General features: G+C 46.7%; 1 protein-coding gene and 3 long non-coding RNA genes across 9 annotated transcripts in view; 3 read left to right on the top strand and 1 right to left on the bottom strand.

The window, feature by feature from the left end:
- Positions 1 to 213, bottom strand: part of LOC127464232 (uncharacterized) — a 17,110-nt gene extending 16,897 nt beyond the window's left edge. Inside the window, exon 1 of the mRNA XM_051774472.1 lies at positions 155 to 213. The gene's annotated coding sequence lies outside the window, so the exon portion shown is untranslated. The remainder of the gene's footprint in view (positions 1 to 154) is intronic.
- Positions 214 to 29,947: 29,734 nt separating this feature from the next.
- On the top strand, positions 29,948 to 35,800 carry LOC127464236 (uncharacterized). The gene is made up of 3 exons (XR_007901261.1): positions 29,948 to 29,990; positions 34,608 to 34,747; positions 35,769 to 35,800. It is a non-coding gene; the product is annotated as an uncharacterized LOC127464236 (long non-coding RNA).
- A 2,468-nt stretch (positions 35,801 to 38,268) lies between these two features.
- LOC127464233 (uncharacterized) lies at positions 38,269 to 63,007 on the top strand. 6 transcript variants are annotated; one of them, XR_007901256.1, is made up of 4 exons: positions 38,269 to 38,580; positions 46,484 to 46,584; positions 54,793 to 54,859; positions 62,873 to 63,007. It is a non-coding gene; the product is annotated as an uncharacterized LOC127464233 (long non-coding RNA). The 6 variants fall into 6 exon arrangements; XR_007901257.1 differs by having other exon boundaries at positions 38,269 to 38,614; positions 46,518 to 46,584; positions 54,759 to 54,859; XR_007901255.1 differs by having other exon boundaries at positions 46,518 to 46,584; positions 54,759 to 54,859; positions 62,907 to 62,961.
- A 4,752-nt stretch (positions 63,008 to 67,759) lies between these two features.
- Positions 67,760 to 68,083, top strand: part of LOC127464234 (uncharacterized) — a 6,075-nt gene continuing 5,751 nt past the window's right edge. Inside the window, exon 1 of the long non-coding RNA XR_007901259.1 lies at positions 67,760 to 68,083. This exon is cut by the window's right edge and continues 1,633 nt beyond it. This is a non-coding gene — a long non-coding RNA (uncharacterized LOC127464234).

Genomic DNA, 68,083 nt, shown 5'->3' with positions numbered 1-68,083 from the left:
GCCCAGCACAAGGCGCCCCTAAACGCCCCCGGCTGCCCCGGTGCACAAACCCAGCGGCCAAGGCGCTCTCCCCTCCGCAGCCCGGGCAGCAGCGGGGCCGCACCCTCAGCCCCCACACACAACCGCCCCCACCTGCCCCGCCGGCCCTTTATACCGCGGGCCGGCAGCGCTGCCCAATCAGCACTCGAGCGCCTCCGCCCAATCCCAGCCCGCCTGGCCCTGCGGCCCCGCCCCGCCCGCTCAGCCCGGCCCCGCCCCTCGACCCGCCCAGGCCCGCTCCCCAGCTCGCGCCGGCCCCGCCCCCCGACCCTCCCGGCCCGCCCCCAAGAAGGCCGCTGTCCCCGCAGGCCCCGCTCCCCTTGTCCCGGGAGAGCTCCCGGCCGGGCCGTGACCGCGGAGCTCCCACCCGCCCTTCCCCGGCCCCAGCAGCGCCCGCCGGGGCTGCGGCGGGAGCCGCGCGGAGGGAACGGGGGGCGGGGCCGCGCCGAGGGGCGGGGCCGGGCTGAGCGGGCGGGGCGGGGCCGCAGGGCCAGGCGGGCTGGGATTGGGCGGAGGCGCTCGAGTGCTGATTGGGCAGCGCTGCCGGCCCGCGGTATAAAGGGCCGGCGGGGCAGGTGGGGGCGGTTGTGTGTGGGGGCTGAGGGTGCGGCCCCGCTGCTGCCCGGGCTGCGGAGGGGAGAGCGCCTTGGCCGCTGGGTTTGTGCACCGGGGCAGCCGGGGGCGTTTAGGGGCGCCTTGTGCTGGGCGGCGGGGCCCGGGTAAGCCCCTTACCTGCCGGGTGCCTCCGGGGGGAGCCGTGGCATGGCTGTGGGTCCTGTGCTCTCTGGGTGTCTCAGGTTTTGTTTTGGGATCCCAAACCCTTTCCCCGTGCAGGGTTATGAGGCAAAGACTGCTTTAACTTGGTTTTTTGGTGCTGCGTTAATGCTTTTTGCTCGTTCTGTGTCCATTTGCAGCCTCGCTCGTGGTTTCCCCTGGTGCGGAGGCGAGTTGTGCTTCCTGCTGGGAGAGAGAACGGCCTTGGGAAGCTGCTCCATGAGCCACAGCTGTGCCGAGCCCGGCAGTCTGTCCAGGTAAGAGCAGGGCTTCTACTGCCCGTGAGGAGCTGGGTTTGCTGTCGGAAGATAGAATGTGCCCGTGCCTTTAAATGCAAGGACAGGCAGAAGCCGGGAGGGACCCTGAGCAGGTTTGGTGGCACGACAGCAGTTTGAAAAGACCTTGACTGTGGGGGAAGTGTCCAGGACAAATGGTTCCTTTTTTGCAGGGAGGCAGTTTGCAATGACAGGTGGGTTGCTGTGCTCTCTAGCAAAACTACTGCCCTTGGGATGTCCAGGGTGAGGAGATGTTGGCCACGTGTGGGCTGGAGCAAAGGTGTGTGGGTGCCTGTGTGTGACAGCCGTGGGTGTGCAGGAAGGGGGTTCTGGTGCCATTGGAGCTGCCGGGGAGCCAAAAGGGGCACAGTTGTCTGAAAAAGGCAAAAAGTCTCAGTCTCTGTTGATACCTGTACCAAAGGAGATGCAAATTTTCCCTTTCTCGTTGCAGACTTCGCAAAGTTCCCCAGGAAAGGAAGCTTTAGGTTTCTCCCCAGCTTTATGCTAAAGGTTTCCTTCCTCCTGTCTCAGCGCCCTTTCTGCTGCTGGGAGAGCACGAGGTGGATGGAGAGGATCCCCAGGCATCTGCATGCACAAGGGACTCATACAGCTGTGTTTTTCCTCCAGCCCTCGTGAGAGGGACTTTCAGGATACTCTTGGGAATGTACCAGCTCTCCTGCTGGAGCTTTTTTATGAAATATTTGAACACAAAGGGTAAAACTAAAGTCAGGTTTGTTCTGGAGTATGTTACACTTGTGCAAAACTTCTTCTCTCTGTATGTTTTCTGTTCTAGAAAGCACAGTCTGGGGTTCCTGGGCACTTCCTATTAAATGATTCCCTGAAAATAATTTTGTATTGAAATAGGAAAGGAGCTGTCTGTGGGAGGTCAGGTGTCCCTGATAAAAGCTTTATGCTTTTCAGTAGGAAAAACCTTAAAATATCTCACACTATGTAGGAATGCCTGGCTTCTAGAAGTCACCAGCTGAGTCTTAGAGGCTCCTTTGAAGAGCTGTTTTCAGGCAGGCAAATTGCCCCCCAGGAGGGACTCTGTGCCTGCTCTCCCGTGGCTCCAAGGGATCTCTGGCCCTTCACGCCGGCACCGAGATTTTCTCGGGAAGGGCCTCAGATCCCCGGACCAGTCTGGGACACAGGCCAGATCCCCCTGCAGTTTAGGACCAAATTAGCCCCTGGAGGGACAGTGCTGTTGGTGCCCCCCGGGTTGGGGCACCCCGAGGACTCCAGCGCGCACCGAAAGGATTATTCGGGGAGATCCTCGGGGTGCCCGGCCCTGGGGAGCTCAAAGCAAGGTCCCTGCCATGGATTCAGGCATTGCTGAGAGTATCCCAGGGGTCCCTGTCCCTGCTAGACAGGGAGCTCTCTAATGGGCTGTAATTGGGTTCGAAAAGTGGTGCTCCAAGTGCCAAACAAGTGTGGGATTGGGATTAAGAAATGAGCAGTGAGGGTGCAATTGTCTGTTTGTTCTGGAATGTGACTGTGAGAGCTGCAGGAGTGCCAGGTGTGTGTTCCAGTCCCCAGCATTTGGTTTGCACATGTCCTGCTCAGACACAGGTCCAAGTTCCTCAGTCCTTAACCCAAGAGAGGGAGAATGAAGGACTGGCAGTGTTAAGGTGATGGGTGTGACAGGGGTCAAACTGGGAAAACATTGAGTAGTCCTCAGTCTCTCTATTTGCCAAACTCACCCAAACCTGTGCTAGGAAGAGATTGAGTGGAAAAGTTGAGGCAGAAATGCAATTGAAAACTGGGTCTATTGACACTGTAATTGCTGAAACTAAATGTGTCCAAGCAGCAGCTCTTGTTGTGCAGGGAATAACTCCTGTCAGCAGCAAGGCCCTGACTGAAGTGGCAGCTGCAGTTGTTCCTGTGGTGTGGGCCAGTGGAGCTGCAGGAGAGTGGAAGAGGGCAGAACCTGTAGGTATTACCCCTGATGTGGGATCTCTCCTGGTAAGGCCAAGCCAGTATCCATTAAAATCAGAGTGCCAGACTGGATTGGTTGCAGGAACAGCTGAATTTGCTCCTCCTGGTTTGCTTGTAGGACGTGAATGCAAGAACCTGCCAAGAAAAGCAATGGCCAAGGGGATTGATTAGTGCAGGACCTGAGAGAACCCCCTGAAATGACAACCTGGAGTAGTTTGCAGCATTAGATTGCAAAGAGGACCTTTGCTGCATTTCCTTGAGCAAGGAAAGCCAAGAAAGCTTTGCTTTTGCAGGAGAAAATGGGGCAAGCAGGCAGGAAGAAGAGAAGCCCCCTGACTCCTCCCTGAGCCCCAGACAGCCCATGAACTGCCTTGCTGGGAATGGTGGGACGGGCTGGCCTCTGGATTGCTCCCTCAGGATGTGTGGTAAGACTGTTATGGCAACTTTTTGAATAGATGGTGCAAGGGCAGCCTTTAAGCAGCTGAAGCATTCCCTGAGGAGAGCTCTGGGTCTGCCAGATGTGTCAGAACTGTTGGAAGCATCTTTGGTGGGGAGGGCAAACAAAGGCCAAGGTGTGCAGTGACCCCCCTGAGAAGGGACTTTGAGTTAATGGCATCCCTGCAAGTGAACTTTGTGGGCTGTTCCCCCTGTAGGGCAGCTGATAGTCCCAGCTACAGGGATGGGAAAAATGGTTAAAAGGGAGCCCCAAAAGCTGGAAATCCTCCTGGAGGCTCCTGGCAAAGAGAGTTTGCTGAGTTCCCCCTGACAGAAGGACAGTGATAGCTTTTGAGTGCTGGTAGATCCTTTGAATAGGTAGCCTTGAGTGTGTCCTTGTTGCCCCAGTAGGCCTTGTCCACCTCCCCATCTTCCAGGAGATGTACATATTGAAGTTTCAAATGCTCTCCCTAACCCTTTGTTGGCTTGAGGCTCTCCCCTCAGGAACTGCAGGAACTCCTGGTGCCGCCTGGGCCGATGGATTGGACGCCCCAGCCCCTCCGTTCCTGCCCAGCCACTGGGGCCGTGTCCAGTGGTGGCACTGCCAGCCCTGCAGGTGAAGTGGGAAGGGCCTTTGCAGGTCTGGTGGGTCACATTTATAGCGGGTAAAGTTGCAGTAAAAGGACCTGGGGTCTGTTATTCTTGAGTTCAGAAAGCTCCTTTTGGTTGGTGAGCAGGACAAAGTGGATCCTTCAGAGTTCCCATCCGTGTTTGTGTCTCAGCCTGTGTTAGGATTCAGGGCTGTCAGTTGTTGTCCCTGAGGAGTCAAACTATGCTTTAAATAAGGAGACCCTGGCCTAATGGACAAGTGTCAAGGCAAAAGGGGGAATGCTCTCTGAGTGTTGAGATGTAACAAGGGCTAATCCTTTTTGCAGTGGGATGGAGCCTGGAAAGTGCACAGAGCTGAGCCCAGGGATGTAAAGGGACCAAGCAAGGGAGGTGAAGAAAGAAGGAAGAAGGGAAGTGAGGCAGCAGGCAAGCAGCACCAAGTTGCTGTGTAAGCAGGTGAGTTGTGTTGAGGTTCCTCAGGCAGGCACTGAGGACTTGGAGGGCTCCAGACAGAGCAGACCTGGGAAGGCCCTCGGTGAAGCCCCTTGGAAACCTTCTAAGGGTGGGTGTGTATGGTGATAAGTGTTGGGAAATGTCCTGAATGTGGAACAGGAATGCAAGGAAGGAAAATAAATCCTCTCCTAATGCTGCCATATCAGCTGCACTGGAGACACCTGTGTGTGCCCTTTGGGAGCTGATTGTCAAGGCACCCGGTGGGCTGGGATAATTCAATATCATAGAAATAAAAGATTGCCTGGCTTATAAAAGTTGTAAATTGAGTCTTAGAGGCTCCTTTGAAGAGCTGATTTCAGGCAGCAGAATTGCCCCCCAGGAGGGACTCTGTGCCTGCTCTCCCGTGGCTCCAAGGGATCTCTGGCCCTTCACGCCGGCACCGAGATTTTCTCGGGAAGGGCCTCAGATCCCCGGACCAGTCTGGGACACAGGCAAGATCCCCCTGCATTTTGGGACCAAATTGGCCCCTGGAGGGACAGTGCTGTTGGTGCCCCCCGGGTTGGGGCACCCCGAGGACTCCAGCGCGCACCGAAAGGATTATTCGGGGAGATCCTCGGGGTGCCCGGCCCTGGGGAGCTCAAAGCAAGGTCCCTGCCATGGATTCAGGCATTGCTGAGAGTATCCCAGGGGTCCCTGTCCCTGCTAGACAGGGAGCTCTCTAATGGGCTGTAATTGGGTTCTAAAAGTGGTGCTCCAAGTGCCAAAGAAGTGTGGGATTGGGATTAAGAAATGAGCAGTGAGGGTGCAATTGGCTGTTTTCTCTGGAATGTGACTGTGAGAGCTGCAGGAGTGCCAGGTGTGTGTTCCAGTCCCCAGCATTTGGTTTGCACATGTCCTGCTCAGACACAGGTCCAACTTGCTCAGTCCTTAACCCAAGAGAGGGAGAATTAAGGACTGGCAGTGTTAAGGTGATTGGTGTGACAGGGGTCAAACTGGGAAAACATTGGGGAATTCCTCAGTTTGTGTTTTTGCCAAACTCACCCAAACCTGTGCTAGGAAGAGATGGACTGGAAAAGTTGAGGCAGAAATTAAATTGAAAACTGGGTCTATTGAAACTGTAATTGCTGAAACTAAATGTGTCCAAGCAGCAGCTCTTGTTGTGCAGGGAATAACTCCTGTCAGCAGCAAGGCCCCCACTGAAGTGGCAGCTGCAGTTGTTCCTGTGGTGTGGGCCAGTGGAACTGCAGGAGAGTGGAAGAGGGCAGAACCTGTAGGTGTTACCCCTGATGTGGGATCTCTCCAGGTAAGGCCAAGCCAGTATCCTTTAAAATCAGAGTGCCAGACTGGATTGGTTGCAGGAACAGCTGAATTTGCTCCTCCTGGTTTGCTTGTAGGACGTGAATGCAAGAACCTGCCAAGAAAAGCAATGGCCAAGGACATTGATTAGTGCAGGACCTGAGAGAACCCCCTGAAATGACAACCTGGAGTAGTTTCCAGTATTGGATTGAAAAGATGGCCTTTGCTGCATCTCCTTGATCAAAGAAAGCCGAGAAACTTTTGCTTTTGCAGGAGAAAATCTGGAAATCGGTCAGGAAGAAGAGAAGCCCCCTGACTCCTCCCTGAGCCCCAGACAGCCCATGAACTGCCTTGCTGGGAATGGTGGGACGGGCTGGACTCTGCATTGCTCCCTCGGGATGTGTGGTAAGACTGTTATGGCAACTTTTTGAATAGATGGTGCAAGGGCAGCCTTTAAGCAGCTGAAGCATTCCCTGAGGAGAGCTCTGGGTCTGCCAGATGTGTCAGAACTGTTGGAAGCATCTTTGGTGGGGAGGGCAAACAAAGGCCAAGGTGTGCAGTGACCCCCTGAGAAGGGACTTTGAGTTAATGGCATCCCTGCAAGTGAACTTTGTGGGCTGTTCCCCCTGTAGGGCAGGTGATAGTCCCAGCTCCAGTTATGGGACAAATGGTTAAAAGGGAGCCCCAAAAGCTGGAAATGCTCCTGGAGGCTCTTGGCAAAGAGAGTTTGCTGAGTTCCCCCTGACAGAAGGGCAGTGATAGCTTTTGAGTGCTGGTAGATCCTTTGAATAGGTAGCCTTGAGTGTGTCCTTGTTGCCCCAGTAGGCCTTGTCCACCTCCCCGTCTTCCAGGAGATACACAAATTAAAGTTTCAAATGCTCTCCCTAACCCTTTGTTGGCTTGAGGCTCTCCCCTCAGGAACTGCAGGAACTCCTGGTGCCGCCTGGGCCGATGGATTGGACGCCCCAGCCCCTCCGTTCCTGCCCAGCCACTGGGGCCGTGTCCAGTGGTGGCACTGCCAGCCCTGCAGGTGAAGTGGGAAGGGCCTTTGCAGGTCTGGTGGGTCACATTTATAGCAGGTAAAGTTGGAGAAAAAGGACCTGGGGTCTGTTATTCTTGAGTTCAGAAAGCTCCTTTTGGTTGGTGAGCAGGACAAAGTGGATCCTTAAGAGTTCCCATCCGTGTTTGTGTCTCAGCCTGTGTTAGGATTCAGGGCTGTCAGTTGTTGTCGCTGAGGAGTCAAACTATGCTTTAAATAAGGAGACCCTGGCCTAATGGACAAGTGTCAAGGCAAAAGGGGGAATGCTCTCTGAGTGTTGAGATGTAACAAGGGCTAATCCTTTTTGCAGTGGGATGGAGCCTGGAAAGTGCACAGAGCTGAGCCCAGGGATTGAAAGGGACCAAGCAAGGGAGGTGAAGAAAGAAGGAAGAAGGGAAGTGAGGCAGCAGGCAAGCAGCACCAAGTTGCTGTGTAAGCAGGTGAGTTGTGTTGAGGTTCCTCAGGCAGGCACTGAGGACTTGGAGGGCTCCAGACAGAGCAGACCTGGGAAGGCCCTCGGTGAAGCCCCTTGGAAACCTTCTAAGGGTGGGTGTGTATGGTGATAAGTGTTGGGAAATGTCCTGAATGTGGAACAGGAATGCAAGGAAGGAAAATAAATCCTCTCCTAATGCTGCCATATCAGCTGCACTGGAGACACCTGTGTGTGCCCTTTGGGAGCTGATTGTCAAGGCACCCGGTGGGCTGGGATAATTCGATATCATAGAAATAAAAGATTGCCTGGCTTATAAAAGTTGTAAATTGAGTCTTAGAGGCTTCTTTGAAGAGCTGATTTCAGGCAGCAGAATTGCCCCCCAGGAGGGACTCTGTGCCTGCTCTCCCGTGGCTCCAAGGGATCTCTGGCCCTTCACGCCGGCACCGAGATTTTCTCGGGAAGGGCCTCAGATCCTCGGACCAGTCTGGGACACAGGCAAGATCCCCCTGCATTTTGGGACCAAATTGGCCCCTGGAGGGACAGTGCTGTTGGTGCCCCCCGGGTTGGGGCACCCCGAGGACTCCAGCGCGCACCGAAAGGATTATTCGGGGAGATCCTCGGGGTGCCCGGCCCTGGGGAGCTCAAAGCAAGGTCCCTGCCATGGATTCAGGCATTGCTGAGAGTATCCCAGGGGTCCCTGTCCCTGCTAGACAGGGAGCTCTCTAATGGGCTGTAATTGGGTTCGAAAAGTGGTGCTCCAAGTGCCAAACAAGTGTGGGATTGGGATTAAGAAATGAGCAGTGAGGGTGCAATTGGCTGTTTGCTCTGGAATGTGACTGTGAGAGCTGCAGGAGTGCCAGGTGTGTGTTCCAGTCCCCAGTATTTGGTTTGCACATGTCCTGCTCAGACACAGGTCCAACTTGCTCAGTCCTTAACCCAAGAGAGGGAGAATGAAGGACTGGCAGTGTTAAGGTGATTGGTGTGACAGGGGTTAAACTGGGAACACATGGGGTAATTCCTGAGTCTCTCTCTTTGCCAAACTCACCCAAACCTGTGTTGGGAAGAGATGGGCTGGAGTCTCTCATCCCCTGGGCAGTTGTCCTGCATGACCTGGGAGCCTCTGGGATTAGACTGGCCTGGGCAGACAGGGAGCAGTTTGTCCTGTGGAGCTGGGCTGGGTTTGTTGAGGATGCCTTGGGAGGCAGGGCTGGAGAGGCTCCTCTGTTGGCTGTAGTGGTGGAAGGTTGTAGCAGCAGGGCTGGAGCCTTCGCCCTCCCGCTCCCCCCGTGAGCCCCGCCGGGCCCGTGCCCTTGGCAATGGAGGGCCCCCCATTGCTGAGTCAGCGGTTCCGGGGGCCAGGAGGGATGGGATCAGGATGCCGAGCTCCGCCCAGGGCCAGGGCTGCCAGTGTTCAACCATGGAGGGAACTGAAAGCACAGGGAGATGGAGGCCAAGCTGCAGCACAGGGATGGGTGAGAAAAGACCCTGGTCCTCAGGTGGAGCTTTGAATTCCCTGGAAAAATGGATCCTGTCAGATGGATCAGGCCCTTGTGGGTGCTGGAGCAGAGGCCTCTGTCATTTATGGTCACCCTGAAAGGTTGCAAGGACAGCAAGTTCTGACTGCAGGATGAGGTGGCAAACAAAGTGAAGTGGTCCAGAGAAAAGCTGAGGCTAAAATTGGTCCTGTGCCAGAGCAGCCTCGTGCAGTGCTTGTTGCTGTCCCTGAGTGTCCCATTGCAGTGGATATTTCCAAGGGTGCCTTGTGCTGGGGAGCACTGGGGCAGTTCCCTTTCCCTGGGCAGGGCAGGCAGGGCACGTTTCCCCCCTCGAGCGTGGCTCCACAGTCCCCCCCTGTGCCCTGGGAGCGTGGCAGAACACCTGGACCCACTGTCCTTGTCAGAGAGGGCACAAGGGATGGTTGGATGGGGGAGGGAATGGCTCAGGGAGTACAAGCACCATTACAATGAGTAGGGCAGCACCTGGAAAGGAAGGGGGGAGTTAATCCAGACAAAATCCAAGCACCTGCCCAAGCTGTGATATTTTTAGGAACTCAGTGGTGCTGTGGTCCCCAGGAAGTATTGCCCAGGACTAGGCAGGAGACTTCAGGCTCTGTCACCCCCAGAGCAAGTGTCCAGGGGCAGGCAGTGGGGAGGCAGCTCTGTTGTTGAGGATGGGGTTATTTTCTCTGCTTTATTTTGTCTCCAGAGATATTCTACCCATTAATCCAAACTGACTCCATCTCCTAACTCTCTGAAGAGGTTTTCTGCTTTTTGTGGGAGGGTAAGGTTTGGGTTCTAACTATAGAAGAGCCAACAAAATAAAGGCTTTGTGGCAAACAAATGGTGTCTCCCAAACTCTTTGTACTTCAAATAGATGCCTTTATTCTTAGTTTTTTCTTATTGGTATTCTCAAGGTACTTAATACCCTGTCTACAGTTATTTATTTTGGCTTCTCTTTTTCATTTGTTACAGAGTTGATGTGACTGACTTCTTTTTGAAATGCAGCAGTGCTCTCAAGGATATTTCCCCCCCACTCCTGGGCTTGTGCAGGGCTGTTGAGTCCGTGTGTGCCACTGTTCTTGGCCCAGGGGGACCGAGTGACATTTGGAACCAAACCTGGGGACTTGAACTCTAGGAATGTTTCTGTGTCTTTGAATTTTAAATTGCACATGAAGCAGAAATATGTTTGTGTTTTCCAGGTTATATTGTCATGAAAATAGAAATGCATCATTGGATCTTACTCCTCTGAGGGCAAACCACCAGACTGATCATTTCTTAGTCCATCAGACCCAGTGCCAGGAACTCAGAGGGCTGTTTGTGTGCAAATGTGCTGAGTGGTGGTGGCCCCCGTGAGACTGTGACCAGCTGGAAATGTGTGTGTGTGTGTGTGCAGAGCTGGGCTGGATCCCTTGGGATTTGGCTCCCAGATCCCCCCCAGCCTTCAGGAAAACCAGAGGCCACCGAACCCTGAGGGAAGGGAGTCCCATTTGCAGAAGGGTTTGTAGATTGGGGAAAAGCTCTCCAGAACAATGCCTGTGTTCCAAACCCCTTCAGGCCAAAGTCAAGGAGCACAAACCCTGGAGTCATCAAGTTATGAAGTTTGGTTCAAACCATTTCCTAATAAGTCAGTTTTAATGAAGTGTTAAAAGGAGAACTTAAATAAGGGTAATTTCTGATGGAGAATAATGGGAAGAAGTGGTTTAAGTTCCCTAAACATGTTTTATATCAGTCCATGGTTATTTAATTGAGCATTGTTTGGAATTTTTCTTTTTGCATTGTTCCTGGTGTACTTTTCTCTATCTAAGGGATGTTTGGAGGTCTTTTTGATTGCTTGAAGGTTTTTAATGTCAGTGCTGGATTGGGGTGGACAGTCATTGTAACATGATTTAGAGTTGGATGCATTTTATTCTGTGTGCCCTGTTTGATGTCTCGTGTTCAGCGAGTGACTGGTCAGAGTTTGGCCCAAGCCTTTGTTTTTCAGGTGAAAAACCCGAAGGGGGAATTGTAGTTGCAGCTTTGCCCTTGAGCTGCAGCTGGAGCCTGGCCAAAGAACAAGGCAAAGCTCCCTGGGGAAGGAAGGGGGAGCCAGAGAAGAAAAGCAGCTGCAGCCAGAAAGGTGGGTTTGGGCGGGAGAAGAGGGGCTGTGACCCAGCAAGGGGCTCTGGAGGGCTCTGGGGTCCCTATAGGGGCTCTGGGGTCCCTATAGGGGCTCTGGGATCCCTATAGGGGCTCTGGGGTCCCTATAGGGGCTCTGGGGTCTCTATAGGGGCTCTGGGGTCTCTATAGGGGCTCTGGGGTCTCTATAGGGTCCCTGTAGGGGCTCTGGGGTCCCTGTAGGGGCTCTGGGGTCTCTATAGGGTCCCTGTAGGGGCTCTGGGGTCTCTATAGGGTCCCTGTAGGGGCTCTGGGGTCTCTATAATGGCTCTGGGGTCCCTATAATGGCTCTGGGGTCTCTGTAGGGGCTCTGGGGTCCCTCTCCTGGCTCGGGGTCCCTCTCCTGGCTCGGGGTCCCTCTCCCTGCCGGCACAGGAGCTGCTGCCGCCCCAGCAAGAGGCAGAGGAGTCGCTGCCCAGAAGCAAGAACTCACTGAGAGCTGAACTGGGGCCGTGTGGGCAGGGCCAGAGGGGAGCAAAGGAAGGGATTTGTTGCTAAGAAAAGAAATAAAGTTTGGGTCATTTGTTGGGGAGATTTGTGTCAGTTTCTGATCATTTTTGGGGGTTATTTTTAGTGAGTTTCTGGTCATTTTTGGGGGAGATTTGCCTGACGGATCATTTTTTAGGAGAGATTTGGGTCAGTTTTGGGTCATTTTTTGGGGTTGTTTTTGGTAAGTTTCTGGTCATTCTTTGGGGAGATTTGGGTGAGTTCGGGGCATTTTTGGGGGTGATTTGGGTCAGTTTCTGGTCATTTTTTGGGGAGATTTGGCTGACTTGTGGGTGATTTATTGGGGAGATTTGGGTGAGTTTCTGGCCATTTTTTTGGGGAGATTTGGGTGAGTTTCTGGCCATTTTTTTGGGGAGACTTGGGTGAGTTTCTGGCCATTTTTTTGGGGAGATTTGGATGAGTTTCTGACCATTTTTGGGGGGAGATTTGGGTGAGTTTCTGGCTAAATTTTTGGGGAGATTTGGGTGAGTTTCTGACAATTTTTAGGGGGAGATTTGGGTGAGTTTCTGGCCATTTTTTGGGGAGATTTGGGTGAGTTTCGCACCATTTTTTTGGGGAGATTTGGGTGAGTTTCTGACCATTTTTGGGGGGAGATTTGGGTGAGTTTCTGACCATTTTTTTTGGGGAGGTTTTGGTGAGTTTCTGACCATGTTTTTGGGGAGATTTTGGTGAGTTTCTGACGATGTTTTTGGGGAGATTTGGGTGAGTTTCTGGCCATGTTTTTGGGGAGATTTTGGTGAGTTTCTGACGATGTTTTTGGGGAGATTTGGGTGAGTTTCTGGCCATTTTTGGGGAGATTTGGGTGAGTTTCTGGCCATGTTTTTGGGGAGATTTGGGTGAGTTTCTGGCCATTTATTTGGGGAGATTTGGGTGAGTTTCTGGCCATTTTTAGGGGGAGATTTGGGTGAGTTTCTGGCCATGTCTTTGGGGAGATTTGGGTGAGTTTCTGGCCATTTTTTGGGGAGATTTGGGTGAGTTTCTGGCCATTTTTGGGGGGAGATTTTGGAGAGTTTCTGGCCATTTTTTTGGGGAGATTTGGGTGAGATTCTGGCCATGTTTTTGGGGTGATTTGGGTGAGTTTCTGTCCATGTTTTTGGTGAGATTTGGGTGAGTTTTGGGTCATTATTTTGGAGAGATTTGGGTGAGTTTCTGGCCATGTTTTTGGGGAGAGTTGGGCGAGTTTCTGGCCATTTTTGGGGGGAGATTTGGGTGAGTTTCTGGCCATTTTTTTGGGGGAGGTTTTGGTGAGTTTCTTTCCATGTTTTTGGGGAGATTTGGGTTAGTTTCTGGCCATGTTTTTGGGGAGATCTGGCTGAGTTTCTGACCATGTTTTTGGGGAGATTTGGGTGAGTTTCTGGCCATGTATTTGGGGAGATTTGGGTGAGTTTCTGGCCATTTTTGGGGGGAGATTTGGGTGAGTTTCTGGCCATTTTTTGGGGAGATTTGGGTGAGTTTCTGGCCATGTTTTTGGGGAGATTTGGGTGAGTTTCTGGCCATGTTTTTGGGGAGATTTGGGTGAGTTTCTGACCATTTTTGGGGGGAGATTTGGGTGAGTTTCTGACCATTTTTTTGGGGAGATTTTGTGGAGTTGCTGGCCATGTTTTTGGGGAGATTTGGGTGAGTTTCTGACCATTTTTTTGGGGAGATTTCAGTGAGTTTCTGGCCATTTTTTGGGGAGATTTGGGTGAGTTTCTGGCCATGTTTTTGGAGAGATTTTGGTGAGTTTCTGGCCATTTTTTTGGGGAGATTTGGGTGAGTTTCTGGCCATTTTTGGGGGGAGATTTTGGAGAGTTTCTTTCCTTTTTTGGGGGGGAGATTTGGGTGAGATTCTGGCCATGTTTTTGGGGAGATTTGGGTGAGTTTCTGACCATTTTTTTTGGGGAGGTTTTGGTGACTTTCTGTCCATGTTTTTGGGGAGATTTGGGTGAGTTTCTGACCATGTTTTTGGGGAGATTTGGGTGAGTTTCTGGCCATTTTTGGGGGGAGATTTGGGTGAGTTTCTGTCCATGTTTTTGGGGAGATTTGGGTGAGTTTCTGGCCATTTTTGGGGAGAGATTTGGGTGAGTTTCTGTCCATGTTTTTGGGGAGATTTGGGTGAGTTTCTGACCATTTTTTTGGGGGAGGTTTTGGTGAGTTTCTGTCCATGTTTTTGGGGAGATTTTGGTGAGTTTCTGGCCATGTTTTTGGGGAGATTTGGGTGAGTTTCTGGCCATTTTTGGGGAGAGATTTGGGTGAGTTCTAACTATATTTTTGGGGAGATTTGGGTGAGTTTCTGACCATGTTTTTGGGGAGATTTTGGTGAGTTTCTGTCCATGTTTTTGGAGAAATTTGGGTGAGTTTCTGGCCATGTTTTTGGGGAGATTTGGGTGAGTTTCTGGCCATGTTTTTGGGGAGATTTGGGTGAGTTTCTGGCCATGTTTTTGGGGAGATTTGGGTGAGTTTCTGGCCATGTTTTTGGGGAGATTTGGGTGAGTTTCTGGCCATTTTTGGGGGGAGATTTGGGTGAGTTTCTGGCCATGTTTTTGGGGAGATTTGGGTGAGTTTCTGGCCATTTTTGGGGGGAGATTTGGGTGAGTTTCTGGCCATGTTTTTGTGGAGATTTGGTTGAGTTTCTGGCCATTTTTGGGGGGAGATTTGGGTGAGTTTCTAACTATATTTTTGGGGAGATTTGGGTGAGTTTCTGACCATGTTTTTGGGGAGATTTGGGTGAGTTTCTGTCCATGTTTTTGGGGAGATTTTGGTGAGTTTCTGACCATGTTTTTGAGGAGATTTGGGTGAGTTTCTGACCATGTTTTTGGGGAGATTTGGGTGAGTTTCTGACCATTTTTGGGGGGAGATTTGGGTGAGTTTCTGGCTATAATTTTGGGGAGATTTGGGTGAATTTCTCACCTTTTTTTTGAGGAGATTTGGGTGAGTTTCTGACCATTATTTGGGGAGATTTGGGTGAGTTTTGGGTCATTATTTTGGGGGGAGATTTGGGTGAGTTTCTGGCCATTTTTTTGGGGTGATTTGGGAGAGTTTCTGGCCATTTTTTGGGGAGATTTGGGTGAGTTTCTGGCCATTTTTGGGGGGAGATTTTGGAGAGTTTCTGGCCATGTTTTTGGGGAGATTTGGGTGAGTTTCTGACCATTTTTTTGGGGAGATTTGGGTGAGTTTCTGACCATTTTTGGGGGGAGATTTGGGTGAGTTTCTGGCCATTTTTGGGGGGAGATTTGGGTGAGTTTCTGGCCATTTTTTTGGGGGAGATTTTGGTGAGTTTCTGTCCATTTTTTGGGGAGATTTGGGTGAGTTTCCTGCTATATATTTGGGGAGATTTGGGTGAGTTTCTGGCCATGTTTTTGGGGAGATTTGGGTGAGATTCTGACCATTTTTTTGGGGAGATTTTTGTGAGTTTCTGACCATTTTTTTTGGGGAGATTTTGGAGATTTTCTGTCCATGTTTTTGGGGAGATTTGGGTGAGTTTCTGTCCATGTTTTTGGGGAGATTTGGGTGAGTTTCTGTCCATGTTTTTGGGGAGATTTGGGTGAGTTTCTGACCATGTTTTTGGGGAGATTTGGGTGAGTTTCTGGCCATGTTTTTGGGGAGATTTGGGTGAGTTTCTGACCATGTTTTTGGGGAGATTTGGGTGAGTTTCTGACCATTTTTTGGGGGAGATTTGGGTGAGTTTCTGGCCATTTTTGGGGGGAGATTTGGGTGAGTTTCTGGCCATTTTTTTGGGGGAGGTTTTGGTGAGTTTCTTTCCATGTTTTTGGGGAGATTTGGGTTAGTTTCTGGCCATGTTTTTGGGGAGATTTGGGTGAGTTTCTGGCCATTTTTGGGGGGAGATTTGGGTGAGTTTCTGGCTATATTTTTGGGGAGATTTGGGTGAGTTTCTGACCATTTTTGGGGGGAGATTTGGGTGAGTTTCTGACCATTTTTTGGGGGAGATTTTTGTGAGTTTCTGACCATTTTTTTGGGGAGATTTTTGTGAGTTTCTGTCCATGTTTTTGGGGAGATTTGGGTGAGTTTCTGGCCATGTTTTTGGGGAGATTTGGGTGAGTTTCTGGCCATGTTTTTGGGGAGATTTGGGTGAGTTTCTGGCCATTTTTGGGGGGAGATTTGGGTGAGTTTCTGGCCATGTTTTTGGGGAGATTTGGGTGAGTTTCTGGCCATTTTTGGGGGGAGATTTGGGTGAGTTTCTGGCCATGTTTTTGTGGAGATTTGGTTGAGTTTCTGGCCATTTTTGGGGGGAGATTTGGGTGAGTTTCTAACTATATTTTTGGGGAGATTTGGGTGAGTTTCTGACCATGTTTTTGGGGAGATTTGGGTGAGTTTCTGTCCATGTTTTTGGGGAGATTTTGGTGAGTTTCTGACCATGTTTTTGAGGAGATTTGGGTGAGTTTCTGACCATGTTTTTGGGGAGATTTGGGTGAGTTTCTGACCATTTTTGGGGGGAGATTTGGGTGAGTTTCTGGCTATAATTTTGGGGAGATTTGGGTGAGTTTCTGACAATTTTTGGGGGGAGATCTGTCTGAGTTTCTGACCATTTCTTTGGGGAGATTTGGGTGAGTTTCTGGCCATTTTTTTGGGGAGATTTGGGTGAGTTTCTGGCCATGTTTTTGGGGAGATTTGGGTGAGTTTCTGGCCATGTTTTTGGGGAGATTTGGGTGAGTTTCTGGCCATGTTTTTGGGGAGATTTGGCTGAGTTTCTGGCCATTTTTGGGGGGAGATTTGGGTGAGTTTCTGGCCATGTTTTTGGGGAGATTTGGGTGAGTTTCTGGCCATTTTTGGGGGGAGATTTGGGTGAGTTTCTAAATATATTTTTGGGGAGATTTGGGTGAGTTTCTGACCATGTTTTTGGGGAGATTTTGGTGAGTTTCTGTCCATGTTTTTGGGGAGATTTTGGTGAGTTTCTGACCATGTTTTTGAGGAGATTTGGTGAGTTTCTGACCATGTTTTTGGGGAGATTTGGGTGAGTTTCTGACCATTTTTGGGGGGAGATTTGGGTGAGTTTCTGGCTATAATTTTGGGGAGATTTGGGTGAATTTCTCACCATTTTTTTGAGGAGATTTGGGTAAGTTTCTGACCATTATTTGGGGAGATTTGGGTGAGTTTTGGGTCATTATTTTGGGGGGGATTTGGGTGAGTTTCTGGCCATGTTTTTGGGGAGATTTGGGTGAGTTTCTGGCCATTTTTTGGGGGAGATTTGGGTGAGTTTCTGGCTATATTTTTGGGGGAGATTTGGGTGAGTTTCTGACCATTTTTGGGGGGAGATTTGGGTGAGTTTCTGACCATTTTTTTGGGGAGATTTTGGTGAGTTTCTGACCATGTTTTTGGGGAGATTTGGGTGAGTTTCTGACCATATTTTTGGGGAGATTTGGATGAGTTTCTGACCATTTTTGGGGGGCGATTTGGGTGAGTTTCTGGCCATTTTTTTGGGGAGATTTTGGTGAGTTTCTGGCCATTTTTTGGGGAGATTTGGGTGAGTTTCTGGCCATGTTTTTGGAGAGATTTTGGTGAGTTTCTGGCCATTTTTTTGGGGAGATTTGGGTGAGTTTCTGACCATTTTTGGGGGGAGATTTTGGAGAGTTTCTTTCCTTTTTTGGTGGGGAGATTTGGGTGAGTTTCTGGCCATTTTTTTGGGGAGATTTTGGTGAGTTTCTGGCCATTTTTTGGGGAGATTTGGGTGAGTTTCTGGCCATGTTTTTGGAGAGATTTTGGTGAGTTTCTGTCCATGTTTTTGGGGAGATTTGGGTGAGTTTCTGGCCATTTTTCGGGAGAGATTTGGGTGAGTTTCTGTCCATGTTTTTGGGGAGATTTGGGTGAGTTTCTGACCATTTTTTTGGGGGAGGTTTTGGTGAGTTTCTGTCCATGTTTTTGGGGAGATTTTGGTGAGTTTCTGGCCATGTTTTTGGGGAGATTTGGGTGAGTTTCTGGCCATTTTTGGGGGGAGATTTGGGTGAGTTTCTGGCTATATTTTTGGGGAGATTTGGGTGAGTTTCTGACCATTTTTGGGGGGAGATTTGGGTGAGTTTCTGACCATTTTTTGGGGGAGATTTTTGTGAGTTTCTGACCATTTTTTTGGGGAGATTTTTGTGAGTTTCTGTCCATGTTTTTGGGGAGATTTGGGTGAGTTTCTGGCCATGTTTTTGGGGAGATTTGGGTGAGTTTCTGGCCATGTTTTTGGGGAGATTTGGGTGAGTTTCTGACCATGTTTTTGGGGAGATTTGGGTGAGTTTCTGGCCATTTTTGGGGGGAGATTTGGGTGAGTTTCTGGCCATGTTTTTGGGGAGATTTGGTTGAGTTTCTGGCCATTTTTGGGGGGAGATTTGGGTGAGTTTCTGGCCATGTTTTTGGGGAGATTTGGTTGAGTTTCTGGCCATTTTTGGGGGGAGATTTGGGTGAGTTTCTAACTATATTTTTGGGGAGATTTGGTTGAGTTTCTGGCCATTTTTGGGGGGAGATTTGGGTGAGTTTCTAACTATATTTTTGGGGAGATTTGGGTGAGTTTCTGGCCATGTTTTTGGGGAGATTTTGGTGAGTTTCTGACCATGTTTTTGGGGAGATTTTGGTGAGTTTCTGACCATGTTTTTGAGGAGATTTGGGTGAGTTTCTGACCATGTTTTTGGGGAGATTTGGGTGAGTTTCTGACCATTTTTGGGGGGAGATTTGGGTGAGTTTCTGGCTATAATTTTGGGGAGATTTGGGTGAATTTCTGACCATTTTTTTGGGGAGATTTGGGTGAGTTTCTGGCCATTTTTGGGGGGAGATTTGGGTGAGTTTCTGGCCATTTTTTTGGGGGAGGTTTTGGTGAGTTTCTTTCCATGTTTTTGGGGAGATTTGGGTGAGTTTCTGGCCATTTTTGGGGGGAGATTTGGGTGAGTTTCTGGCCGTGTTTTTGGGGAGATTTTGGTGAGTTTCTGTCCATGTTTTTGGGGAGATTTGGGTGAGTTTCTGGCCATGTTTTTGGGGAGATTTGGGTGAGTTTCTGGCCATGTTTTTTGGGAGATTTGGGTGAGTTTCTGGCTATTTTTTTGGGGAGATTTGGGATAGTTTCTGACTATTTTTGGGGGGAGATTTGGGTGAGTTTCTGACCATTTTTGGGGGGAGATTTGGGTGAGTTTCTGGCCATGTTTTTGGGGAGATTTGGGAGATTTTCTGGCCATTCTGGGCAGAGATTTGGGTGAGTTTCTGGCCATTTTTTGGGGGAGATTTGGGTGAGTTTCTGGCCTTTTTTGGGGGAGATTTGGGTGACTTTCTGTCTATATTTTTGGGGAGATTTGGGTGAGTTTCTGGCCATTTTTGGGGGGAGGTTTGATTGAGTTTCTGACCATTTTTTGGTGGGAGATTTGGGTGAGTTTCTGACCATTTTTTGAGGGAGATTTGGGTGAGTTTCTGGCTATTTTTTGAGGGAGATTTGGGTGAGTTTCTGACCATGTTTTTGGGGAGCTTTTGGTGAGTTTCTGGCCATTTTTGGGGGGAGATTTGGGTGAGTTTCTGGCCATTTTTGGGGGGAGATTTGGGTGAGTTTCTGACCATTTTTGGGGGGAGATTTGGGTGAGTTTCTAACCATTTTTGGGGGGAGATTTGGGTGAGTTTCTGACCAGGTTTTTGGGGAGATTTGGGTGAGTTTCTGGTCATTTTTTGGAGTGATTTGGGTGAGTATCTGACCATTTTTTGGGGAGATTTGGATGCGTTTCTGACCATTTTTGGAGGGAGATTTGGGTGAGTTTCAGGCCATGTTTTTGGGGAGATTTGGGTGAGTTTCTGGCCATTTTTGGGGGGAGATTTGGGTGAGTTTCTGACTATTTTTGGGGGGAGATTTGGGTGAGTTTCTGACCAATTTTTGGGGAGATTTGGGTGAGTTTCTGGCCATTTTTGGGGGGAGATTTGGGTGAGTTTCTGACTATTTTTGGGGGGAGATTTGGGTGAGTTTCTGGCCATTTTTGGGGGGAGGTTTGGGTGAGTTTCTGACCATTTTTTGGGGGGAGATTTGGGTGAGTTTCTCACCATTTTTTGATGAGATTTGTGTGAGTTTCTGACCATTTTTGGGGGGAGATTTATATGAGTATCTGGCTACGTTTTTGGGGAGATTTGGGTGAGTTTCTGGCCATGTTTTTGGGGAGATTTGGGTGAGTTTCTGGCTATATTTTTGGTGAGATTTGGGTGAGTTTCTGACCATTTTTTTGGGGAGATTTGGGTGAGTTTCTGACCATTTTTGGAGGGAGATTTGGGTGAGTTTCAGGCCATGTTTTTGGGGAGATTTGGGTGAGTTTCTGACCAATTTTTGGGGAGATTTGGGTGAGTTTCTGGCCATTTTTGAGGGGAGATTTGGGTGAGTTTCTGGCTATATTTTTGGGGAGATTTGGGTGAGTTTCTGACCATGTTTTTGGGGAGATTTGGGTGAGTTTCTGGCTATACTTTTGGGGCAATTTGGGTGAGTTTCTGACCATTTTTGGGGGGAGATTTGGGTGAGTTTCTGGCCATTTTTTTGGGGAGATTTGGGTGAGTTTCTGGCCATGTTTTTGGGAGATTTGGGTAAGTTTCTGGCCGTTTTTGGGGGGAGATTTGGGTGAGTTTCTGGCCATTTTTGGGGGGAGATTTGGGTGAGTTTCTGGCCATTTTTGGGGGGAGATTTGGGTGAGTTTCTGGCCATTTTTTTGAGAGATATGGGTGAGTTTCTGGCCATTTTTGGGGGGAGATTTGGGTGAGTTTCTGGCCATTTTTTGGGGGAGATTTGGGTGAGTTTCTGGCTATATTTTTGGGGAGATTTGGGTGAGTTTCTGACCATTTTTTTGGGGAGATTTAGGTGAGTTTCTGGCCATATTTTGGGGAGATTTGGGTGAGTTTCTGACCATATTTTTGGGGAGATTTGGGTGAGTTTCTGGCCATTTTTTTGGGGACATTTAGGTGAGTTTCTGGCTGTTTTTTTGGGGAGATTTGGGTGAGTTTCTGGCCATTTTTGGGGAGAGGTTTGGGTGAGTTTCTGACCATTTTTTGGGGGAGATTTGGGTGAGTTTCTGGCCATTTTTTGAGGGAGATTTGGGTGAGTTTCTGGCCATTTTTGGGGAGAGGTTTGGGTGAGTTTCTGACCATTTTTTGGGGGAGATTTGGGTGAGTTTCTGGCCATTTTTTGAGGGAGATTTGGGTGAGTTTCTGACCATTTTTTGAGGGAGATTTGGGTGAGTTTCTGGCTATATTTTTGGGGAGATTTGGGTGAGTTTCTGACCATTTTTGGGGGGAGATTTGGGAGAATTTCTGGCCATTTTTGGGGGGAGATTTGGGAGAGTTTCTGGCCATTTTTGGGGGAGATTTGGGTGAGTTTCTCACCATTTTTTGATGAGATTTGTGTGAGTTTCTGACCAGGTTTTTGGGGAGATTTGAGTATGTTTTGGGTCATTTTTTGGAGTGATTTGGGTGAGTTTCTGACCATTTTTGGGGGGAGATTTGGGTGAGTTTCTGGCTATTTTTTTGGGGAGATTTGAGTGAGTTTCTGGCCATGTTTTTGCGGAGATTTGGGTGAGTTTCTGGCCATTTTTTTGGGGAGATTTGGGTGAGTTTCTGACCATTTCTTTGGGGAGATTTGGGTGAGTTTCTGGCCATGTTTTTGGGGAGATTTGGGTGAGTTTCTGGCAATTTTTTTGGGGAGATTTGGGTGAGTTTCTGACTATTTTTGGGGGGAGATTTGGGTGAGTTTCTGGCCATTTTTTTGGGAGATTTGGGTGAGTTTCTGACCATGTTTTTGGGGAGATTTGGGTGAGTTTCTGGCCATTTTTGGGGGGAGATTTGGGTGAGTTTCTGGCCATGTTTTTGGGGAGATTTTGGTGAGTTTCAGGCCATGTTTTTGGGGAGATTTGGGTGAGTTTCTGGCCATTTTTGGGGGGAGATTTGGGTGAGTTCTGGCCATGTTTTTGGGGAAATTTGGGTGAGTTTCTGGCCATTTTTTTGGGGAGATTTTGGTGAGTTTCTGGCTATATTTTTGGGGAGATTTGGGTGAGTTTCTGACCATGTTTTTGGGGAGTTTTGGGTGAGTATCTGGCCATTTTTGGGGGGAGATTTTGGAGAGTTTCTGGCCATTTTTGGGGGGAGATTTGGATGAGTTTCTGACCATTTTTGGGGGGAGATTTGGGTGAGTTTCTGGCTATAATTTCGGGGCAATTTGGGTGAGTTTCTGACCATTTTTGGGGGGAGATTTGGGTGAGTTTCTGGCCATTTTTGGGGGGAGATTTGGGTGAGTTTCTGGCCATGTTTTTGGGAGATTTGGGTGAGTTTCTGACCATGTTTTTGGGGGATTTGGGTGAGTTTCTGACCATTTTTGGGGGGAGATTTATATGAGTATATGGCCATATTTTGGGGAGATTTGGGAGAGATTCTGGCCATTTTTTTGGGGAGATTTGGGTGAGATTCTGGCCATGTTTTTGGGAGATTTGGGTGAGTTTCTGGCCATTTTTTGGGGGAGATTTGGGTGAGATTCTGGCTATATTTTTGGGGAGATTTGGGTGAGTTTCTGACCATTTTTGGGGGGAGATTTGGGTGAGTTTCTGGCCATGTATTTGGGGAGATTTGGGTGAGTTTCTGGCCATGTTTTTGGGGAGATTTGGGTGAGTTTCTGGCCATGTTTTTGGGGAGATTTGGGTGAGTTTCTGGCCATGTTTTTGGGGAGATTTGGGTGAGTTTCTGGTCATTTTTGGGGGGAGATTTGGGTGAGTTTCTGGCCATGTTTTTGGGGAGATTTGGGTGAGTTTCTGGCCATTTTTGGGGGGAGATTTGGGTGAGTTTCTGGCCATTTTTGGGGGGAGATTTGGGTGAGTTTCTGACCATTTTTTTGGGGAGATTTTGTTGAGTTTCTGGCCATGTTTTTGGGGAGGTTTGGGTGAGTTTCTGGCTATATTTTTGGGGAGATTTGGGTGAGTTTCTGGCCATGTTTTTGGGGAGATTTGGGTGAGTTTCTGGCCATTTTTTGGGGTAGATTTGGGTGAGTTTCTGGCCATTTTTGGGGGGAGATTTGGGGGAGTTTCTGGCTATATTTTTGGGGAGATTTGGGTGAGTTTCTGGCCATTTTTGGGGGGAGATTTGGGTGAGTTTCTGACCATTTTTTTGGGGAGATTTTGTTGAGTTTCTGTCCATGTTTTTGGGGTGATTTGGGAGAGTTTCTGGCCATTTTTGGGGGAGATTTGGGTGAGTTTTTGGCCATGTTTTTGGGGAGATTTGGGTGAGTTTCTGGCCATTTTTGGGGGAGATTTGGGTGAGTTTCTGACCATTTTTTGGGGAGATTTGGGTGAGTTTCCTGCTATATTTTTGGGGAGATTTGGGTGAGTTTCTGACCATTTTTTTGGGGAGATTTTGTTGAGTTTCTGTCCATGTTTTTGGGGAGATTTGGGTGAGTTTCTGACCATTTTTTGGGGAGATTTGGGTGAGTTTCTGACCATTTTTTGGGGAGATTTGGGTGAGTTTCTGGCCATGTTTTCTGGGAGATTTGGGTGAGTTTCCTGCTATATTATTTGGGAGATTTGGGTGAGTTTCTGGCCATTTTTGGGGGGAGATTTGGGTGAGTTTCTGACCATTTTTTTTGGGAGATCTGGCTGAGTTTCTGACCATTTTTTTGGGGAGATTTTGGTGAGTTTCTGACCATGTTTTTGGGAGATTTTGGTGAGTTTCTGGCCATGTTTTTGGGGAGATTTGGGTGAGTTTCTGGCCATGTTTTTGGGGAGATTTGGGTGAGTTTCTGGCCATTTTTGGGGGGAGATTTTGGAGAGTTTCTGGCCATTTTTTTGGGGAGATTTGGGTGAGTTTCTGGACATGTTTTTGGGAGATTTTGGTGAGTTTCTGACCATGTTTTTGGGGAGATTTGGGTGAGTTTCTGGCCATTTTTTTTGGGAGATTTGGGTGAGTTTATGACCATTTTTGGCGGGAGATTTGGGTGAGTTTCTGGCTATATTTTTGGGGAAATTTGGGTGAGTTTCTGGCCATTTTTGGGGGGAGATTTGGGTGAGTTTCTGTCCATGTTTTTGGGGAGATTTGGGTGAGTTTCTGTCCATGTTTTTGGGGAGATTTGGGTGAGTTTCTGGCCATTTTTTGGGGAGATTTGGGTGAGTTTCTGGCCATGTTTTTGGGGAGATTTGGGTGAGTTTCTGGCCATGTTTTTGGGGAGATTTGGGTGAGTTTCTGTCCATGATTTCGGGGAGATTTGGGTGAGTTTCTGGCCATGTTTTTGGAGAGATTTGGGTGAGTTTCTGGCCATTTTTTTGGGGAGATTTGGGTGAGTTTCTGGCCATTTTTTTGGGGAGATTTGGGTGAGATTCTGACCATTTTTTTGGGAGATTTTGGTGAGTTTCTGACCATGTTTTTGGGGAGATTTGGGTGAGTTTCTGACCATTCTTGGGGGGAGATTTGGGTAAGTTTCTCACCATTTTTTTGAGGAGGTTTGGGTGAGTTTCTGTCCACGTTTTTGGGGAGATTTGGGTGAGTTTTGGGTCATTATTTTGGGGAGATTTGGGTGAGTTTCTGTCCATGTTTTTGGGGAGATTTGGGCGAGTTTCTGTCCATGTTTTTGGGGAGATTTGGGTGAGTTTCTGGCTATATTTTTGGGGAGATTTAAGTGAGTTTCTGTCCATTTTTTTGGGGATATTTGGGTGAGTTTCTGGCCATTTTTTTGGGGTGATTTGGGAGAGTTTCTGGCCATTTTTGGGGGGAGATTTGGGTGAGTTTTTGGCCATGTTTTTGGGGAGATTTGGGTGAGTTTCTGACCATTTTTGGGGGAGATTTGGGTGAGTTTCTGGCCATGTTTTTGGGGAGATTTGGGTGAGTTTCCTGCTATATTTTTGGGGAGATTTGGGTGAGTTTCTGTCCATGTTTTTGGGGAGATTTTGGTGAGTTTCTGTCCATGTTTTTGGGGAGATTTGGATGAGTTTCTGACCATTTTTTTGGGGAGATTTGGGTGAGTTTCTGTCCATGTTTTTGGGGAGATTTGGGTGAGTTTCTGACCATGTTTTTGGGGAGATTTGGGTGAGTTTCTGGCCATGTTTTTGGGGAGATTTGGGTGAGTTTCTGGCCATGTTTTTGGGGAGATTTGGGTGAGTTTCTGGCCATGTTTTTGGGGAGATTTGGGTGAGTTTCTGACCATGTTTTTGGGGAGATTTTGGTGAGTTTTTGAGCAGTTTTTTGGCGATATTTTGGTGAGTCTCTGTCCATGTTTTTGGGAGATTTTGGTGATTTTCTGACCATGTTTTTAGGGAGATTTGGGTGAGTTTCTGACCATTTTTGGTGGGCGATTTGGGTGAGTTTCTGGCTATATTTTTGGGGAGATTTGGGTAAGTTTCTCACCATTTTTTTTAGGAGATTTAGGTGAGTTTCTGACCATGTTTTTCGGAGATTTGGGTGAGTTTTGGGTCATTATTTTGGAGAGATTTGGGTGAGTTTCTGTCCATGTTTTTGGGGAGATTTTGGTGAGTTTCTGACCATGTTTTTGGGGAGATTTGGGTGAGTTTCTGACCATGTTTTTGGGGAGATTTGGGTGAGTTTCTTGCCTTTTTTGGGGGCAGATTTGGGTGAGTTTCTGGCCATGTTTTTGGGGAGATTTGGGTGAGTTTCTGGCCATTTTTGGGGGGAGATTTGGGGGAGTTTCTGGCCATGTTTTAGGGGAGATTTGGGTGAGTTTCTGACCATTTTTTGGGGAGATTTGGGTGAGTTTCTGACCATTTTTTGGGGAGATTTGGGTGAGTTTCTGGCCATGTTTTTGGGGAGATTTGGATGAGTTTCTGGCCATGTTTTTGGGGGGAGATTTGGGTGAGTTTCTGACCATTTTTTTGGGGAGATTTTGTTGAGTTTCTGGCCATGTTTTTGGGGAGATTTGGGTGAGTTTCTGGCCATTTTTGGGGGAGATTTGGGTGAGTTTCTGACCATTTTTTGGGGAGATTTGGGTGAGTTTCCTGCTATATTTTTGGGGAGATTTGGGTGAGTTTCTGACCATTTTTTTGGGGAGATTTTGTTGAGTTTCTGTCCATGTTTTTGGGGAGATTTGGGTGAGTTTCTGACCATTTTTTGGGGAGATTTGGGTGAGTTTCTGACCATTTTTTGGGGAGATTTGGGTGAGTTTCTGGCCATGTTTTCTGGGAGATTTGGGTGAGTTTCCTGGTATATTATTTGGGAGATTTGGGTGAGTTTCTGGCCATTTTTGGGGGGAGATTTGGGTGAGTTTCTGACCATTTTTTTTGGGAGATCTGGCTGAGTTTCTGACCATTTTTTTGGGGAGATTTTGGTGAGTTTCTGACCATGTTTTTGGGAGATTTTGGTGAGTTTCTGGCCATGTTTTTGGGGAGATTTGGGTGAGTTTCTGGCCATGTTTTTGGGGAGATTTGGGTGAGTTTCTGGCCATTTTTGGGGGGAGATTTTGGAGAGTTTCTGGCCATTTTTTTGGGGAGATTTGGGTGAGTTTCTGGACATGTTTTTGGGAGATTTTGGTGAGTTTCTGACCATGTTTTTGGGGAGATTTGGGTGAGTTTCTGGCCATTTTTTTTGGGAGATTTGGGTGAGTTTATGACCATTTTTGGCGGGAGATTTGGGTGAGTTTCTGGCTATATTTTTGGGGAAATTTGGGTGAGTTTCTGGCCATTTTTGGGGGGAGATTTGGGTGAGTTTCTGACCATTTTTGGGGGGAGATTTGGGTGAGTTTCTGACCATTTTTGGGGGGAGATTTTTGTGAGTTTCTGACCATGTTTTTGGGGAGATTTTGGTGAGTTTTTGAGCAGTTTTTTGGCGATATTTTGGTGAGTCTCTGTCCATGTTTTTGGGAGATTTTGGTGATTTTCTGACCATGTTTTTAGGGAGATTTGGGTGAGTTTCTGACCATTTTTGGTGGGCGATTTGGGTGAGTTTCTGGCTATATTTTTGGGGAGATTTGGGTAAGTTTCTCACCATTTTTTTTAGGAGATTTAGGTGAGTTTCTGACCATGTTTTTCGGAGATTTGGGTGAGTTTTGGGTCATTATTTTGGAGAGATTTGGGTGAGTTTCTGTCCATGATTTTGGGGAGATTTTGGTGAGTTTCTGACCATGTTTTTGGGGAGATTTGGGTGAGTTTCTGGCCATGTTTTTGGGGAGATTTGGGTGAGTTTCTTGCCTTTTTTGGGGGCAGATTTGGGTGAGTTTCTGGCCATGTTTTTGGGGAGATTTGGGTGAGTTTCTTGCCTTTTTTGGGGGCAGATTTGGGTGAGTTTCTGGCCATGTTTTTGGGGAGATTTGGGTGAGTTTCTGGCCATTTTTGGGGGGAGATTTGGGGGAGTTTCTGGCCATGTTTTAGGGGAGATTTGGGTGAGTTTCTGACCATTTTTGGGGGAGATTTGGGTGAGTTTCTGACCATTTTTTGGGGAGATTTGGGTGAGTTTCTGGCCATGTTTTTGGGGAGATTTGGATGAGTTTCTGGCCATTTTTGGGGGGAGATTTGGGTGAGTTTCTGACCATTTTTTGGGGGAGATTTTGTTGAGTTTCTGTCCATGTTTTTGGGGTGATTTGGGAGAGTTTCTGGCCATTTTTGGGGGGAGATTTGTGTGAGTTTCTGTCCATGTTTTTGGGGAGATTTGGGTGAGTTTCTGACCATTTTTGGGGGAGATTTGGGTGAGTTTCTGACCATTTTTTGGGGAGATTTGGGTGAGTTTCCTGCTATATTTTTGGGGAGATTTGGGTGAGTTTCTGACCATTTTTTTGGGGAGATTTGGGTGAGTTTCTGTCCATGTTTTTGGTTAGATTTGGGTGAGTTTCTGACCATTTTTTGGGGAGATTTGGGTGAGTTTCTGACCATTTTTTGGGGAGATTTGGGTGAGTTTCTGGCCATGTTTTTGGGGAGATTTGGGTGAGTTTCCTGGTATATTATTTGGGAGATTTGGGTGAGTTTCTGGCCATTTTTTTGGGGGGAGATTTGGGTGAGTTTCTGTCCATGTTTTTGGGGAGATTTTGGTGAGTTTCTGTCCATGTTTTGGGGAGATTTGGGTGAGTTTCTGACCATTTTTTTTGGGAGATTTGGGGGAGTTTCTGACCATTTTTTTGGGGAGATTTGGGTGAGTTTCTGACCTTTTTTTTGGGGAGATTTGGGTGAGTTTCTGTCCATGTTTTTGGGGAGATTTGGGTGAGTTTCTGGCCATGTTTTTGGGGAGATTTGGGTGAGTTTCTGACCATTTTTTAGGGGAGATTTGGGTGAGTTTCTGGCCATGTTTTTTGGGAGATTTGGGTGAGTTTCTGGCCATGTTTTTGGGGAGATTTGGGTGAGTTTCTGGCCATGTTTTTGGGGAGATTTTGGTGAGTTTCTGAGCAGTTTTTTGGCGAGATTTTGGTGAGTTTCTGTCTATGTTTTTGGGGAGATTTGGGTGAGTTTCTGACCATTTTTGGGGGGAGATTTGGGTGAGTTTCTGGCCATTTTTGGGGGGAGATTTGGGTGAGTTTCTGGCCATGTTTTTGGGGAGATTTGGGTGAGATTCTGACCATTTTTGGGGAGATTTGGGTGAGTTTCTGACCATTTTTTTTGGGGAGGTTTTGGTGAGTTTCTGACCATGTTTTTGGGGAGATTTGGGTGAGTTTCTGGCCGTGTTTTTGGGGAGATTTGGGTGAGTTTCTGACCATTATTTTGGGGAGATCTGGGTGAGTTTCTGGCCATTTTTAGGGGGAGATTTGGGTGAGTTTCTGGCCATTTTTTTGGGGAGATTTGGGTGAGTTTCTGGCCATTTTTTTCGGTAGATTTTGTTGAGTTTCTTTCCATGTTTTTGGGGAGATTTGGGTGAGTTTCTGACCATGTTTTTGGTGAGATTTGGGTGAGTTTTGGGTCATTATTTTTGGGGAGATTTGGGTGAGTTTCTGGCCATGTTTTTGGGGAGATTTGGGTGAGTTTCTGGCCATTTTTGGGGGGCGATTTGGGTGAGTTTCTGTCCATTTTTTTTGGGTGATTTGGGTGAGTTTCTGGCCATTTTTCGGGGGAGATTTGGGTGAGTTTCTGGCCATGTTTTTGGGAGATTTGGGTGAGTTTCTGACCATTTTTGGGGGGAGATTTGGGTGAGTTTCTGGCCATTTTTTTGGGGAGATTTGGGTAAGTTTCTGACCATGTTTTTGGGGAGATTTGGGTGAGTTTTGGGTCATTATTTTTGGGGAGATTTGGGTGAGTTTCTGGCCATGTTTTTGGGGAGATTTGTGTGAGTTTCTGGCTATATTTTTGGGGAGATTTGGGTGAGTTTCTGACCATTTTTTTGGGGAGATTTTGGTGAGTTTCTGACCATGTTTTTGGGGAGCTTTTGGTGAGTTTCTGTCCATGTTTTTGGGGAGATTTGGGTGAGTTTCTGGCCATTTTTGGGGGGAGATTTGGGTGAGTTTCTGTCCATTTTTTTTGGGTGATTTGGGTGAGTTTCTGGCCATTTTTGGGGGGAGATTTGGGTGAGTTTCTGACCGGTTTTTTGGGTAGATTTTGTTGAGTTTCTGTCCATGTTTTTGGGGAGATTTGGGTGAGTTTCTGACCATTTTTTTGGGGAGATTTGGGTGAGTTTCTGGCCATGTTTTTGGGGAGATTTGGGTGAGTTTCTGACCATTTCTTTGGGGAGATTTGGGTGAGTTTCTGTCCATGTTTTTGGGGAGATTTTGGTGAGTTTCTGACCATTTTTGGGGGGGAGATTTGGGTGAGTTTCTGACCATTTTTTTGGGGAGATTTGGGTGAGTTTCTGTCCATTTTTGGGGGGAGATTTGGGTGAGTTTCTGTCCATGTTTTTGGGGAGATTTGGGTGAGTTTCTGACCATGTTTTTGGGGAGATTTGGGTGAGTTTCTCACCATTTTTTTGGGGAGATTTGGTTGAGTTTCTGGCCATTTTTGGGGGGAGATTTGGGTGAGTTTCTGGCCATGTTTTTGGGGAGATTTGGGTGAGTTTCTGGCCATGTTTTTGGGGAGATTTGGGTGAGTTTCTGGCCATGTTTTTGGGGAGATTTGGGTGAGTTTCTGGCCATTTTTGGGGGGAGATTTGGGTGAGTTTCTGGCCATTTTTGGGGGGAGATTTGGGTGAGTTTCTGGCTATATTTTGGGGAGATTTGGGTGAGTTTCTGACCATTTTTGGGGGGAGATTTGGGTGAGTTTCGGACCATTTTTTTGGGGAGATTTGGGTGAGTTTCTCATCATTTTTTTGGGGAGATTTGGGTGAGTTTCTGGCCATTTTTGGGGGGAGATTTGGGTGAGTTTCTGGCCATTTAGGGGAGATTTTGGTGAGATTCTGTCCATGTTTTTGGGGAGATTTGGGTGAGTTTCTGGCCATTTTTGGGGGGAGATTTGGGTGAGTTTCTGGCCATTTTTTTGGGGAGATTTGGGTGAGTTTCTCACCATTGTTGGGGGGAGATTTGGGTGAGTTTCTGGCCATTTTTTTGGGGAGATTTGGGTGAGTTTCTCACCATTTTTTTGGGGAGATTTGGGTGAGTTTCTGGCCATTTTTTAGGGGAGATTTTGGTGAGATTCTGTCCATGTTTTTGGGGAGATTTGGGTGAGTTTCTGGCCATGTTTTTGGGGAGATTTGGGTGAGTTTCTGGCCATTTTTGGGGGGAGATTTGGGTGAGTTTCTGGCTATATTTTTGGGGAGATTTGGGTGAGTTTCTGACCTTTTTTGGGGGGAGCTTTGGGTGAATTTCTGACCATTTTTTGGGGAGATTTGGGTGAGTTTCTGACCACGTTTTTGGTGAGATTTGGGTGAGTTTCTGGCCATGTTTTTGGGGAGATTTGGGTGAGTTTCTGGCCATTTTTGGGGGGAGATTTGGGTGAGTTTCTGGCCATTTTTGGGGGGAGGTTTGGGGGAGTTTCTGGCCATTTTTGGGGGGAGGTTTGGGTGAGTTTCTGGCCTCTTTTGGGGGGAGATTTGGGTGAGTTTCTGGCTATATTTTTGGGGAGATTTGGGTGAGTTTCTCACCATTTTTTTCAGGAGATTTGGGTGAGTTTCTGGCTATTTTTTTGGGGAGATTTGGGTGAATTTCTGACAATTTTTGGGGGGACATTTGGGTGAGTTTCTGACCTTTTTTTGGGGAGATTTGGGTGAGTTTCTGACCATTTTTGATGGAGATATGGGTGAGTTTCTGGCCATTTTTGGGGGAGATTTGGGTGAGTTTCTGGCCATGTTTTTGGGGAGATTTGAGTGAGTTTCTGGCCATGTTTTTGGGGAGATTTGGGTGAGTTTCTGGCTATATTTTGGGGAGATTTGGGTGAGTTTCTCACCATTTTTGGGGGGAGATTTGGGTGAGTTTCTGACCATTTTTTGGGGAGATTTTGGTGAGTATCTGTCCATGTTTTTGGGGAGATTTTGGTGAGTTTCTGACCATGTTTTTGGGGAGATTTTGGTGAGTTTCTGGCCATGTTTTTGGGGAGATTTGGGTGAGTTTCTGGCCATGTTTTTGGGGAGATTTGGGTGAGTTTCTGACCATTTTTGGGGGGAGATTTGGGTGAGTTTCTGACCATTTTTTGGGGGAGATTTGGGTGAGTTTCTGGCTATATTTTTGGGGAGATTTGGGTGTTTCTGGCCATTTTTTTGGGGAGATTTGGGTGAGTTTCTTGCTATATTTTTGGGGAGATTTGGGTGAGTTTCTGACCATTTTTTGGGGGAGATTTGGGTGAGTTTCTGGCTATATTTTTGGGGAGATTTGAGTGAGTTTCTGACCATTTTTAGGGGGAGATTTGGGTGATTTTCTGGCCATTTTTGGGGGGAGATCTGGGTGAGTTTTTGGCCATTTTTGGGGGGAGATTTGGGTGTGTTTCTTGCCAATATAGGGGGAGATTTGGGCGAGTTTCTGATCATTTTTGGGAGGAGATTTGGGTGAGTTTCTGGCCATTTTTTTGGGGAGATTTGGGTGAGTTTCTGTCCATGTTTTTGGGGAGATTTGGGTGAGTTTCTGACCATTTTTGGGGGGAGATTTGGGTGAGTTTCTGACTATATTTTTGGGGGAGATTTGGGTGAGTTTCTGACCATTTTTGGGGGGAGATTTTGGTGAGTTTCTGACCATTTTTTTGGGGAGATTTGGGTGAGTTTCTGTCCATGTTTTTGGGGAGATTTGGGTGAGTTTCTGACCATTTTTGGGGGGCGATTTGGGTGAGTTTCTGACCATTTTTTTGGGGAGATTTGGGTGAGTTTCTGGCCATGTTTTTAGGGAGATTTGGGTGAGTTTCTGGCCATGTTTTTGGGGAGATTTGGGTGAGTTTCTGGCCATGTTTTTGGGGAGATTTGGGTGAGTTTCTGACTATGTTTTTGGGGAGATTTGGGTGAGTTTCTGACCATTTTTGGGGGGAGATTTGGGAGAGTTTCTGGCCATTTTTTTGGGGAGATTTGGGTGAGTTTCTGACCATTTTTGGGGGGCGATTTGGGTGAGTTTCTGACCATTTTTTTGGGGAGATTTGGATGAGTTTCTTGCTATATTTTTGGGGGAGATTTGGGTGAGTTTCTGGCCATTTTTTTGGGGAGATTTGGGTGAGTTTCTGGCTATTTTTTTGGGGAGATTTTGGTGAGTTTCTGACCATGTTTTTGGGGAGATTTGGGTGAGTTTCTGGCCATGTTTTTGGGGAGATTTGGGTGAGTTTCTGGCTATTTTTTGGGGAGATTTGGGTGAGTTTCTGACCATGTTTTTGGGGAGATTTGGGTGAGTTTCTGGCCATTTTTTTGGGGAGATTTTGGTGAGTTTCTGACCATTTTTTGGGGTAGATTTGAGTGAGTTTCTGGCCATTTTTTGGGGGGAGATTTGGGTGAGTTTCTGGCTATTTTTTGGGGAGATTTGGGTGAGTTTCTGACCATGTTTTTGGGGAGATTTGGGTGAGTTTCTGACCATGTTTTTGGGGAGATTTGGGTGAGTTTCTGGCCATTTTTTTGGGGAGATTTGGGTGAGTTTCTCACCCTTTTTTTGAGGAGATTTAGGTGAGTTTCTGGCCATGTTTTTGGGGAGATTGGGGTGAGTTTCTGGCCATGTTTTTGGGGAGATTTGGGTGAGTTTCCGGCCATTTTTGGGGGGAGATTTGGGTGAGTTTCTGACCATGTTTTTGGGGAGATTTGGGTGAGTTTCTGGCCATTTTTGGGGGGAGATTTGGGTGAGTTTCTGACCATTTTTGGGGAAAGATTTGGGTGAGTTTCTGACCATTTTTGGGGGGAGATTTGGGTGAGTTTCTGACCATTTTTTGGGGGAGATTTGGGTGAGTTTCTGGCTATATTTTTGGGGGAGATTTGGGTGAGTTTCTGGCCACTTTTTTGGGGAGATTTGGGTGAGTTTCTGGCCATGTTTTTGGGGAGATTTGGGTGAGTTTCTGACCATATTTTTGGGGAGATTTTGGTGAGTTTCTGGCCATGTTTTTGGGGAGATTTGGGTGAGTTTCTGACCATGTTTTTTGGGGAGATTTGGGTGAGTTTCTGGCCATGTTTTTGGGGAGATTTGGGTGAGTTTCTGGCCATGTTTTTGGGGAGATTTTGGTGAGTTTCTGGCCATTTTTGGGGAGAGATTTGGGTGAGTTTCTGTCCATGTTTTTGGGGAGATTTGGGTGAGTTTCTGACCATGTTTTTGGGGAGATTTGGGTGAGTTTCTGTCCATGTTTTTGGGGAGATTTGGGTGAGTTTCTGGCCATTTTTGGGGGGAGATTTGGGTGAGTTTCTGGCTGGTTTTTTGGAGAGATTTTGATGAGTTTCTGGCCATGTTTTTGGGGAGATTTGGGTGAGTTTCTGGCCATGTTTTTGGGGAGATTTGGGTGAGTTTCTGACCATTTTTGGGGAGAGATTTGGGTGAGTTTCTGACCATTTTTGGGGGGAGATTTGGGTGAGTTTCTGGCCATGTTTTTGGGGAGATTTGGGTGAGTTTCTGGCCATGTTTTTGGGGAGATTTGGGTGAGTTTCTGGCCATGTTTTTGGGGAGATTTTGGTGAGTTTCTGACCATGTTTTTGGGGAGATTTGGATGAGTTTCTGACCATTTTTTTGGGGAGATTTGGGTGAGTTTCTGACCATTTTTTGGGGGAGGTTTTTGTGAGTTTCTGTCCATGTTTTTGGGGAGATTTGGGTGAGTTTCTGGCCATTTTTGGGGAGATTTGGGTGAGTTTCTGACCATATTTTTGGGGAGATTTGGATGAGTTTCTGACCATTTTTGGGGGGCGATTTGGGTGAGTTTCTGACCATTTCTGGGGGGAGATTTGGGTGAGTTTCTGTCCATGTTTTTGGGGAGATTTGGGTGTGTTTCTGACCATTTTTGGGGGGAGATTTGGGTGAGTTTCTGTCCATGTTTTTGGGGAGATATTGGTGAGTTTCTCACCATTTTTTTGAGGAGATTTTGGTGAGTTTCTGGCTATTTTTTTGGGGAGGTTTTGGTGACTTTCTGTCCATGTTTTTGGGGAGATTTGGGTGAGTTTCTGACCATGTTTTTGGGGAGATTTGGGTGAGTTTCTGGCTATTTTTTTGGGGAGATTTTGGTGAGTTTCTGACCATGTTTTTGGGGAGATTTGGGTGAGTTTCTGGCCATGTTTTTGGGGAGATTTGGGTGAGTTTCTGACCATGTTTTTGGGGAGATTTGGGTGAGTTTCTGGCCATTTTTGGGGGGAGATTTGGGTGAGTTTCTGGCTGTTTTTTTGGAGAGATTTGGGTGAGTTTCTGGCCATGTTTTTGGGGAGATTTGCGTGAGTTTCTGGCCATTTTTTTGGGGAGATTTTGGTGAGTTTCTGACCATTTTTTGGGGGGAGATTTGGGTGAGTTTCTGGCCATTTTTTGGGGGGAGATTTGGGTGAGTTTCTGGCCAATTTTTTGGGGAGATTTGGGTGAGTTTCTGACCATGTTTTTGGGGAGATTTGGGTGAGTTTCTGGCCATGTTTTTGGGGAGATTTGGGTGAGTTTCTGGCTATTTTTTGGGGAGATTTGGGTGAGTTTCTGACCATGTTTTTGGGGAGATTTGGGTGAGTTTCTGGCCATTTTTTTGGGGAGATTTTGGTGAGTTTCTGACCATTTTTTGGGGTAGATTTGAGTGAGTTTCTGGCCATTTTTTGGGGGGAGATTTGGGTGAGTTTCTGGCTATTTTTTGGGGAGATTTGGGTGAGTTTCTGACCATGTTTTTGGGGAGATTTGGGTGAGTTTCTGACCATGTTTTTGGGGAGATTTGGGTGAGTTTCTGGCCATTTTTTTGGGGAGATTTGGGTGAGTTTCTCACCATTTTTTTGAGGAGATTTAGGTGAGTTTCTGGCCATGTTTTTGGGGAGATTGGGGTGAGTTTCTGGCCATGTTTTTGGGGAGATTTGGGTGAGTTTCTGGCCATTTTTGGGGGGAGATTTGGGTGAGTTTCTGACCATTTTTGGGGAAAGATTTGGGTGAGTTTCTGACCATTTTTGGGGGGAGATTTGGGTGAGTTTCTGACCATTTTTTGGGGGAGATTTGGGTGAGTTTCTGGCTATATTTTTGGGGGAGATTTGGGTGAGTTTCTGGCCACTTTTTTGGGGAGATTTGGGTGAGTTTCTGGCCATGTTTTTGGGGAGATTTGGGTGAGTTTCTGACCATATTTTTGGGGAGATTTTGGTGAGTTTCTGGCCATGTTTTTGGGGAGATTTGGGTGAGTTTCTGACCATGTTTTTTGGGGAGATTTGGGTGAGTTTCTGGCCATGTTTTTGGGGAGATTTGGGTGAGTTTCTGGCCATGTTTTTGGGGAGATTTTGGTGAGTTTCTGGCCATTTTTGGGGAGAGATTTGGGTGAGTTTCTGTCCATGTTTTTGGGGAGATTTGGGTGAGTTTCTGACCATGTTTTTGGGGAGATTTGGGTGAGTTTCTGTCCATGTTTTTGGGGAGATTTGGGTGAGTTTCTGGCCATTTTTGGGGGGAGATTTGGGTGAGTTTCTGGCTGGTTTTTTGGAGAGATTTTGATGAGTTTCTGGCCATGTTTTTGGGGAGATTTGGGTGAGTTTCTGGCCATGTTTTTGGGGAGATTTGGGTGAGTTTCTGACCATTTTTGGGGAGAGATTTGGGTGAGTTTCTGACCATTTTTGGGGGGAGATTTGGGTGAGTTTCTGTCCATGTTTTTGGGGAGATTTGGGTGAGTTTCTGGCCATGTTTTTGGGGAGATTTGGGTGAGTTTCTGGCCATGTTTTTGGGGAGATTTTGGTGAGTTTCTGACCATGTTTTTGGGGAGATTTGGATGAGTTTCTGACCATTTTTTTGGGGAGATTTGGGTGAGTTTCTGACCATTTTTTGGGGGAGGTTTTTGTGAGTTTCTGTCCATGTTTTTGGGGAGATTTGGGTGAGTTTCTGGCCATTTTTGGGGAGATTTGGGTGAGTTTCTGACCATATTTTTGGGGAGATTTGGATGAGTTTCTGACCATTTTTGGGGGGCGATTTGGGTGAGTTTCTGACCATTTCTGGGGGGAGATTTGGGTGAGTTTCTGTCCATGTTTTTGGGGAGATTTGGGTGTGTTTCTGACCATTTTTGGGGGGAGATTTGGGTGAGTTTCTGTCCATGTTTTTGGGGAGATTTTGGTGAGTTTCTCACCATTTTTTTGAGGAGATTTTGGTGAGTTTCTGGCTATTTTTTTGGGGAGGTTTTGGTGACTTTCTGTCCATGTTTTTGGGGAGATTTGGGTGAGTTTCTGACCATGTTTTTGGGGAGATTTGGGTGAGTTTCTGGCCATGTTTTTGGGGAGATTTGGGTGAGTTTCTGGCCATGTTTTTGGGGAGATTTTGGTGAGTTTCTGTCCATGTTTTTGGGGAGATTTGGGTGAGTTTCTGGCCATTTTTTTGGGGAGATTTGGGTGAGTTTCTGGCCATGTTTTTGGGGAGATTTGGGTGAGTTTCTGGCCAATTTTGGGGAGATTTGGGTGAGTTTCTGGCCATTTTTTTGGGGAGATTTGGGTGAGTTTCTGACCATTTTTTGGGGAGATTTGGATGAGTTTCTGACCATTTTTGGGGGGAGATTTGGGTGAGTTTCTGACCATTTTTTTGGGGAGATTTGGGTGAGTTTCTGTCCATGTTTTTGGGGAGATTTGGGTGAGTTTCTGGCCATTTTTGGGGGGAGATTTGGGTGAGTTTCTGGCCATGTTTTTGGGGAGATTTGGGTGAGTTTCTGACCTTTTTTTTGGGAGATTTTGGTGAGTTTTGGGTCATTTTTTGGGGAGATTTGGGTGATTTTCTGGCCATGTTTTTGGGGAGATTTGGGTGAGTTTCTGTCCATGTTTTTGGGGAGATTTGGGTGAGTTTCTGTCCATGTTTTTGGGGAGATTTGGGTGAGTTTCTGGCTATTTTTTTGGGGAGATTTTGGTGAGTTTCTGTCCATGTTTTTGGGGAGATTTTGGTGAGTTTCTGACCATGTTTTTGGGGAGATTTGGGTGATTTTCTGACCATTTTTGGGGGGAGATTTGGTTGAGTTTCTGGCTAATTTTTTGGGGAGATTTGGGTGACTTTCTGTCCATGTTTTTGGGGAGATTTGGGTGAGTTTCTGGCCATGTTTTTGGGGAGATTTGGGTGAGTTTCGGGTCATTTTTTGGACAGATTTGGGTGAGTTTCTGGCCATTTTTTTGTGGAGATTTGGGTGAGTTTCTGTCCATGTTTTTGGGGAGATTTGGGCGAGTTTCTGGCCATTTTTGGGGGGAGATTTGGGTGAGTTTCTGACCATGTTTTTGGGGAGATTTGGGTGAGTTTCTGACCATTTTTACGGGGAGATTTGTGCGATTTTCTGGATATATTTTTAGGGGAGATTTGGGTGAGTTTCTGGCCATTTTTTTGGGGAGATTTTGGTGAGTTTCTGGCCATGTTTTTGGGGAGATTTGGGTGAGTTTCTGGCCATTTTTGGGGGGAGATTTGGGTGAGTTTCTGACCACGTTTTTGGTGAGATTTTGGTGAGTTTCTGTCCATGTTTTTGGGGAGATTTGGGTGAGTTTCTCACCATTTTTGGGGAGAGATTTGGGTGAGTTTCTGTCCATGTTTTTGGGGAGATTTTGGTGAGTTTTGCGTCATTTTTGGAGAGATTTGGGTGAGTTTCTGGCTATGTTTTTGGGGAGATTTGGGTGAGTTTCTGGCCATGTTTTTGGGGAGATTTGGGTGAGTTTCTGGCCATTTTTGGGGGGAGATTTGGGTGAGTTTCTGACCATGTTTTTGGGGAGGTTTTGGTGAGTTTCTGTCCATGTTTTTGGGGAGATTTGGGTGAGTTTCTGACCATTTTTTTGGGGAGATTTGGGTGAGTTTCTGACCATTTTTTTGGGGAGATTTGGGTGAGTTTCTGACCATGTTTTTGGGGAGATTTTGGTGAGTTTCTGTCCGTGTTTTTGGGGAGATTTGGGTGAGTTTCTGGCCATTTTTTTGGGGAGATTTGGGTGAGTTTCTGGCCATGTTTTTGGGGAGATTTGGGTGAGTTTCTGGCCATTTTTTTGGGGAGATTTGGGTGAGTTTCTGGCCATTTTTTTGGGGAGATTTGGGTGAGTTTCTGACCATTTTTTGGGGAGATTTGGATGAGTTTCTGACCATTTTTGGGGGGAGATTTGGGTGAGTTTCTGACCATTTTTTTGGGGAGATTTGGGTGAGTTTCTGTCCATGTTTTTGGGGAGATTTGGGTGAGTTTCTGGCCATTTTTGGGGGGAGATTTGGGTGAGTTTCTGGCCATGTTTTTGGGGAGATTTGGGTGAGTTTCTGTCCATGTTTTTGGGGAGATTTGGGTGAGTTTCTGACCATTTTTTTGGGGAGATTTGGGTGAGTTTCTGACCATTTTTGGGGGGAGATTTGGGTGAGTTTCTGGCTAATTTTTTGGGGAGATTTTGGTGAGATTCTGGCCATGTTTTTGGGGAGATTTGGGTGAGTTTCTGGCCATTTTTGGGGGGAGATTTGGGTGAGTTTCTGACCACGTTTTTGGTGAGATTTGGGTGAGTTTCTGTCCATGTTTTTGGGGAGATTTGGGTGAGTTTCTGGCCATTTTGGGGGGAGATTTGGGTGAGTTTCTGGCCATTTTTTGGGGGAGATTTGGGTGCGTTTCTGACCATGTTTTTGGGGAGATTTGGGTGAGTTTCTGGCCATTTTTTGGGGGAGATTTGGGTGCGTTTCTCACCATTTTTTTGGGAAGATTTGGGTGAGTTTCTGGCCATGTTTTTGGGGAGATTTGGGTGAGTTTCTGGACATTTTTTGGGGGAGATTTGGGTGAGTTTCTGGACATTTTTTGGGGGAGATTTGGGTGAGTTTCTGGCCATGTTTTTGGGAAGATTTGGGTGAGTTTCTGGCTGTTTTTTTGGGTAGATTTGGGTGAGTTTCTGGCCATTTTTGGGGGAGATTTGGGTGAGTTTCTCACCATGTTTTTGGGGAGATTTGGGTGAGTTTCTGGCCATTTTTGGGGGGAGATTTGGGTGAGTTTCTGACCACGTTTTTGGTGAGATTTGGGTGAGTTTCTGTCCATGTTTTTGGGGAGATTTGGGTGAGTTTCTGACCATTTTTTTGGGGAGATTTGGGTGAGTTTCTGACCTTTTTTTTGGGAGATTTTGGTGAGTTTTGGGTCATTTTTTGTGGAGATTTGGGTGAGTTTCTGGCCATGTTTTTGGGGAGATTTGGGTGAGTTTCTGTCCATGTTTTTGGGGAGATTTGGGTGAGTTTCTGTCCATGTTTTTGGGGAGATTTGGGTGAGTTTCTGTCCATGTTTTTGTGGAGATTTTGGTGAGTTTCTCACCATTTTTTTGAGGAGATTTTGGTGAGTTTCTGTCCATGTTTTTGGGGAGATTTTGGTGAGTTTCTGACCATGTTTTTGGGGAGATTTGGGTGAGTTTCTGGCCCTGTTTTTGGGGGGAGATTTGTGTGAGTTTCTGACCATTTTTGGGGGGAGATTTGGGTGAGTTTCTGACCATTTTTTGGGGGAGATTTTGGTGAGTTTCTGACCATGTTTTTGGGGAGATTTTGGTGAGTTTCTGTCCATGTTTTTGGGGAGATTTGGGTGAGTTTCTGGCCATTTTTGGGGGGAGATTTGGGTGAGTTTCTGACCATGTTTTTGGTGAGATTTGGGTGAGTTTCTGTCCATGTTTTTGGGGAGATTTGGGTGAGTTTCTCACCATTTTTTTTGAGAGATCTGGCTGAGTTTCTGGCCATGTTTTTGGGGAGATTTGGGTGAGTTTCTGACCATTTTTTTGGGGAGATTTGGGTGAGTTTCTGACCTTTTTTTTGGGAGATTTTGGTGAGTTTTGGGTCATTTTTTGTGGAGATTTGGGTGAGTTTCTGGCCATGTTTTTGGGGAGATTTGGGTGAGTTTCTGTCCATGTTTTTGGGGAGATTTGGGTGAGTTTCTGTCCATGTTTTTGGGGAGATTTGGGTGAGTTTCTGTCCATGTTTTTGGGGAGATCTGGGTGAGTTTCTGTCCATGTTTTTGTGGAGATTTTGGTGAGTTTCTCACCATTTTTTTGGGGAGATTTGGGCGAGTTTCTGACCATGTTTTTGGGGAGGTTTTGGTGAGTTTCTGTCCATGTTTTTGGGGAGATTTGGGTGAGTTTCTGGCCATTTTTGGGGGGAGATTTGGGTGAGTTTCTGGCCATGTTTTTGGGGAGATTTTGGTGAGTTTCTGTCCATGTTTTTGGGGAGATTTGGGTGAGTTTCTGGCCATGTTTTTGGGGAGATTTGGGTGAGTTTCTGACCATTTTTTTGGGGAGATTTGGGTGAGTTTCTGTCCATGTTTTTGGGGAGATTTGGGTGAGTTTCTGGCCATGTTTTTGGGGAGATTTGGGTGAGTTTCTGGCCATTTTTTGGGGAGATTTGGATGAGTTTCTGACCATTTTTGGGGGGAGATTTGGGTGAGTTTCTGACCATTTTTTGGGGGAGATTTTGGTGAGTTTCTGACCATGTTTTTGGGGAGATTTTGGTGAGTTTCTGGCCATTTTTGGGGGGAGATTTGGGTGAGTTTCTGACCACGTTTTTGGTGAGATTTGGGTGAGTTTCTGTCCATGTTTTTGGGGAGATTTGGGTGAGTTTCTGACCATTTTTTTGGGGAGATTTGGGTGAGTTTCTGACCTTTTTTTTGGGAGATTTTGGTGAGTTTTGGGTCATTTTTTGTGGAGATTTGGGTGAGTTTCTGACCATGTTTTTGGGGAGATTTGGGTGAGTTTCTGTCCATGTTTTTGGGGAGATTTGGGTGAGTTTCTCACCATTTTTTTTGAGAGATCTGGCTGAGTTTCTGGCCATGTTTTTGGGGAGATTTGGGTGAGTTTCTGACCATTTTTTTGGGGAGATTTGGGTGAGTTTCTGACCTTTTTTTTGGGAGATTTTGGTGAGTTTTGGGTCATTTTTTGTGGAGATTTGGGTGAGTTTCTGGCCATGTTTTTGGGGAGATTTGGGTGAGTTTCTGTCCATGTTTTTGGGGAGATTTGGGTGAGTTTCTGTCCATGTTTTTGGGGAGATTTGGGTGAGTTTCTGTCCATGTTTTTGTGGCGATTTTGGTGAGTTTCTCACCATTTTTTTGAGGAGATTTTGGTGAGTTTCTGTCCATGTTTTTGGGGAGATTTTGGTGAGTTTCTGACCATGTTTTTGGGGAGATTTGGGTGAGTTTCTTACCATTTTTGGGGGGAGATTTGGGTGAGTTTCTGACCATTTTTTTGGGGAGATTTGGGTGAGTTTCTGGCCATGTTTTTGGGGAGATTTGGGTGAGTTTCTGTCCATGTTTTTGGGGAGATTTGGGTGAGTTTCTGTCCATGTTTTTGGGGAGATTTGGGTGAGTTTCTGTCCATGTTTTTGGGGAGATTTGGGTGAGTTTCTGTCCATGTTTTTGGGGAGATTTGGGTGAGTTTCTGGCCATTTTTTTGGGGAGATTTGGGCGAGTTTCTGACCATGTTTTAGGGGAGGTTTTGGTGAGTTTCTGTCCATGTTTTTGGGGAGATTTGGGTGAGTTTCTGGCCATTTTTGGGGGGAGATTTGGGTGAGTTTCTGGCCATGTTTTTGGGGAGATTTTGGTGAGTTTCTGTCCATGTTTTTGGGGAGATTTGGGTGAGTTTCTGGCCATGTTTTTGGGGAGATTTGGGTGAGTTTCTGACCATTTTTTTGGGGAGATTTGGGTGAGTTTCTGTCCATGTTTTTGGGGAGATTTGGGTGAGTTTCTGGCCATGTTTTTGGGGAGATTTGGGTGAGTTTCTGGCCATTTTTTGGGGAGATTTGGATGAGTTTCTGACCATTTTTGGGGGGAGATTTGGGTGAGTTTCTGACCATTTTTTGGGGGAGATTTTGGTGAGTTTCTGACCATGTTTTTGGGGAGATTTTGGTGAGTTTCTGGCCATTTTTGGGGGGAGATTTGGGTGAGTTTCTGACCACGTTTTTGGTGAGATTTGGGTGAGTTTCTGTCCATGTTTTTGGGGAGATTTGGGTGAGTTTCTGACCATTTTTTTGGGGAGATTTGGGTGAGTTTCTGACCTTTTTTTTGGGAGATTTTGGTGAGTTTTGGGTCATTTTTTGTGGAGATTTGGGTGAGTTTCTGGCCATGTTTTTGGGGAGATTTGGGTGAGTTTCTGTCCATGTTTTTGGGGAGATTTGGGTGAGTTTCTGTCCATGTTTTTGGGGAGATTTGGGTGAGTTTCTGGCCATTTTTGGGGGGAGATTTGGGTGAGTTTCTGACCACGTTTTTGGTGAGATTTGGGTGAGTTTCTGTCCATGTTTTTGGGGAGATTTGGGTGAGTTTCTGACCATTTTTTTGGGGAGATTTGGGTGAGTTTCTGACCTTTTTTTTGGGAGATTTTGGTGAGTTTTGGGTCATTTTTTGTGGAGATTTGGGTGAGTTTCTGGCCATGTTTTTGGGGAGATTTGGGTGAGTTTCTGTCCATGTTTTTGGGGAGATTTGGGTGAGTTTCTGTCCATGTTTTTGTGGAGATTTTGGTGAGTTTCTCACCATTTTTTTGAGGAGATTTTGGTGAGTTTCTGTCCATGTTTTTGGGGAGATTTTGGTGAGTTTCTGACCATGTTTTTGGGGAGATTTGGGTGAGTTTCTGGCCCTGTTTTTGGGGGGAGATTTGTGTGAGTTTCTGACCATTTTTGGGGGGAGATTTGGGTGAGTTTCTGACCATTTTTTGGGGGAGATTTTGGTGAGTTTCTGACCATGTTTTTGGGGAGATTTTGGTGAGTTTCTGTCCATGTTTTTGGGGAGATTTGGGTGAGTTTCTGGCCATTTTTGGGGGGAGATTTGGGTGAGTTTCTGACCACGTTTTTGGTGAGATTTGGGTGAGTTTCTGGCCATGTTTTTGGGGAGATTGGGGTGAGTTTCTGGCCATGTTTTTGGGGAGATTTGGGTGAGTTTCTGGCCATTTTTGGGGGGAGATTTGGGTGAGTTTCTGACCATTTTTGGGGAAAGATTTGGGTGAGTTTCTGACCATTTTTGGGGGGAGATTTGGGTGAGTTTCTGACCATTTTTTGGGGGAGATTTGGGTGAGTTTCTGACCATTTTTTGGGGGAGATTTGGGTGAGTTTCTGGCTATATTTTTGGGGGAGATTTGGGTGAGTTTCTGGCCACTTTTTTGGGGAGATTTGGGTGAGTTTCTGGCCATGTTTTTGGGGAGATTTGGGTGAGTTTCTGACCATATTTTTGGGGAGATTTTGGTGAGTTTCTGGCCATGTTTTTGGGGAGATTTGGGTGAGTTTCTGACCATGTTTTTTGGGGAGATTTGGGTGAGTTTCTGGCCATGTTTTTGGGGAGATTTGGGTGAGTTTCTGGCCATGTTTTTGGGGAGATTTTGGTGAGTTTCTGGCCATTTTTGGGGAGAGATTTGGGTGAGTTTCTGTCCATGTTTTTGGGGAGATTTGGGTGAGTTTCTGACCATGTTTTTGGGGAGATTTGGGTGAGTTTCTGTCCATGTTTTTGGGGAGATTTGGGTGAGTTTCTGGCCATTTTTGGGGGGAGATTTGGGTGAGTTTCTGGCTGGTTTTTTGGAGAGATTTTGATGAGTTTCTGGCCATGTTTTTGGGGAGATTTGGGTGAGTTTCTGGCCATGTTTTTGGGGAGATTTGGGTGAGTTTCTGACCATTTTTGGGGAGAGATTTGGGTGAGTTTCTGACCATTTTTGGGGGGAGATTTGGGTGAGTTTCTGTCCATGTTTTTGGGGAGATTTGGGTGAGTTTCTGGCCATGTTTTTGGGGAGATTTGGGTGAGTTTCTGGCCATGTTTTTGGGGAGATTTTGGTGAGTTTCTGACCATGTTTTTGGGGAGATTTGGATGAGTTTCTGACCATTTTTTTGGGGAGATTTGGGTGAGTTTCTGACCATTTTTTGGGGGAGGTTTTTGTGAGTTTCTGTCCATGTTTTTGGGGAGATTTGGGTGAGTTTCTGGCCATTTTTGGGGAGATTTGGGTGAGTTTCTGACCATATTTTTGGGGAGATTTGGATGAGTTTCTGACCATTTTTGGGGGGCGATTTGGGTGAGTTTCTGACCATTTCTGGGGGGAGATTTGGGTGAGTTTCTGTCCATGTTTTTGGGGAGATTTGGGTGTGTTTCTGACCATTTTTGGGGGGAGATTTGGGTGAGTTTCTGTCCATGTTTTTGGGGAGATTTTGGTGAGTTTCTCACCATTTTTTTGAGGAGATTTTGGTGAGTTTCTGGCTATTTTTTTGGGGAGGTTTTGGTGACTTTCTGTCCATGTTTTTGGGGAGATTTGGGTGAGTTTCTGACCATGTTTTTGGGGAGATTTGGGTGAGTTTCTGGCCATGTTTTTGGGGAGATTTGGGTGAGTTTCTGGCCATGTTTTTGGGGAGATTTTGGTGAGTTTCTGTCCATGTTTTTGGGGAGATTTGGGTGAGTTTCTGGCCATTTTTTTGGGGAGATTTGGGTGAGTTTCTGGCCATGTTTTTGGGGAGATTTGGGTGAGTTTCTGGCCAATTTTGGGGAGATTTGGGTGAGTTTCTGGCCATTTTTTTGGGGAGATTTGGGTGAGTTTCTGACCATTTTTTGGGGAGATTTGGATGAGTTTCTGACCATTTTTGGGGGGAGATTTGGGTGAGTTTCTGACCATTTTTTTGGGGAGATTTGGGTGAGTTTCTGTCCATGTTTTTGGGGAGATTTGGGTGAGTTTCTGGCCATTTTTGGGGGGAGATTTGGGTGAGTTTCTGGCCATGTTTTTGGGGAGATTTGGGTGAGTTTCTGACCTTTTTTTTGGGAGATTTTGGTGAGTTTTGGGTCATTTTTTGGGGAGATTTGGGTGATTTTCTGGCCATGTTTTTGGGGAGATTTGGGTGAGTTTCTGTCCATGTTTTTGGGGAGATTTGGGTGAGTTTCTGTCCATGTTTTTGGGGAGATTTGGGTGAGTTTCTGGCTATTTTTTTGGGGAGATTTTGGTGAGTTTCTGTCCATGTTTTTGGGGAGATTTTGGTGAGTTTCTGACCATGTTTTTGGGGAGATTTGGGTGATTTTCTGACCATTTTTGGGGGGAGATTTGGTTGAGTTTCTGGCTAATTTTTTGGGGAGATTTGGGTGACTTTCTGTCCATGTTTTTGGGGAGATTTGGGTGAGTTTCTGGCCATGTTTTTGGGGAGATTTGGGTGAGTTTCGGGTCATTTTTTGGACAGATTTGGGTGAGTTTCTGGCCATTTTTTTGTGGAGATTTGGGTGAGTTTCTGTCCATGTTTTTGGGGAGATTTGGGCGAGTTTCTGGCCATTTTTGGGGGGAGATTTGGGTGAGTTTCTGACCATGTTTTTGGGGAGATTTGGGTGAGTTTCTGACCATTTTTACGGGGAGATTTGTGCGATTTTCTGGATATATTTTTAGGGGAGATTTGGGTGAGTTTCTGGCCATTTTTTTGGGGAGATTTTGGTGAGTTTCTGGCCATGTTTTTGGGGAGATTTGGGTGAGTTTCTGGCCATTTTTGGGGGGAGATTTGGGTGAGTTTCTGACCACGTTTTTGGTGAGATTTTGGTGAGTTTCTGTCCATGTTTTTGGGGAGATTTGGGTGAGTTTCTCACCATTTTTGGGGAGAGATTTGGGTGAGTTTCTGTCCATGTTTTTGGGGAGATTTTGGTGAGTTTTGCGTCATTTTTGGAGAGATTTGGGTGAGTTTCTGGCTATGTTTTTGGGGAGATTTGGGTGAGTTTCTGGCCATGTTTTTGGGGACATTTGGGTGAGTTTCTGGCCATTTTTGGGGGGAGATTTGGGTGAGTTTCTGACCATGTTTTTGGGGAGGTTTTGGTGAGTTTCTGTCCATGTTTTTGGGGAGATTTGGGTGAGTTTCTGACCATTTTTTTGGGGAGATTTGGGTGAGTTTCTGACCATTTTTTTGGGGAGATTTGGGTGAGTTTCTGACCATGTTTTTGGGGAGATTTTGGTGAGTTTCTGTCCGTGTTTTTGGGGAGATTTGGGTGAGTTTCTGGCCATTTTTTTGGGGAGATTTGGGTGAGTTTCTGGCCATGTTTTTGGGGAGATTTGGGTGAGTTTCTGGCCATTTTTTTGGGGAGATTTGGGTGAGTTTCTGGCCATTTTTTTGGGGAGATTTGGGTGAGTTTCTGACCATTTTTTGGGGAGATTTGGATGAGTTTCTGACCATTTTTGGGGGGAGATTTGGGTGAGTTTCTGACCATTTTTTTGGGGAGATTTGGGTGAGTTTCTGTCCATGTTTTTGGGGAGATTTGGGTGAGTTTCTGGCCATTTTTGGGGGGAGATTTGGGTGAGTTTCTGGCCATGTTTTTGGGGAGATTTGGGTGAGTTTCTGGCCATGTTTTTGGGGAGATTTGGGTGAGTTTCTGACCATTTTTTTGGGGAGATTTGGGTGAGTTTCTGACCATTTTTGGGGGGAGATTTGGGTGAGTTTCTGGCTAATTTTTTGGGGAGATTTTGGTGAGATTCTGGCCATGTTTTTGGGGAGATTTGGGTGAGTTTCTGGCCATTTTTGGGGGGAGATTTGGGTGAGTTTCTGACCACGTTTTTGGTGAGATTTGGGTGAGTTTCTGTCCATGTTTTTGGGGAGATTTGGGTGAGTTTCTGGCCATTTTGGGGGGAGATTTGGGTGAGTTTCTGGCCATTTTTTGGGGGAGATTTGGGTGCGTTTCTGACCATGTTTTTGGGGAGATTTGGGTGAGTTTCTGGCCATTTTTTGGGGGAGATTTGGGTGCGTTTCTCACCATTTTTTTGGGAAGATTTGGGTGAGTTTCTGGCCATGTTTTTGGGGAGATTTGGGTGAGTTTCTGGACATTTTTTGGGGGAGATTTGGGTGAGTTTCTGGACATTTTTTGGGGGAGATTTGGGTGAGTTTCTGGCCATGTTTTTGGGAAGATTTGGGTGAGTTTCTGGCTGTTTTTTTGGGTAGATTTGGGTGAGTTTCTGGCCATTTTTGGGGGAGATTTGGGTGAGTTTCTCACCATGTTTTTGGGGAGATTTGGGTGAGTTTCTGGCCATTTTTGGGGGGAGATTTGGGTGAGTTTCTGACCACGTTTTTGGTGAGATTTGGGTGAGTTTCTGTCCATGTTTTTGGGGAGATTTGGGTGAGTTTCTGACCATTTTTTTGGGGAGATTTGGGTGAGTTTCTGACCTTTTTTTTGGGAGATTTTGGTGAGTTTTGGGTCATTTTTTGTGGAGATTTGGGTGAGTTTCTGGCCATGTTTTTGGGGAGATTTGGGTGAGTTTCTGTCCATGTTTTTGGGGAGATTTGGGTGAGTTTCTGTCCATGTTTTTGGGGAGATTTGGGTGAGTTTCTGTCCATGTTTTTGTGGAGATTTTGGTGAGTTTCTCACCATTTTTTTGAGGAGATTTTGGTGAGTTTCTGTCCATGTTTTTGGGGAGATTTTGGTGAGTTTCTGACCATGTTTTTGGGGAGATTTGGGTGAGTTTCTGGCCCTGTTTTTGGGGGGAGATTTGTGTGAGTTTCTGACCATTTTTGGGGGGAGATTTGGGTGAGTTTCTGACCATTTTTTGGGGGAGATTTTGGTGAGTTTCTGACCATGTTTTTGGGGAGATTTTGGTGAGTTTCTGTCCATGTTTTTGGGGAGATTTGGGTGAGTTTCTGGCCATTTTTGGGGGGAGATTTGGGTGAGTTTCTGACCACGTTTTTGGTGAGATTTGGGTGAGTTTCTGTCCATGTTTTTGGGGAGATTTGGGTGAGTTTCTCACCATTTTTTTTGAGAGATCTGGCTGAGTTTCTGGCCATGTTTTTGGGGAGATTTGGGTGAGTTTCTGACCATTTTTTTGGGGAGATTTGGGTGAGTTTCTGACCTTTTTTTTGGGAGATTTTGGTGAGTTTTGGGTCATTTTTTGTGGAGATTTGGGTGAGTTTCTGGCCATGTTTTTGGGGAGATTTGGGTGAGTTTCTGTCCATGTTTTTGGGGAGATTTGGGTGAGTTTCTGTCCATGTTTTTGGGGAGATTTGGGTGAGTTTCTGTCCATGTTTTTGGGGAGATCTGGGTGAGTTTCTGTCCATGTTTTTGTGGAGATTTTGGTGAGTTTCTCACCATTTTTTTGGGGAGATTTGGGCGAGTTTCTGACCATGTTTTTGGGGAGGTTTTGGTGAGTTTCTGTCCATGTTTTTGGGGAGATTTGGGTGAGTTTCTGGCCATTTTTGGGGGGAGATTTGGGTGAGTTTCTGGCCATGTTTTTGGGGAGATTTTGGTGAGTTTCTGTCCATGTTTTTGGGGAGATTTGGGTGAGTTTCTGGCCATGTTTTTGGGGAGATTTGGGTGAGTTTCTGACCATTTTTTTGGGGAGATTTGGGTGAGTTTCTGTCCATGTTTTTGGGGAGATTTGGGTGAGTTTCTGGCCATGTTTTTGGGGAGATTTGGGTGAGTTTCTGGCCATTTTTTGGGGAGATTTGGATGAGTTTCTGACCATTTTTGGGGGGAGATTTGGGTGAGTTTCTGACCATTTTTTGGGGGAGATTTTGGTGAGTTTCTGACCATGTTTTTGGGGAGATTTTGGTGAGTTTCTGGCCATTTTTGGGGGGAGATTTGGGTGAGTTTCTGACCACGTTTTTGGTGAGATTTGGGTGAGTTTCTGTCCATGTTTTTGGGGAGATTTGGGTGAGTTTCTGACCATTTTTTTGGGGAGATTTGGGTGAGTTTCTGACCTTTTTTTTGGGAGATTTTGGTGAGTTTTGGGTCATTTTTTGTGGAGATTTGGGTGAGTTTCTGACCATGTTTTTGGGGAGATTTGGGTGAGTTTCTGTCCATGTTTTTGGGGAGATTTGGGTGAGTTTCTCACCATTTTTTTTGAGAGATCTGGCTGAGTTTCTGGCCATGTTTTTGGGGAGATTTGGGTGAGTTTCTGACCATTTTTTTGGGGAGATTTGGGTGAGTTTCTGACCTTTTTTTTGGGAGATTTTGGTGAGTTTTGGGTCATTTTTTGTGGAGATTTGGGTGAGTTTCTGGCCATGTTTTTGGGGAGATTTGGGTGAGTTTCTGTCCATGTTTTTGGGGAGATTTGGGTGAGTTTCTGTCCATGTTTTTGGGGAGATTTGGGTGAGTTTCTGTCCATGTTTTTGTGGCGATTTTGGTGAGTTTCTCACCATTTTTTTGAGGAGATTTTGGTGAGTTTCTGTCCATGTTTTTGGGGAGATTTTGGTGAGTTTCTGACCATGTTTTTGGGGAGATTTGGGTGAGTTTCTTACCATTTTTGGGGGGAGATTTGGGTGAGTTTCTGACCATTTTTTTGGGGAGATTTGGGTGAGTTTCTGGCCATGTTTTTGGGGAGATTTGGGTGAGTTTCTGTCCATGTTTTTGGGGAGATTTGGGTGAGTTTCTGTCCATGTTTTTGGGGAGATTTGGGTGAGTTTCTGTCCATGTTTTTGGGGAGATTTGGGTGAGTTTCTGTCCATGTTTTTGGGGAGATTTGGGTGAGTTTCTGGCCATTTTTTTGGGGAGATTTGGGCGAGTTTCTGACCATGTTTTAGGGGAGGTTTTGGTGAGTTTCTGTCCATGTTTTTGGGGAGATTTGGGTGAGTTTCTGGCCATTTTTGGGGGGAGATTTGGGTGAGTTTCTGGCCATGTTTTTGGGGAGATTTTGGTGAGTTTCTGTCCATGTTTTTGGGGAGATTTGGGTGAGTTTCTGGCCATGTTTTTGGGGAGATTTGGGTGAGTTTCTGACCATTTTTTTGGGGAGATTTGGGTGAGTTTCTGTCCATGTTTTTGGGGAGATTTGGGTGAGTTTCTGGCCATGTTTTTGGGGAGATTTGGGTGAGTTTCTGGCCATTTTTTGGGGAGATTTGGATGAGTTTCTGACCATTTTTGGGGGGAGATTTGGGTGAGTTTCTGACCATTTTTTGGGGGAGATTTTGGTGAGTTTCTGACCATGTTTTTGGGGAGATTTTGGTGAGTTTCTGGCCATTTTTGGGGGGAGATTTGGGTGAGTTTCTGACCACGTTTTTGGTGAGATTTGGGTGAGTTTCTGTCCATGTTTTTGGGGAGATTTGGGTGAGTTTCTGACCATTTTTTTGGGGAGATTTGGGTGAGTTTCTGACCATTTTTTTGGGGAGATTTGGGTGAGTTTCTGTCCATGTTTTTGGGGAGATTTGGGTGAGTTTCTGGCCATGTTTTTGGGGAGATTTGGGTGAGTTTCTGGCCATTTTTTGGGGAGATTTGGATGAGTTTCTGACCATTTTTGGGGGGAGATTTGGGTGAGTTTCTGACCATTTTTTGGGGGAGATTTTGGTGAGTTTCTGACCATGTTTTTGGGGAGATTTTGGTGAGTTTCTGGCCATTTTTGGGGGGAGATTTGGGTGAGTTTCTGACCACGTTTTTGGTGAGATTTGGGTGAGTTTCTGTCCATGTTTTTGGGGAGATTTGGGTGAGTTTCTGACCATTTTTTTGGGGAGATTTGGGTGAGTTTCTGACCTTTTTTTTGGGAGATTTTGGTGAGTTTTGGGTCATTTTTTGTGGAGATTTGGGTGAGTTTCTGGCCATGTTTTTGGGGAGATTTGGGTGAGTTTCTGTCCATGTTTTTGGGGAGATTTGGGTGAGTTTCTGTCCATGTTTTTGGGGAGATTTGGGTGAGTTTCTGGCCATTTTTGGGGGGAGATTTGGGTGAGTTTCTGACCACGTTTTTGGTGAGATTTGGGTGAGTTTCTGTCCATGTTTTTGGGGAGATTTGGGTGAGTTTCTGACCATTTTTTTGGGGAGATTTGGGTGAGTTTCTGACCTTTTTTTTGGGAGATTTTGGTGAGTTTTGGGTCATTTTTTGTGGAGATTTGGGTGAGTTTCTGGCCATGTTTTTGGGGAGATTTGGGTGAGTTTCTGTCCATGTTTTTGGGGAGATTTGGGTGAGTTTCTGTCCATGTTTTTGTGGAGATTTTGGTGAGTTTCTCACCATTTTTTTGAGGAGATTTTGGTGAGTTTCTGTCCATGTTTTTGGGGAGATTTTGGTGAGTTTCTGACCATGTTTTTGGGGAGATTTGGGTGAGTTTCTGGCCCTGTTTTTGGGGGGAGATTTGTGTGAGTTTCTGACCATTTTTGGGGGGAGATTTGGGTGAGTTTCTGACCATTTTTTGGGGGAGATTTTGGTGAGTTTCTGACCATGTTTTTGGGGAGATTTTGGTGAGTTTCTGTCCATGTTTTTGGGGAGATTTGGGTGAGTTTCTGGCCATTTTTGGGGGGAGATTTGGGTGAGTTTCTGACCACGTTTTTGGTGAGATTTGGGTGAGTTTCTGGCCATGTTTTTGGGGAGATTGGGGTGAGTTTCTGGCCATGTTTTTGGGGAGATTTGGGTGAGTTTCTGGCCATTTTTGGGGGGAGATTTGGGTGAGTTTCTGACCATTTTTGGGGAAAGATTTGGGTGAGTTTCTGACCATTTTTGGGGGGAGATTTGGGTGAGTTTCTGACCATTTTTTGGGGGAGATTTGGGTGAGTTTCTGGCTATATTTTTGGGGGAGATTTGGGTGAGTTTCTGGCCACTTTTTTGGGGAGATTTGGGTGAGTTTCTGGCCATGTTTTTGGGGAGATTTGGGTGAGTTTCTGACCATATTTTTGGGGAGATTTTGGTGAGTTTCTGGCCATGTTTTTGGGGAGATTTGGGTGAGTTTCTGACCATGTTTTTTGGGGAGATTTGGGTGAGTTTCTGGCCATGTTTTTGGGGAGATTTGGGTGAGTTTCTGGCCATGTTTTTGGGGAGATTTTGGTGAGTTTCTGGCCATTTTTGGGGAGAGATTTGGGTGAGTTTCTGTCCATGTTTTTGGGGAGATTTGGGTGAGTTTCTGACCATGTTTTTGGGGAGATTTGGGTGAGTTTCTGTCCATGTTTTTGGGGAGATTTGGGTGAGTTTCTGGCCATTTTTGGGGGGAGATTTGGGTGAGTTTCTGGCTGGTTTTTTGGAGAGATTTTGATGAGTTTCTGGCCATGTTTTTGGGGAGATTTGGGTGAGTTTCTGGCCATGTTTTTGGGGAGATTTGGGTGAGTTTCTGACCATTTTTGGGGAGAGATTTGGGTGAGTTTCTGACCATTTTTGGGGGGAGATTTGGGTGAGTTTCTGTCCATGTTTTTGGGGAGATTTGGGTGAGTTTCTGGCCATGTTTTTGGGGAGATTTGGGTGAGTTTCTGGCCATGTTTTTGGGGAGATTTTGGTGAGTTTCTGACCATGTTTTTGGGGAGATTTGGATGAGTTTCTGACCATTTTTTTGGGGAGATTTGGGTGAGTTTCTGACCATTTTTTGGGGGAGGTTTTTGTGAGTTTCTGTCCATGTTTTTGGGGAGATTTGGGTGAGTTTCTGGCCATTTTTGGGGAGATTTGGGTGAGTTTCTGACCATATTTTTGGGGAGATTTGGATGAGTTTCTGACCATTTTTGGGGGGCGATTTGGGTGAGTTTCTGACCATTTCTGGGGGGAGATTTGGGTGAGTTTCTGTCCATGTTTTTGGGGAGATTTGGGTGTGTTTCTGACCATTTTTGGGGGGAGATTTGGGTGAGTTTCTGTCCATGTTTTTGGGGAGATTTTGGTGAGTTTCTCACCATTTTTTTGAGGAGATTTTGGTGAGTTTCTGGCTATTTTTTTGGGGAGGTTTTGGTGACTTTCTGTCCATGTTTTTGGGGAGATTTGGGTGAGTTTCTGACCATGTTTTTGGGGAGATTTGGGTGAGTTTCTGGCCATGTTTTTGGGGAGATTTGGGTGAGTTTCTGGCCATGTTTTTGGGGAGATTTTGGTGAGTTTCTGTCCATGTTTTTGGGGAGATTTGGGTGAGTTTCTGGCCATTTTTTTGGGGAGATTTGGGTGAGTTTCTGGCCATGTTTTTGGGGAGATTTGGGTGAGTTTCTGGCCAATTTTGGGGAGATTTGGGTGAGTTTCTGGCCATTTTTTTGGGGAGATTTGGGTGAGTTTCTGACCATTTTTTGGGGAGATTTGGATGAGTTTCTGACCATTTTTGGGGGGAGATTTGGGTGAGTTTCTGACCATTTTTTTGGGGAGATTTGGGTGAGTTTCTGTCCATGTTTTTGGGGAGATTTGGGTGAGTTTCTGGCCATTTTTGGGGGGAGATTTGGGTGAGTTTCTGGCCATGTTTTTGGGGAGATTTGGGTGAGTTTCTGACCTTTTTTTTGGGAGATTTTGGTGAGTTTTGGGTCATTTTTTGGGGAGATTTGGGTGATTTTCTGGCCATGTTTTTGGGGAGATTTGGGTGAGTTTCTGTCCATGTTTTTGGGGAGATTTGGGTGAGTTTCTGTCCATGTTTTTGGGGAGATTTGGGTGAGTTTCTGGCTATTTTTTTGGGGAGATTTTGGTGAGTTTCTGTCCATGTTTTTGGGGAGATTTTGGTGAGTTTCTGACCATGTTTTTGGGGAGATTTGGGTGATTTTCTGACCATTTTTGGGGGGAGATTTGGTTGAGTTTCTGGCTAATTTTTTGGGGAGATTTGGGTGACTTTCTGTCCATGTTTTTGGGGAGATTTGGGTGAGTTTCTGGCCATGTTTTTGGGGAGATTTGGGTGAGTTTCGGGTCATTTTTTGGACAGATTTGGGTGAGTTTCTGGCCATTTTTTTGTGGAGATTTGGGTGAGTTTCTGTCCATGTTTTTGGGGAGATTTGGGCGAGTTTCTGGCCATTTTTACGGGGAGATTTGTGCGATTTTCTGGATATATTTTTAGGGGAGATTTGGGTGAGTTTCTGGCCATTTTTTTGGGGAGATTTTGGTGAGTTTCTGGCCATGTTTTTGGGGAGATTTGGGTGAGTTTCTGGCCATTTTTGGGGGGAGATTTGGGTGAGTTTCTGACCACGTTTTTGGTGAGATTTTGGTGAGTTTCTGTCCATGTTTTTGGGGAGATTTGGGTGAGTTTCTCACCATTTTTTTTGAGAGATTTTGGTGAGTTTCTGTCCATGTTTTTGGGGAGATTTTGGTGAGTTTTGCGTCATTTTTGGAGAGATTTGGGTGAGTTTCTGGCTATGTTTTTGGGGAGATTTGGGTGAGTTTCTGGCCATGTTTTTGGGGAGATTTGGGTGAGTTTCTGGCCATTTTTGGGGGGAGATTTGGGTGAGTTTCTGACCATGTTTTTGGGGAGGTTTTGGTGAGTTTCTGTCCATGTTTTTGGGGAGATTTGGGTGAGTTTCTGACCATTTTTTTGGGGAGATTTGGGTGAGTTTCTGACCATTTTTTTGGGGAGATTTGGGTGAGTTTCTGACCATGTTTTTGGGGAGATTTTGGTGAGTTTCTGTCCGTGTTTTTGGGGAGATTTGGGTGAGTTTCTGGCCATTTTTTTGGGGAGATTTGGGTGAGTTTCTGGCCATGTTTTTGGGGAGATTTGGGTGAGTTTCTGGCCATTTTTTTGGGGAGATTTGGGTGAGTTTCTGGCCATTTTTTTGGGGAGATTTGGGTGAGTTTCTGACCATTTTTTGGGGAGATTTGGATGAGTTTCTGACCATTTTTGGGGGGAGATTTGAGTGAGTTTCTGGCCATTTTTTTGGGGAGATTTGGGTGAGTTTCTGTCCATGTTTTTGGGGAGATTTGGGTGAGTTTCTGGCCATTTTTGGGGGGAGATTTGGGTGAGTTTCTGGCCATGTTTTTGGGGAGATTTGGGTGAGTTTCTGTCCATGTTTTTGGGGAGATTTGGGTGAGTTTCTGACCATTTTTTTGGGGAGATTTGGGTGAGTTTCTGACCATTTTTGGGGGGAGATTTGGGTGAGTTTCTGGCTAATTTTTTGGGGAGATTTTGGTGAGATTCTGGCCATGTTTTTGGGGAGATTTGGGTGAGTTTCTGGCCATTTTTGGGGGGAGATTTGGGTGAGTTTCTGACCACGTTTTTGGTGAGATTTGGGTGAGTTTCTGTCCATGTTTTTGGGGAGATTTGGGTGAGTTTCTGGCCATTTTGGGGGGAGATTTGGGTGAGTTTCTGGCCATTTTTTGGGGGAGATTTGGGTGCGTTTCTGACCATGTTTTTGGGGAGATTTGGGTGAGTTTCTGGCCATTTTTTGGGGGAGATTTGGGTGCGTTTCTCACCATTTTTTTGGGAAGATTTGGGTGAGTTTCTGGCCATGTTTTTGGGGAGATTTGGGTGAGTTTCTGGACATTTTTTGGGGGAGATTTGGGTGAGTTTCTGGACATTTTTTGGGGGAGATTTGGGTGAGTTTCTGGCCATGTTTTTGGGAAGATTTGGGTGAGTTTCTGGCTGTTTTTTTGGGTAGATTTGGGTGAGTTTCTGGCCATTTTTGGGGGAGATTTGGGTGAGTTTCTCACCATGTTTTTGGGGAGATTTGGGTGAGTTTCTGGCCATTTTTGGGGGGAGATTTGGGTGAGTTTCTGACCACGTTTTTGGTGAGATTTGGGTGAGTTTCTGTCCATGTTTTTGGGGAGATTTGGGTGAGTTTCTGACCATTTTTTTGGGGAGATTTGGGTGAGTTTCTGACCTTTTTTTTGGGAGATTTTGGTGAGTTTTGGGTCATTTTTTGTGGAGATTTGGGTGAGTTTCTGGCCATGTTTTTGGGGAGATTTGGGTGAGTTTCTGTCCATGTTTTTGGGGAGATTTGGGTGAGTTTCTGTCCATGTTTTTGGGGAGATTTGGGTGAGTTTCTGTCCATGTTTTTGTGGAGATTTTGGTGAGTTTCTCACCATTTTTTTGAGGAGATTTTGGTGAGTTTCTGTCCATGTTTTTGGGGAGATTTTGGTGAGTTTCTGACCATGTTTTTGGGGAGATTTGGGTGAGTTTCTGGCCCTGTTTTTGGGGGGAGATTTGTGTGAGTTTCTGACCATTTTTGGGGGGAGATTTGGGTGAGTTTCTGACCATTTTTTGGGGGAGATTTTGGTGAGTTTCTGACCATGTTTTTGGGGAGATTTTGGTGAGTTTCTGTCCATGTTTTTGGGGAGATTTGGGTGAGTTTCTGGCCATTTTTGGGGGGAGATTTGGGTGAGTTTCTGACCACGTTTTTGGTGAGATTTGGGTGAGTTTCTGTCCATGTTTTTGGGGAGATTTGGGTGAGTTTCTCACCATTTTTTTTGAGAGATCTGGCTGAGTTTCTGGCCATGTTTTTGGGGAGATTTGGGTGAGTTTCTGACCATTTTTTTGGGGAGATTTGGGTGAGTTTCTGACCTTTTTTTTGGGAGATTTTGGTGAGTTTTGGGTCATTTTTTGTGGAGATTTGGGTGAGTTTCTGGCCATGTTTTTGGGGAGATTTGGGTGAGTTTCTGTCCATGTTTTTGGGGAGATTTGGGTGAGTTTCTGTCCATGTTTTTGGGGAGATTTGGGTGAGTTTCTGTCCATGTTTTTGGGGAGATCTGGGTGAGTTTCTGTCCATGTTTTTGTGGAGATTTTGGTGAGTTTCTCACCATTTTTTTGGGGAGATTTGGGCGAGTTTCTGACCATGTTTTTGGGGAGGTTTTGGTGAGTTTCTGTCCATGTTTTTGGGGAGATTTGGGTGAGTTTCTGGCCATTTTTGGGGGGAGATTTGGGTGAGTTTCTGGCCATGTTTTTGGGGAGATTTTGGTGAGTTTCTGTCCATGTTTTTGGGGAGATTTGGGTGAGTTTCTGGCCATGTTTTTGGGGAGATTTGGGTGAGTTTCTGACCATTTTTTTGGGGAGATTTGGGTGAGTTTCTGTCCATGTTTTTGGGGAGATTTGGGTGAGTTTCTGGCCATGTTTTTGGGGAGATTTGGGTGAGTTTCTGGCCATTTTTTGGGGAGATTTGGATGAGTTTCTGACCATTTTTGGGGGGAGATTTGGGTGAGTTTCTGACCATTTTTTGGGGGAGATTTTGGTGAGTTTCTGACCATGTTTTTGGGGAGATTTTGGTGAGTTTCTGGCCATTTTTGGGGGGAGATTTGGGTGAGTTTCTGACCACGTTTTTGGTGAGATTTGGGTGAGTTTCTGTCCATGTTTTTGGGGAGATTTGGGTGAGTTTCTGACCATTTTTTTGGGGAGATTTGGGTGAGTTTCTGACCTTTTTTTTGGGAGATTTTGGTGAGTTTTGGGTCATTTTTTGTGGAGATTTGGGTGAGTTTCTGACCATGTTTTTGGGGAGATTTGGGTGAGTTTCTGTCCATGTTTTTGGGGAGATTTGGGTGAGTTTCTCACCATTTTTTTTGAGAGATCTGGCTGAGTTTCTGGCCATGTTTTTGGGGAGATTTGGGTGAGTTTCTGACCATTTTTTTGGGGAGATTTGGGTGAGTTTCTGACCTTTTTTTTGGGAGATTTTGGTGAGTTTTGGGTCATTTTTTGTGGAGATTTGGGTGAGTTTCTGGCCATGTTTTTGGGGAGATTTGGGTGAGTTTCTGTCCATGTTTTTGGGGAGATTTGGGTGAGTTTCTGTCCATGTTTTTGGGGAGATTTGGGTGAGTTTCTGTCCATGTTTTTGTGGAGATTTTGGTGAGTTTCTCACCATTTTTTTGAGGAGATTTTGGTGAGTTTCTGTCCATGTTTTTGGGGAGATTTTGGTGAGTTTCTGACCATGTTTTTGGGGAGATTTGGGTGAGTTTCTTACCATTTTTGGGGGGAGATTTGGGTGAGTTTCTGACCATTTTTTTGGGGAGATTTGGGTGAGTTTCTGGCCATGTTTTTGGGGAGATTTGGGTGAGTTTCTGTCCATGTTTTTGGGGAGATTTGGGTGAGTTTCTGTCCATGTTTTTGGGGAGATTTGGGTGAGTTTCTGTCCATGTTTTTGGGGAGATTTGGGTGAGTTTCTGTCCATGTTTTTGGGGAGATTTGGGTGAGTTTCTGGCCATTTTTTTGGGGAGATTTGGGCGAGTTTCTGACCATGTTTTTGGGGAGGTTTTGGTGAGTTTCTGTCCATGTTTTTGGGGAGATTTGGGTGAGTTTCTGGCCATTTTTGGGGGGAGATTTGGGTGAGTTTCTGGCCATGTTTTTGGGGAGATTTTGGTGAGTTTCTGTCCATGTTTTTGGGGAGATTTGGGTGAGTTTCTGGCCATGTTTTTGGGGAGATTTGGGTGAGTTTCTGACCATTTTTTTGGGGAGATTTGGGTGAGTTTCTGTCCATGTTTTTGGGGAGATTTGGGTGAGTTTCTGGCCATGTTTTTGGGGAGATTTGGGTGAGTTTCTGGCCATTTTTTGGGGAGATTTGGATGAGTTTCTGACCATTTTTGGGGGGAGATTTGGGTGAGTTTCTGACCATTTTTTGGGGGAGATTTTGGTGAGTTTCTGACCATGTTTTTGGGGAGATTTTGGTGAGTTTCTGGCCATTTTTGGGGGGAGATTTGGGTGAGTTTCTGACCACGTTTTTGGTGAGATTTGGGTGAGTTTCTGTCCATGTTTTTGGGGAGATTTGGGTGAGTTTCTGACCATTTTTTTGGGGAGATTTGGGTGAGTTTCTGACCTTTTTTTTGGGAGATTTTGGTGAGTTTTGGGTCATTTTTTGTGGAGATTTGGGTGAGTTTCTGGCCATGTTTTTGGGGAGATTTGGGTGAGTTTCTGTCCATGTTTTTGGGGAGATTTGGGTGAGTTTCTGTCCATGTTTTTGGGGAGATTTGGGTGAGTTTCTGGCCATTTTTGGGGGGAGATTTGGGTGAGTTTCTGACCACGTTTTTGGTGAGATTTGGGTGAGTTTCTGTCCATGTTTTTGGGGAGATTTGGGTGAGTTTCTGACCATTTTTTTGGGGAGATTTGGGTGAGTTTCTGACCTTTTTTTTGGGAGATTTTGGTGAGTTTTGGGTCATTTTTTGTGGAGATTTGGGTGAGTTTCTGGCCATGTTTTTGGGGAGATTTGGGTGAGTTTCTGTCCATGTTTTTGGGGAGATTTGGGTGAGTTTCTGTCCATGTTTTTGTGGAGATTTTGGTGAGTTTCTCACCATTTTTTTGAGGAGATTTTGGTGAGTTTCTGTCCATGTTTTTGGGGAGATTTTGGTGAGTTTCTGACCATGTTTTTGGGGAGATTTGGGTGAGTTTCTGGCCCTGTTTTTGGGGGGAGATTTGTGTGAGTTTCTGACCATTTTTGGGGGGAGATTTGGGTGAGTTTCTGACCATTTTTTGGGGGAGATTTTGGTGAGTTTCTGACCATGTTTTTGGGGAGATTTTGGTGAGTTTCTGTCCATGTTTTTGGGGAGATTTGGGTGAGTTTCTGGCCATTTTTGGGGGGAGATTTGGGTGAGTTTCTGACCACGTTTTTGGTGAGATTTGGGTGAGTTTCTGTCCATGTTTTTGGGGAGATTTGGGTGAGTTTCTCACCATTTTTTTTGAGAGATCTGGCTGAGTTTCTGGCCATGTTTTTGGGGAGATTTGGGTGAGTTTCTGACCATTTTTTTGGGGAGATTTGGGTGAGTTTCTGACCTTTTTTTTGGGAGATTTTGGTGAGTTTTGGGTCATTTTTTGTGGAGATTTGGGTGAGTTTCTGGCCATGTTTTTGGGGAGATTTGGGTGAGTTTCTGTCCATGTTTTTGGGGAGATTTGGGTGAGTTTCTGTCCATGTTTTTGGGGAGATTTGGGTGAGTTTCTGTCCATGTTTTTGTGGAGATTTTGGTGAGTTTCTCACCATTTTTTTGAGGAGATTTTGGTGAGTTTCTGTCCATGTTTTTGGGGAGATTTTGGTGAGTTTCTGACCATGTTTTTGGGGAGATTTGGGTGAGTTTCTGGCCCTGTTTTTGGGGGGAGATTTGTGTGAGTTTCTGACCATTTTTGGGGGGAGATTTGGGTGAGTTTCTGACCATTTTTTGGGGGAGATTTTGGTGAGTTTCTGACCATGTTTTTGGGGAGATTTTGGTGAGTTTCTGTCCATGTTTTTGGGGAGATTTGGGTGAGTTTCTGGCCATTTTTGGGGGGAGATTTGGGTGAGTTTCTGACCACGTTTTTGGTGAGATTTGGGTGAGTTTCTGTCCATGTTTTTGGGGAGATTTGGGTGAGTTTCTCACCATTTTTTTTGAGAGATCTGGCTGAGTTTCTGGCCATGTTTTTGGGGAGATTTGGGTGAGTTTCTGACCATTTTTTTGGGGAGATTTGGGTGAGTTTCTGACCTTTTTTTTGGGAGATTTTGGTGAGTTTTGGGTCATTTTTTGTGGAGATTTGGGTGAGTTTCTGGCCATGTTTTTGGGGAGATTTGGGTGAGTTTCTGTCCATGTTTTTGGGGAGATTTGGGTGAGTTTCTGTCCATGTTTTTGGGGAGATTTGGGTGAGTTTCTGTCCATGTTTTTGTGGAGATTTTGGTGAGTTTCTCACCATTTTTTTGAGGAGATTTTGGTGAGTTTCTGTCCATGTTTTTGGGGAGATTTTGGTGAGTTTCTGACCATGTTTTTGGGGAGATTTGGGTGAGTTTCTGGCCCTGTTTTTGGGGGGAGATTTGTGTGAGTTTCTGACCATTTTTGGGGGGAGATTTGGGTGAGTTTCTGACCATTTTTTGGGGGAGATTTTGGTGAGTTTCTGACCATGTTTTTGGGGAGATTTTGGTGAGTTTCTGTCCATGTTTTTGGGGAGATTTGGGTGAGTTTCTGGCCATTTTTGGGGGGAGATTTGGGTGAGTTTCTGACCACGTTTTTGGTGAGATTTGGGTGAGTTTCTGTCCATGTTTTTGGGGAGATTTGGGTGAGTTTCTCACCATTTTTTTTGAGAGATCTGGCTGAGTTTCTGGCCATGTTTTTGGGGAGATTTGGGTGAGTTTCTGACCATTTTTTTGGGGAGATTTGGGTGAGTTTCTGACCTTTTTTTTGGGAGATTTTGGTGAGTTTTGGGTCATTTTTTGTGGAGATTTGGGTGAGTTTCTGGCCATGTTTTTGGGGAGATTTGGGTGAGTTTCTGTCCATGTTTTTGGGGAGATTTGGGTGAGTTTCTGTCCATGTTTTTGGGGAGATTTGGGTGAGTTTCTGTCCATGTTTTTGTGGAGATTTTGGTGAGTTTCTCACCATTTTTTTGAGGAGATTTTGGTGAGTTTCTGTCCATGTTTTTGGGGAGATTTTGGTGAGTTTCTGTCCATGTTTTTGGGGAGATTTGGGTGAGTTTCTTACCATTTTTGGGGGGAGATTTGGGTGAGTTTCTGACCATTTTTTTGGGGAGATTTGGGTGAGTTTCTGGCCATTTTTTTGGGGAGATTTGGGTGAGTTTCTGTCCATGTTTTTGGGGAGATTTGGGTGAGTTTCTGACCATTTTTTTGGGGAGATTTTGGTGAGTTTTGGGTCATTTTTTGTGGAGATTTGGGTGAGTTTCTGGCCATGTTTTTGGGGAGATTTGGGTGAGTTTCTGTCCATGTTTTTGGGGAGATTTGGGTGAGTTTCTGTCCATGTTTTTGTGGAGATTTTGGTGAGTTTCTCACCATTTTTTTGAGGAGATTTTGGTGAGTTTCTGTCCATGTTTTTGGGGAGATTTTGGTGAGTTTCTGACCATGTTTTTGGGGAGATTTGGGTGAGTTTCTGGCCCTGTTTTTGGGGGGAGATTTGTGTGAGTTTCTGACCATTTTTGGGGGGAGATTTGGGTGAGTTTCTGACCATTTTTTTGGGGAGATTTGGGTGAGTTTCTGGCCATTTTTTTGGGGAGATTTGGGTGAGTTTCTGTCCATGTTTTTGGGGAGATTTGGGTGAGTTTCTGACCATTTTTGGGGGGAGATTTGGGTGAGTTTCTGACCACGTTTTTGGTGAGATTTGGGTGAGTTTCTGTCCATGTTTTTGGGGAGATTTGGGTGAGTTTCTCACCATTTTTTTTGAGAGATCTGGCTGAGTTTCTGGCCATGTTTTTGGGGAGATTTGGGTGAGTTTCTGACCATTTTTTTGGGGAGATTTGGGTGAGTTTCTGACCTTTTTTTTGGGAGATTTTGGTGAGTTTTGGGTCATTTTTTGTGGAGATTTGGGTGAGTTTCTGGCCATGTTTTTGGGGAGATTTGGGTGAGTTTCTGTCCATGTTTTTGGGGAGATTTGGGTGAGTTTCTGTCCATGTTTTTGGGGAGATTTGGGTGAGTTTCTGTCCATGTTTTTGTGGAGATTTTGGTGAGTTTCTCACCATTTTTTTGAGGAGATTTTGGTGAGTTTCTGTCCATGTTTTTGGGGAGATTTTGGTGAGTTTCTGACCATGTTTTTGGGGAGATTTGGGTGAGTTTCTGGCCCTGTTTTTGGGGGGAGATTTGTGTGAGTTTCTGACCATTTTTGGGGGGAGATTTGGGTGAGTTTCTGACCATTTTTTGGGGGAGATTTTGGTGAGTTTCTGACCATGTTTTTGGGGAGATTTTGGTGAGTTTCTGTCCATGTTTTTGGGGAGATTTGGGTGAGTTTCTGGCCATTTTTGGGGGGAGATTTGGGTGAGTTTCTGACCACGTTTTTGGTGAGATTTGGGTGAGTTTCTGTCCATGTTTTTGGGGAGATTTGGGTGAGTTTCTCACCATTTTTTTTGAGAGATCTGGCTGAGTTTCTGGCCATGTTTTTGGGGAGATTTGGGTGAGTTTCTGACCATTTTTTTGGGGAGATTTGGGTGAGTTTCTGACCTTTTTTTTGGGAGATTTTGGTGAGTTTTGGGTCATTTTTTGTGGAGATTTGGGTGAGTTTCTGGCCATGTTTTTGGGGAGATTTGGGTGAGTTTCTGTCCATGTTTTTGGGGAGATTTGGGTGAGTTTCTGACCATGTTTTTGGGGAGATTTGGGTGAGTTTCTGTCCATGTTTTTGTGGAGATTTTGGTGAGTTTCTCACCATTTTTTTGAGGAGATTTTGGTGAGTTTCTGACCATGTTTTTGGGGAGATTTGGGTGAGTTTCTGGCCCTGTTTTTGGGGGGAGATTTGTGTGAGTTTCTGACCATTTTTGGGGGGAGATTTGGGTGAGTTTCTGGCTAATTTTTTGGGGAGATTTTGGTGACTTTCTGTCCATGTTTTTGGGGAGATTTTGGTGAGTTTCTGTCCATGTTTTTGGGGAGATTTGGGTGAGTTTCTGGCCATTTTTGGGGGGAGATTTGGGTGAGTTTCTGACCACGTTTTTGGTGAGATTTGGGTGAGTTTCTGTCCATGTTTTTGGGGAGATTTGGGTGAGTTTCTGGCCATTTTTTGGGGGAGATTTGGGTGCGTTTCTGGCCAGTTTTGGGTGGAGATTTGGTTGAGTTTCTGGCCATTTTTGGGGGGAGATTTGGGTGAGTTTCTGACCATGTTTTTGGGGAGATTTGGGTGAGTTTCTGGCCATTTTTTGGGGGAGATTTGGGTGCGTTTCTCACCATTTTTTTGGGAAGATTTGGGTGAGTTTCTGGCCATGTTTTTGGGGAGATTTGGGTGAGTTTCTGGACATTTTTTGGGGGAGATTTGGGTGAGTTTCTGGACATTTTTTGGGGGAGATTTGGGTGAGTTTCTGGCCATGTTTTTGGGAAGATTTGGGTGAGTTTCTGGCTGTTTTTTTGGGTAGATTTGGGTGAGTTTCTGGCCATTTTTGGGGGAGATTTGGGTGAGTTTCTCACCATGTTTTTGGGGAGATTTGGGTGAGTTTCTGGCGATGTTTTTGGGGAGATTTGGGTGAGTTTCTGACCATGTTTTTGGGGAGATTTGGGTGAGTTTCTGGCCATTTTTTTGGGGAGATTTGGGTGAGTTTCTGACCATGTTTTGGGGGAGATTTGGGTGAGTTTCTGTCCTTTTTTTTTGGAGATTTGGGTGAGATTCTGGCCATTTTTTTGGGGAGATTTGGGTGAGTTTCTGGCTATTATTTGAGGGAGATCTGTTTCAGTTTTGGGTCATTTTTTAGGCAGATTTGTGTCAGTTTTGGGTCATTATTTTGGGGAGATTTGGGTGAGTTTCTGGCTATTATTTTGGGGAGATTTGGGTGACATTTTGGCCATTTTTTGGGGGGAGATTTGTGTCAGTTTTCGGTCATTTTTTGGGGGAGATTTGTGTCAGTTTTGAGTCATTTTTTGGGGAGATTTGGGTGAGTTTCTGGCCATTTTTTTGGGGAGATTTGGGTGAGAGTCTGGCTATATTTTTAGGGAGATTTGGGTGATTTTCTGACCATGTTTTTGGGGAGATTTGGGTGAGTTTCTAGCCATTTTTGGGGGGAGATTTGGGTGAGTTTCTGGCCATTTTTGGGGGGAGATTTGGGTGAGTTTCTTGCCATTTTTTGGGGGAGATTTGGGTGAGTTTCTGGCTATATTTTTGGGGAGATTTGGCGAGTTTCTGGCTATTTTTTTGGGGAGATTTGGGTGAGTTTCTGACCATTTTTAGGGGGAGATTTGGGTGAGTTTCTGGCCATTTTTGGGGGGAGATTTGGGTGAGTTTCTGGCCATTTTTTTGGGGAGATTTGGGTGAGTTTCTGGCCATTTTTGGGGGGAGATTTGGGTGAGTTTCTGGCCATTTTTGGGGGGAGATTTGGGTGAGTTTCTGGCCATGTTTTTGGGGAGATTTGGGTGAGTTTCTGACCATTTTTGGGGGGAGATTTGGGTGAGTTTCTGGCTATTTTTTTGGGGAGACTTGGGTGAGTTTCTGTCCATGTTTTTGGGGAGATTTGGGTGAGTTTCTGGCCATTTTTTTGAGGAGATTTGGTTGAGTTTCTGGCATTTTTTTGGAGAGATTTGGGTGAGTTTTGGGTCATTTCTTGTGGGAGATTTTTGTCAGTTTCTGGCCATTTTTTGGGGGAGATTTGTGTTTGTTTCTGGCCATTTTGGGGGGAGATTTGGGTGAGTTTCTGGCCATGTTTTTGGGGAGATTTTGGTGAGTTTCTGACCATTTTTGGGGGGAGATTTGGGTGAGTTTCTGGCCATTTTTTTGGGGAGATTTGGGTGAGTTTCTCGTCATTTTTTAGGGAGATTTTTGTCAGTTTCTGGTCATTTTTTAGGGAGATTTATGTCAGTTTCTGGCCATTTTTTGGGGGAGATTTGGGTGAGTTTCTGGCCATTTTTGGGGGAGATTTTTGTCAGTTTTTGGTCATTTTTTAGGGAGATTTTTGTCAGTTTCTGTCCATTTTTTGGGGAGATCTGGGTGAGTTTCTCACCAATTTTGGGGGGATGTTTGTGTCAGTTTCTGGCTGTTTTTTTGGGGAGATTTGTGTCAGTTTTTCTTTCCTCGTGAGAATGGACCGGCCGGGCTTTGGCAATCTGCCCCCCAAAAAGACTGTGTGATCTCTTCCAGCAGGGGAAGACTGAAGCAAGGGGTGCCAGGAAGAACTGGAGTCTCTGGAGAATAAAAGCTGGAAGCGTGCCCCCGAAGTCCCCAGCCCCGGGTGGTCGCTGGTCTGACTTGCACGGACCGGTGGCCTTGGCCAGGAGCGGTCCTGCCGGCCTGTACTTTGAATTTCCTGCCCAGGCTGTAATTTGAATTTCCACTGGGTGCTGGCAAAGCCCCCCTGGGGGTGAGCCCCGGTGCCTGGCAGGAGCGGAGCGGGCTTGCGGGGCCCTCCTGGCAGGCGTTGTGTTTAAGGGAAGGGCAGGGGAGCCTTTCTGTGGCCCAGAGGAGCTGCAGTGTTCTTTCTTCCTCTCTGGAGGACTAAGAACTAAAAAAATAAAAACCAAACGAGAAAGAAAAGAAAATGAAAAATAAAGAGAATAAAAAATTAAGGAAATAAAGAAGGAAATAGAAAAATACAAAAGAACATTAAAGAAAAAAATAAAAGCGAGCAAACTAAAAAGGCAATAAAATAACAAGTGAAATGAAAGAGAAATACAACTCTTCTTGGGCACCCCAGGGTTTACTCCGCGTCCCGCCCTCCGCCCCGTCACTTGGGGGTCCCCCCTAAAGTGTGCGAAGGGGACCCCAAAAGGTGGGCGGGGGAACCCCAGGGAGCCGAAAAGGCAGCGGAGGGGGAGCGGCGAAATGTGAGGGAGGGCCCCGGAGAAGCGGGCGAGGCGCGCGCAGTGCGAGAGCGAAGGCGGGCGGTGCGGGATCTTGCGGCGCTGGGATTAAATCTTGGCTCTCTGGGGTTCGAACTGGGGGCGAGGGGCGGTGCCCGATCAGGACCAGCGGGGGCTGCGGCCGCTCCCGGCGCTGCCGAGGCTGCCGGGGAGGGACCGGCCTGTGCTGGGGGCACGGGGTTCGTTCCTTGGGGTCGAGGGCGGCAGCGGGAGCGGCGCTGCGGGGCGGGACGGGCGGGAGGGGCCGGGGCAGGGCGGGGAAGCCGCGGCGGGGCCCGGGGGCTGCAGCTCTGTGGCTTCGCCACTGGCTTTGCAGACATTTGCCACCTTCAGAGGAGGCACAAATCCCCGCGGAGCTGAGCGAGGGGTGCGGGGAGTGCAGCGAGCTGGGGCGGGGCTGTGACCAGGGCAGGGTGTGCGCAGTGCCCCAAAACCCGCACCCAAAACCAGCCCGGAACAGCCCCGGAGCCCAGAGCGAAGCGCCGCGGGATCGCGCCGGCCCCGCCCCTCGGCCCGCCCAGGCCCGCCCCCCGGCTCGCGCCGCTCCGCCCGGCCCCGCCCCTCGGCCCGCCCAGGCCCGCCCCCCGGTCCGCCCGAGCCGCCCCTCGGCCCGCCCGGCCCCGCCCCCCGGCCCGCCCGGCCCCGCCCCTCGGCCCGCCCAGGCCCGCCCCCCGGCCCGCCCGGCCCCGCCCCTCGACCCGCCCAGGCCCGCCCCCCGGCCCGCGCCAGCCCCGGCCCCCGGCCCGCCCGGCCCGCCCCCAAGAAGGCCGCTGTCCCCGCAGGCCCCGCTCCCCTTGTCCCGGGAGAGCTCCCGGCCGGGCCGTGACCGCGGAGCTCCCACCCGCCCTTCCCCGGCCCCAGCAGCGCCCGCCGGGGCTGCGGCGGGAGCCGCGCGGAGGGAACGGGGGGCGGGGCCGCGCCGAGGGGCGGGGCCGGGCTGAGCGGGCGGGGCGGGGCCGCAGGGCCAGGCGGGCTGGGATTGGGCGGAGGCGCTCGAGTGCTGATTGGGCAGCGCTGCCGGCCCGCGGTATAAAGGGCCGGCGGGGCAGGTGGGGGCGGTTGTGTGTGGGGGCTGAGGGTGCGGCCCCGCTGCTGCCCGGGCTGCGGAGGGGAGAGCGCCTTGGCCGCTGGGTTTGTGCACCGGGGCAGCCGGGGGTGTTTAGGGGCGCCTTGTGCTGGGCGGCGGGACCCGGGTAAGCCCCTTACCTGCCGGGTGACCCCGTGGGGAGCCGTGGCAGGGCTGTGGGGCCGGTGCTCTCTGGGTGTTTCAGGCTTTGCCTCGGCATCCCAAAGGCTTTCCCCGTGCAGGGTTAGGAGGCAAAGACTGGTCTCAGTTTCTTGGTGCTGCATTAACGCTTTTTGCTCCTTTTCTGTCCAGTCGTGCCCTCCCTGGGGCTCAGCTCAGGTCCGTGCCCAGCGGCTGGTGGAGTGTGGCGAGTTGTGCTTCCTGCCGGGCGGGAGCTGCCTTGGGAAGCTGCTCTGTCCCCACGGCTGGGCCGAGCTGGGAACTTGGACAGGGAAGGGCAGGGCCCGTCCTGCCCGTGAGAATTGGGTTTGGCTGGGGGAGGATGGAATGGAGTGTGTGCCTGTTAACTCCAAGGAGAGCCAACAGCTGGGAGAGACCCCGAGCAGGTTTGGTGCCACGAGAGCAGCTTCAAAAGACCTTGAGTGTTGGAGAAATGTCCAGGAGACCTGGTTCCTCTTTTGCAAGGAGGCAGTTTGCAAGGACAGGGGGGGTTGCTGTGCTCTCTAGCAAAAAAAGGTTTCCTTGCTCTCTCAGCAGGATGTCGAGTGCCACCGTGTCCCTGAGGTCACCCTTTCTGCTGTTGGGAGAGCACGAGGCGGATGGAGAGGATCCCCAGGCATCTGCAGGAACAAGGGACTTGTATGATTCCAACTTGCCTACTGCAGCTGTAGGATGGACTTGCAAGATACCATTGGGAATGTGCCAGCACTCCTGCTGGAGTTTTATTATGCTGTATTTGAACACAATGAGTAAAACTAAAGTCGGGTCTGTTCTGGAGTGTGTTACACTTGTCCTTCCCTCTGTTTATTTTCTGTTTTGGAAAGCACGGTCTGGGGTTCCTGGGCACTTCTTATTAAATGATACTATGAAAATAATTTTGTACTGAAAGGGGAAAGGAGTTGTCTGTGAAAGTTCAGATGTCAATGATAAAACCCTTATGTATTTTCAGTCAGTAAGCTCTTAACGTACCTTAGTGTGTAGGAATGCCTGGCTTCTAAAACTCACCAGCTGAGTCTTACAGGTTTCTTTGAAGAGCTGTTTTCAGGCAGGCAAATTGCCCCCCAGGAGGGACTCTGTGCCTGCTCTCCCGTGGCTCCAAGGGATCTCTGGCCCTTCACGCCGGCACCGAGATTTTCTCGGGAAGGGCCTCAGATCCCCGGACCAGTCTGGGACACAGGCAAGATCCCCCTGCATTTTGGGACCAAATTGGCCCCTGGAGGGACAGTGCTGTTGGTGCCCCCCGGGTTGGGGCACCCCGAGGACTCCAGCGCGCACCGAAAGGATTATTCGGGGAGATCCTCGGGGTGCCCGGCCCTGGGGAGCTCAAAGCAAGGTCCCTGCCATGGATTCAGGCATTGCTGAGAGTATCCCAGGGGTC

Source organism: Manacus candei, unplaced genomic scaffold (assembly GCF_025592945.1).
Source record: "Manacus candei isolate 608988 ecotype Guabito, Panama unplaced genomic scaffold, ASM2559294v1 h1tg000202l, whole genome shotgun sequence".
NCBI classification, from domain to species: domain Eukaryota; kingdom Metazoa; phylum Chordata; class Aves; order Passeriformes; family Pipridae; genus Manacus; species Manacus candei.
This window is presented reverse-complemented; position numbering and strand designations above follow the sequence as displayed.